This window comes from Camelina sativa, chromosome 16 (genome assembly GCF_030686135.1).
Source record: "Camelina sativa cultivar CO46 ecotype springtype chromosome 16, ASM3068613v1".
NCBI lineage: Eukaryota > Viridiplantae > Streptophyta > Magnoliopsida > Brassicales > Brassicaceae > Camelina > Camelina sativa.
Window position 1 is genome coordinate 6,732,341 of NC_141895.1, and position 55,993 is coordinate 6,788,333.

At 35.3% G+C, this 55,993-nt stretch overlaps 2 protein-coding genes, 5 long non-coding RNA genes and 2 pseudogenes across 13 annotated transcripts; 3 read left to right on the plus strand and 6 right to left on the minus strand.

The window, feature by feature from the left end:
* Nucleotides 1-5,377: 5,377 nt before the first annotated feature.
* LOC147925197 (uncharacterized) lies at nucleotides 5,378-10,911 on the minus strand. Of its 3 annotated transcripts, XR_015585331.1 has the most exons (4): nucleotides 10,778-10,867; nucleotides 9,795-10,697; nucleotides 7,935-8,016; nucleotides 5,378-7,438 (listed from the first exon to the last, which is right to left on the minus strand). It is a non-coding gene; the product is annotated as an uncharacterized LOC147925197 (long non-coding RNA). The 3 variants fall into 3 exon arrangements; XR_015585333.1 differs by lacking the exon at nucleotides 10,778-10,867 and having other exon boundaries at nucleotides 7,935-8,038; nucleotides 9,795-10,638; XR_015585332.1 differs by lacking the exons at nucleotides 5,378-7,438; nucleotides 7,935-8,016 and having other exon boundaries at nucleotides 9,090-10,638; nucleotides 10,778-10,911.
* A 142-nt stretch (nucleotides 10,912-11,053) lies between these two features.
* LOC147925198 (uncharacterized) lies at nucleotides 11,054-16,379 on the minus strand (annotated as a pseudogene). Its single transcript, XR_015585010.1, has 2 exons — nucleotides 15,699-16,379; nucleotides 11,054-15,617 (listed from the first exon to the last, which is right to left on the minus strand). The product of XR_015585010.1 is annotated as an uncharacterized LOC147925198 (transcript).
* A 2,117-nt stretch (nucleotides 16,380-18,496) lies between these two features.
* LOC104750415 (uncharacterized) lies at nucleotides 18,497-19,995 on the minus strand. Its single transcript, XR_761615.2, has 3 exons — nucleotides 19,528-19,995; nucleotides 18,879-19,283; nucleotides 18,497-18,773 (listed from the first exon to the last, which is right to left on the minus strand). It is a non-coding gene; the product is annotated as an uncharacterized LOC104750415 (long non-coding RNA).
* A 1,292-nt stretch (nucleotides 19,996-21,287) lies between these two features.
* LOC104750095 (uncharacterized) lies at nucleotides 21,288-23,240 on the minus strand. 2 transcript variants are annotated; one of them, XR_015585334.1, is made up of 2 exons: nucleotides 21,948-23,240; nucleotides 21,288-21,694 (listed from the first exon to the last, which is right to left on the minus strand). It is a non-coding gene; the product is annotated as an uncharacterized LOC104750095 (long non-coding RNA). The 2 variants fall into 2 exon arrangements; XR_761523.3 differs by having other exon boundaries at nucleotides 21,288-21,707; nucleotides 21,948-23,191.
* A 7,370-nt stretch (nucleotides 23,241-30,610) lies between these two features.
* Nucleotides 30,611-34,775, minus strand: LOC147925199 (uncharacterized). The gene is made up of 4 exons (XM_087492524.1): nucleotides 34,622-34,775; nucleotides 31,399-32,664; nucleotides 31,236-31,308; nucleotides 30,611-30,794 (listed from the first exon to the last, which is right to left on the minus strand). Exons 1-4 carry the CDS (start codon nucleotides 34,773-34,775, stop codon nucleotides 30,611-30,613), a joined length of 1,677 nt encoding a protein of 558 aa, XP_087348650.1.
* Nucleotides 34,190-38,311, minus strand: LOC147925200 (uncharacterized). 3 transcript variants are annotated; one of them, XM_087493363.1, is made up of 3 exons: nucleotides 37,963-38,311; nucleotides 34,832-37,845; nucleotides 34,190-34,621 (listed from the first exon to the last, which is right to left on the minus strand). In XM_087493363.1, the coding sequence occupies exon 2, from the start codon at nucleotides 36,126-36,128 to the stop codon at nucleotides 34,857-34,859; it is 1,272 nt and encodes a 423-aa protein (XP_087349489.1). In that variant the 5' UTR covers nucleotides 36,129-37,845; nucleotides 37,963-38,311; the 3' UTR covers nucleotides 34,190-34,621; nucleotides 34,832-34,856. The 3 variants fall into 3 exon arrangements, with proteins under 3 accessions (XP_087349489.1, XP_087349490.1, XP_087349488.1); XM_087493364.1 differs by having other exon boundaries at nucleotides 34,256-36,119; nucleotides 37,681-37,845; XM_087493362.1 differs by having other exon boundaries at nucleotides 34,256-37,845.
* A 3,198-nt stretch (nucleotides 38,312-41,509) lies between these two features.
* On the plus strand, nucleotides 41,510-42,560 carry LOC104750097 (uncharacterized). Its single transcript, XR_761525.3, has 3 exons — nucleotides 41,510-41,941; nucleotides 42,031-42,107; nucleotides 42,243-42,560. It is a non-coding gene; the product is annotated as an uncharacterized LOC104750097 (long non-coding RNA).
* A 456-nt stretch (nucleotides 42,561-43,016) lies between these two features.
* On the plus strand, nucleotides 43,017-43,492 carry LOC147925201 (uncharacterized). The gene is made up of 2 exons (XR_015585336.1): nucleotides 43,017-43,131; nucleotides 43,240-43,492. It is a non-coding gene; the product is annotated as an uncharacterized LOC147925201 (long non-coding RNA).
* Nucleotides 43,493-46,902: 3,410 nt separating this feature from the next.
* Nucleotides 46,903-52,335, plus strand: LOC109129456 (protein neprosin-like; annotated as a pseudogene).
* Nucleotides 52,336-55,993: the final 3,658 nt, after the last annotated feature.

Consider the following 55,993-nt stretch of genomic DNA (forward strand, 5'->3'; position numbering starts at 1 on the left):
ATTATTGATTGTTGGTTGATGGTTAGAGATGTCTCTCTTGCTTGTGTGTATAGCCCAGTAGATGGGAGGATTGTCTTACTGAGTGTTTATAAAATACTCATGCATTGCAATTTGTGTTTGTGGTGCAGGTAAAGGCAAAGTGTGATTGTGGAATCAAGACAAAGTGTGATCGTGGAATAAGGGCAATGAAGAGGAGGATGTTCTAGGGACTCGATTGGTTGTTGTTTGACATTGCTAGGTTCCTAGAGTTGGATCATTAGAACATTGCTAGGTTGCTGGTCTATGTTTCCTATTATTTGGTTAATGGATATTTGCTATGCTTTGAATATGAGTTGTTTAGTTATTGGATATTTATTGGTTTAGTGTTATGGTTTATGTTATCTGCGATTGCGTGTTTGTGGTTAGATAACTAGTGGGTATGTGACCACTAGTTGTAAAATATTTATTACTTTATTATTTATTAAAAAAAACGAGTTGGGTCATTTTAAGTTTGCTTTTTCATTTTTTTTTCACAGCATTGTAACAAAATTATATTCCTTCCATTTTTTTGTTTTAGCATCTACCCAAATATTTAGTTTAATGCTAAATTCTATACTATAACTACAAATTTTTGAATGACTATAATACTGTAATATAGATTTTTTTTTCTTTTTTGGGTAGAAGAGGGAAAGCATAGCCTCCCACAATTTATATAGTAATACAGTCTCCCACAATTTATTAAGCAAAAATAATGAACTTACACTCGACCATTTTGCAGGCACGCATGCCTTTTAAGATACTTCAAAATAATCGAGTTCATCAATTCCAGTCTAGAAAGAAACAATTGAAAATATATCGGTAACAAAACACATAGTTTACTAACATAATTACCTTCTCAATACACATAACAAATACAAAGAGTTCATTTCTTTGATAAGAAGCTATATATATCACAAACATAATAATCTTCTAACTCTAAGCGTCGAACTCATCTCTCCCTAAGCTACATACTCGTTTCTCCATTTTTTTCACTATTTCAAATTTCATTTTTTTTTTGTTGAGTTAAATTATAAAACAAAAATTATTTCTTTTTTTTTTTCATAGAAAATACAATACACAAATCAGGCAACAAGCATTCATTTGGTCCCTACATAATATTGAAATCGAAACACCTAGCATATTTGGATTTTTGTGTCTTTAATTTGTATATCTACGTAACTACAAAGAGTTGGTTAAAAAAAATTTTGGCTTTAATTTGTATATCTACATATGCCCCTATTCATCAAATATGCTAGGGGCATATTCATCAAATCCTATCTACATATAACTATAAAGAGTTGGTTAAAATATAAAAGAAGTACATAACACGTGATAACAAACTACACTCTTATCTGTCCCACACGTCCCTAGATATGCGCAGGGGCAGAAGATGGACTTTGTTTTAAAGGCGGACTTGGTTGTCTTGGCGTGCTAATAACATCCTAAGGGTTTGCGATTCTCTTGTGACATCCCGGTTTCAGAGACTTACCGGATTATTCACTTGCTTGATTCGGGACCTACAACATTATAAACGATTAGGGTCATTTTTTCATGCACTCACTTCTTTGGGAGAGCTGTTCCTGTGGAAGGAAGATCTTTTGCTAGGAACGAAAAAGGAGTCTTCTAAAAGATTGGATTGGTCGTTTCTGGGTCAGAATGAGCAATCCAAAAGATATCGCCCCACCCCACTCTAGTGTCAAAAGTGATCTCCACCTACAGCATAACTGCATCAGATAATATTTGGGTCATTTTTTTCATGCATTCACCTCTTTAGGAGATCTGTTCCTGTGGAGGGAAGATCTTTTGCTAGATCACTTTAGGTTTCGAGTTTGTAGAGCAAAGAAGCGGCTGGAGGTAGAGGGAGATATATACACTCTATATATACATATGTACACATGCGCATGTAGGTTTTGATCTAGGTTGTTGGGCCCTTAGTGGGCTGGATCGGGTCTCACAATTCTTTCCCACTTTGTGACGTCCCGGTTTCAAAGATTTTTTGAGAAGTTTAAAAGAATTGATTTGGCCACCTATGTCACCAAAGTGCACTTATCTTTTCGGTCAAGGGTTCTGAGAGAACTCCACAGTTAAGAGTGCTTATGCTGGAGTAGTCTCAGGATGGGTGACCTTCTGGGAAGTGACTGTCGGAACTGTGCAAGTGAGGACAAAACACACGAAAAGATCATGTGGTGATTTGTAGGGACGGTAACAAGTCTTTAAAACCTCCGGACGTAGCAAACCGGCTGTCGGTTATGGATGGGCTCACAGGCCTAGTGAGAGGACGTGAGGCCCATTAAAGAAAGTGTGCCCATGGACTAGGATTGGACATGACGCCCACTGAGAGGTGGCAGTTGGGGAGTTACAAGTGGTATCAAAGCCGAATCCAGATGAGTGTGGAGTCAAATGGGCTCTCACCGTCGGGGGTAACAGTCTTGGTGCGCAACGAGGATGTTGCGATCTGTTAGAGAGGGAGAATTGTGACACCTTGGTTTCAGAAATTTGTGAAGAGGTTTAAAAGTATTGATTTGGCCACCTATGTCACTAAAGTGCACTTATCTTTTCGGTCAAAGGTCCGGAGAGAGCTCCACAGTTAAGCGTGCTTAAGCTGGAGTGGTCTCAGGATGGGTAAGGACAAAACACAAGAAAAGATCATGTGGTGATTTGTAAGGACGGTAACAAGTCTTTAAAACCTCCCAGACGTAGCAAACTGGTCGTCGGTTATGGATGGGCTCACGGGTCTAGTGAGAGAAATTGAGGTCCATTAAAGAAAGTGGGCTCATATACTATTATTGGACATGGGGCTCACTAAGAGGTGGTGTTCGGGACGTTATAAGTGGTATCAGAGCCGAACCCAAATGAGTGTGGAGTGAAGTGGGCTCACACCGTCTGGGATGACGGTCTTGAAGTGCAACGAGTACGTTGCGATCTGTTAGTGGGGTGAATTGTGACACCCTGGTTTCAGAAATTTGTGGAGAGGTTTAAAAGTATTGATTTGGCCACCTATGTCACTAAAGTGCAGTTATCTTTTCGGTCAAAGGTCCGGAGAGAGCTCCACAGTTAAGCGTGCTTAAGCTGGAGTGGTCTCAGGATGGGTAAGGACAAAACACAAGAAAAGATCATGTGGTGATTTGTAAGGACGGTAACAAGTCTTTAAAACCTCCCAGACGTAGCAAACTGGTCGTCGGTTATGGATGGGCTCACGGGTCTAGTGAGAGAAATTGAGGTCCATTAAAGAAAGTGGGCTCATATACTAGTATTGGACATGGGGCTCACTAAGAGGTGGTGGTCGGGACGTTATAAGTGGTATCAGAGCCGAACCCAAATGAGTGTGGAGTGAAGTGGGCTCACACCGTCTGGGATGACGGTCTTGAAGTGCAACGAGTACGTTGCGATCTGTTAGTGGGGTGAATTGTGACACCCTGGTTTCAGAGACATGCAGAGAGGTTTAAAAGTATTGATTTGGCCACCTATGTCACCAAAATGCACTTATCTTTTCGGTCAAAGGTCCGTAAAGAACTCCACAGTTAAGTGTGCTTATGAGTAGTCTTGGGATGGGTGACCTTCCGGGAAGTAACAGTCGGGACCTGCGAGTGAGGACAAAACACATGGAAAGATCATGTGGTGATTTTTAGGAATGGTAACAAGCCTTTAAAGCTTCTCGGACGTAGCACACCGGCCGTCGAATGTGGATGGGCTTACGGGCCTAGTAAGAGGACGTGAGGCCTATTAAGGAAGGTGGGCCCATGAACTGAGATTGGACATGGAACCCACTAAGCGGTGGCTGTTGGGGCATTACAACAACGAAGAGGTTTTGAGATGATCTTCCTCATCGTTGAGCATGGATCTAGCATCGTTGTAAAAGCAAGGGGAAGATAGATGTTTGTTGACATTAATAATATTATCAAATTTAGAATTCAAGCCATTGAGAAGATATTGAACAAGAGCACGATCGGTGATGGGAGCATTTACATTCGCAAGAAGGTCAGAGAGAGACTTCATTTCTCAGCAATAGTTATGAACGTAGAGACCACCGATCTGGAGGTTCCGAAGCTCATTCTCAAGCTGAATAACATGAGCCTCCTTGTTGTTGTAAAAACAAGATGCAAGCAGTAATGAAAAGAACTACCTTTCTTATTAAGAATCTCTTAAACAACCTTACAAATGTTTAATCAGTTTTACACACAGCTAAATTAGCTTGTCACTGACCAATTCTTAATCTACCCAATAGACCCAAAAGAACCTGACAGCTTATTTTTTTTAAGACTCCCAGAAAATCCCCAAACGGCCAAACAACATGTTTGCCTTGATAAAACAATATATAGGATACATCCCATGACCTATTTCTCTAATATGGATAATGCCAAATCCTCTTTGTAGATATGCATATATCTTGTGCTCCAATCAAGAAATCTCCAATAAAGTCCGTTGCTGCTGGAAAGAGCGAACCACTCTTCCAGAGTTCTACATACCAGCATTGTAGTACTCAAAAACCTTCATGCTTACATTCTCCCCCTTTTTATCTGAATGTGGCATCTCAAGCAAGTGACAATCAACTTGTTAGCTGTTAGTTCAAGAAACTCACTTAAGACTGCTAGAGTTAGTTAGTGATTAGCTCGTAGAAAAAAAACAGTAACATAAAAACAGTCATTAGGACAGAGTGCAAGGTCTGAACTACAAAGACAAAAGAACCGACAAAAGAGAACGACAACAGCAAATCCCAGAAATAAACTAATCAAAACATTAATTCATTCCCTCTAACTCTCAGCTATCACTCACTCTCCCCCTCACTTGCTTCTCCATCACCATCATCAGCTTCGGCTTTAGAGTCAACCGGATCATCATATTCTCCCCCTGCTTAAGTGCACATTCATATAAAGACAGCAATGAAGAAAGACACATCAAGAACAAGGAAAGAAAACACTTACCTGCAAGACGTGCCTTCATCTTGAGAAGAAGTTCAATGACGTCAGAAAAATCATCAGCAAGCTCCATGCGAGGAGTGATTTTGAGTGGAGTGTCCAACTGTTTGCAGTTTTTAGGATCGAAGGCAAAGTGTGCAGGATCAACAGAGAACGTTGTTGGTTTTATGAGACAAAGCTCACAAGAAAGAGTAAACAATCACTTAGCGATTGATTCCTCCTTTACCCACACAAAAGAGAACTCATTTCTAAGGTGAACAAGCCATCAACTTGTGATGGAATTCACTAGATACACTAGAGATTAACTACTAAATAAAGAAGAGTTTAGAGTGTATTTAACAAGTATTAGGCTGCCCTTAAGGACAGCCTCTAACACATCACTCTCTAACTAATCTACATTATGATTATTAATTAAGCATATGTAGAGAGAAGAGAGTAATAAATTAGATAGAGGAAATACTTGTATTCAATATGTGTGTGTTACAAAGTAGTCACAAAGCCTTTATATATAGGCAAGGAAGGAGATTTGAATTGTAAACATAAGACAAAGAGTGAAAGTGACATGAGGAGAGAGGGGGAGCTTCATGAGCGCCCAAGAAGTGTAGGGGACCACTCCCAACGTCTCTTTGCCCACATGAGCGCCCAAGGAGTGTAGGGGACCACTCCCAACATCCCTTTGCTCCCACTTGCTTCCACTTGCCTTCCTTTGACTTATTCGACATCTTTCCCTCTCATTCTTTCATGGGCTTGGATGGGCTTTCTAGATGCTTCTATCTTCTTCTCCTTTAGCTTTAGTAAGAGTAGAATCATCTTGGGCCTTCATTGGACACCAATTCGGCCCTTTATGATACATGAAGCCTAGATGGAGCCTTGATATCATTCTACTTCTTTGTTACTTCTTCCATCAAGTCTAATACTCCTCCTCAAGCTTAAGTGTAGAGTTATTGGAGGTTAAGCTTGGACATTCACGAGCCTATTTGAGTGTTAAAGTTCCTTAAACATTCTCCTTAGGTTCTCCTTAAAGTAGCTTGAAGCACAGCCTTGTCTTCTTGACATACTCCTTAGGTTCTTATTCTCTTTTTCCTCTCTAATACTCCCCCTCAAGCTTGGGCGGTGGGAACCAAAGACCAAGCTTGCAACACACAAAGAACTACCTCATTAAAAACCTTAGCAAAGAAAACCACTTGGGATAAAACTTTGCCAAGGGAAAAAGAGTATAGCCTTCATGGTTGAATGATGTAGCTATGGCCATGGTTTGAATGTGGGATAGCTTTGTCTTCTTGCTTGAAATTCTTCCCATTGCTTCTCTTCTTGTCATCTAGCTTCCACGTGGCCTTCTTTTCTTTAACACCTTCAGCAAACTATGTAAAGAATGATCTTAAGTATGTTTATCATAAAAATAACATTAAGCATGCACTAGGTTTTACTAGGTCTAAATTCAGTTTAACACATGACTAAAAACTCAAATTTCAAACATGCAAATTCAATTTCAAATCATCCTAAATCCGGTTTAATATTCAGTTTATAAACTCATAATTCAACAAGATAAATTTCAGATTTTAACCATGAATTTAATTTCTAAACTCAAACTTTAAACATGACAAATTAAATATTAATAATCTGATTTAATAAAAGAAAATTCTCTAAAACCACAACCTAAAAAAATGTTTTCTAAATTCAGATTCTAAGCATGAAAAATTCACTTCAATGCATGACTAATCTGATTAAAATGTGGTTAATGAATTAAATATATTGAAAGAGTTAAGGGTTTAGAGATAGCCTTTGATCTTCTTGTTGAAATTTGTTTGTTGAGACAATCTTTGCACCACCACTTGAGTTTCTGCCCCATGGGTCTCCTCTTAATGTTTGATGACTTCTTAAACCCAATCCAACACTCCTTTGAAGCATAATTGCCTCAAACTGCTTCTATCGCTCCATAAGGGTAGTTTACACCTTTCTCCCCCTCAAGATTGGCTTCAATGGTTAATGAGAACCAATCTTGTAGGTTTGTGTAAACCCTACTTCAGCTCAAACAATGGACCAATCATTCCAGTAAGCACTTCAATGTAGTTTCTTTTTCAGCTTTGTTCTTGTCCATTCAATGGCCACTCGACCCTCAACTTCTCTCAATGGCCGAGTGCTTCTTCAGTCGGGCCAGCCTGATATATCTCCACTCAAACGAGCATAACTCGTGAACGGTTGCTCCGATTGGGATGATCGCACCTCTAGTGGACAGACAACTCAATGTTCTACAATTTTGTGAAGAACGTGGAAGCTGAATAACCGTGAAAGACCTCCGTATGTGTCGATCTTTGAGACGCTTCGGCAGAGATTTTCTTGTTGCCGAGAGTAGAGTAACTAGAATGAGAGTTGGCTCCTTCCTCTTAAGTGTTTCCATTCCCTTATTTAGTCCTTCACGACTTGATTTCTCCTCTTTATGGATCTCTTTGCTTTATCTTGTGTTTCTCATGAGAATGTTCACACATTCCTCCTCTCCTTTAAACCTTCATCACGAGATTTAAAGAAAATTTTAAAGTATATGTAGTGGGGTTTAAGAAAACACTAAATAAAACTTGAGAAACCAATTGAGAGAATTAAGATAAATAAGGTAATGGTTTTTATTTCTCCTTAAATACTATATATATGTTAAGAAAATATTTAAAACGAATTTAAAATAATTTTAAAATTATTTTAAAAACGAAATAAAATATTTTTAGATAAATATAGAATTAAATAAATTCAAACTTGAAATTCAAATTGAACAAAACTTGAAATAAGATGAATTTAAATAATTTAAAAGGTAGAGTTTAGAAGGTAGTCTTTTTAAATTAGAGATATGGTTTGAATCATCTTTGGGACCACTCTCTTGACTTGGTCATGGCTTGGGCCATGTCTTTGAGTCTTGAAACCTTGTGCCTAGAGGATCTTAACTAGTGCACATTCAACCAGCTCTTAACAACTTTTACACTACCACACATGCTTTTGGAGCTGATTCATTACCTTCCACCAGTTTGATGGCCATTGGTTCTAACTTCCAAGCATTGTGATGTGCCAACAACCTCACCATCTTTAAAGAATGAACCTGTTTGAGATTAAGACAGATTCTAAACAAGAGATGGTGAGAGATTAGAAAATAGAGTAAATTACTCAAAATAAAAAGAGAATTTAGAGAATAAGTAATCAAGAATAAGTAACCAAGAATAAGTAACCAGAGAATATAGAGTATAAGTAACCAAGAATAAGTAACCAGAGAATATAGAGTATTAAAGCAAGAGCATTAGGAGTATAGAGAGTAGAGAATAGAGAGTTTGCTCAAGAGTTCAAATGGACAGAGTTCTGCTCTATTTTCTTGAGTTTTGCGGAAGCTTTAACAACCAAGAGCATCCAATAGTCATTGAGAATTTGGTGCTTTAATGGCTTAAACTTATGGACCATTTGGACAATTAGTTTATCCAACGGTGAAGACATAAGACATATGTTTTGAGCAACTTAACCCACGAAATAACACATGAACAAGTGATTTTCGATGGTTTTAACTGAACAAGACTCACAAAATATCATATTGAAGATGATTTTCGTGGTCAACTGCAAAATAAAAATAAATGAACCTATGGAACAACCATTTGTCTATTGGTTACAGAGATGCATCTTTAGAACAAACTTTAATCTATTTGACTAAGCTAAATGGTGATGCAAAAACTAGATCTTTCCCTTCCTCAAGCTTGGATTTGGGCATACCAACAAAACCAAGAACACAAGCTTGCAACAACAAGATGTGAAAGAAAAGATCTTTAAGACAAGAAAGAAAAATAGCAAACATTAGAAATGAGTTCTTAAGGAACCAAGAGAGCAACTAGGCTCTGATACCATGTTGGTTTTATGAGACAAAGCTCACAAGAAAGAGTAAACAATCAATTAGCGATTGATTCCCCCTTTACCCACACAAAAGAGAATTCATTTCTAAGGTGAACAAGCCATCAACTTGTGATGGAATTCACTAGATACACTAGAGATTAACTACTAAATAAAGAAGAGTTTATAGTGTATTTAACAAGTATTAGACTGCCTTTAAGGACAGTCTCTAACAAATCACTCTCTAACTAATCTACATTATGATTATTAGTTAAGCATATGTAGAGAGAAGAGAGTAATAAATTAGATAGAGGAAATAGTTGTATTCAATATATGTGTGTTACAAAGTAGTCACAAAGCCTTTATATATAGGTAAAGAAAGAGATTTGAATTGTAAACATAAGACAAAGAGTGAAAGTGACATGAGAAGAGAGGGGGAGCTTCATGAACGCCCAAAGAGTGTAGGGAACCACTCCCAACGTCTCTTTGCTCCCACTTGCTCCCACTTGCCTTCCTTTAACTTATTCGACATCTTTCCCTCTCATTCTTTCATGGGCTTGGATGGGCTTTCTAGATGCTTCTATCTTCTTCTCCCTTAGCTTTAGTAAGAGTAGAATTATCTTGAGCCTTCATTGGACACCAATTCGGCCCTTTATGATACCTGAAGCCTAGATGGAGTCTTGATATCATTCTACTTCTTTGTTACTTCTTCCATCAAGTCTAATACTCTTCCTCCAGCTTAAGTGTAGAGATATTGGAGGTTAAGCTTGGACATTCACGAGTCTATTTGAGTGTTAAAGTTCCTTAAACATTCTCTTTAGCTTCTCCTTAAAGTAGCTTGAAGCACGCTTGTCTTCTTGACATATTCCTTAGGTTCTTATTCTCTTTTTCCTCTCTAATAAACGTATCAGTGGAATACACAGGAACCTCACGTTGAAAGCATAGGAGTTGATAGATCAGTAGCAATCAGGCGATTGATAATGGAAGTGGAGAATTCAAACATCTTACCACGAAGATACACTTGTGTGAACCCATTGGTGCGGACATCCAAATCAGCAAGGTTGGCATAGAACTCATACACCACTTGGAGATTAAAAGGTTCCACATCTTGCACAGTGCGAAGCAACCCAGCTTTGTCAATCAACTGCTGAGCACCATTCATGGAAGAAACACCCAAGGGAAGATATTTTTGAGCAATAAGCTTTCTCCCATCAAAAATCCGGAAACGACGAGCAGCTTGAGGAGATGCAAAACGGAGATTGTGAGAGTGCTTCGTCGGCTTCGTCAAGGTGGGGTATCGGCGGTCGCGAGCAGCAACAAGCAAACGATTTGAAACACAATCACCCAGCCGCGGTGGGTGATTGTGAGACAGGAATCACCAGCATAGGGACACGCAGTAGCAAGATTGAAGGTTGGAGGACATGCAGAAACATCAGATCCAGCCGCGGAAGCTGTAGCGTCACTATCACCCAGATCCATGGGTTCAGCCGGCGGTGGAGCAACTGGAGGCGGAGAAGAAGAACCCGGAGCAGGCGAGTCATCACGAAGAGCCAAGTTTGGACCGTTAGTGCGACGGCGAGAGGACAAGCGACGAGGAGCAGCGGCACGGGATGGAAAAATACGACGAGATGAGGACGAGGACGCCATCGGGTGGAAGCGACGGCATAAGCAGCAGTTGCCAAGAAGTGGAGCACAACCGTCGGCGGCGGGAGATGAGTGGTACAGCGAGGGTTTGTGTTACGGCAATAACATGGCCAAAGAGCCTTTCACAATCCAGCAAGGCAAGACATAGACAAAGCCCATTTATTTTTATTTTTTGTTTTGTATTCGAGTAGGCCTAACAGATTAAATTCTGCGACCACACAACACATGTATTAGCCAAAGGGATGCTATCCAGCAAGGAACCACAACCTTCAAGATCGCAAAGAGAATCAGAAATAGGGAAAAAAAAATAGGAAGCAGCTTATAAACAAGCACCATCAAAAACTCACCAAGATCACATTCCGCACCGTAATCAACACATACTCACCTTCGGACATTAAAAGAGCAGGAGCATCACACAACAGAACAATGAAGACATCACTCTCCCCATGACATTGTACGACTTTTAAACTCACCAATGGACATCACTTCTATGCATTAGTCCCTTTTTTTTTGTTGTGACATACCACATTGTGGACCAGACAAGCTGATCCGTTCATCATTAACAAGACACAAGAGGATCACTGGTCAATCTGTGCACATGTAGTAAATTAACAACTGAGGTAGAAGAGCTCACCCGTTCATTATTAGCAAGACACATGAGGATCACTGGTCTAACTACGACAATTTTTTTTTTTTGATGAAACTTATATAACCACCCAAGAGTACAAAACTGAGAGGTCCATGAGTTACCAAAGGAAACAGGGAAAGTGAGTCATCACCAAGTCATAGTGTGAGAACTACCTGTAAGAACACAAATATAGAGACAAGAGTAGTGCGGAACAAAACCCCGAACAACGATCTCTTGATGGGTATGATAGATAGCATTCCCCAATACTAAGCGAATTTTTCAAGTGAGCAAATGTGACCACATCTAGTGCTTTAGTAAATATATCAGCCAACTGTTTCTCAAAATCAACATGAAGTAGTTCCACAAGCTTCCCTTCAACTAATTCACGTATGAAATGGTGCCGAATGTCAATGTGTCTTGTGCGAGTGTGTTGAACCGGATTCTTAGCTATGTTAATGGCACTAGTGTTATCACAATGAATCAAGAGAGTTTGAGTGGTGATACCGTAATCAGCAAGCATTTGCTTCATCCAAAGAAGTTGAGTGCAACAACTACCCATTGCTATGTATTCAGACTCTGTCGTTGACATCGAGACACAGTTTTGTTTCTTGCTATGCCATGCAATGAGATTGTTTCCTAGGAAGAAACATCCACCAGTTATACTTCTCCGATCATCTGTCGATCCTGCCCAATCTGCATCACAAAAACCAACAAGACTCGAATTAGTTTGTTTTGTGTAGTACAAACCATGGTCTAGCGTACCTTTAACAAATTTGATGATTCTTTTGACAACAGTTAAGTGTGACAGACGAGGACTGGATTGATATCGAGCACAAATCTGGTCGGCTTGCTGTAAGATACAGTAAGCTACCGATCATTCCACTGTACAATTTCTCATCCACTTTTGGACCGTCTTCATCTCTAGTGAGGATACAAGATGTGCTCATAGGAGTTGTTTTGGGCTTACTAGTCTGCATTTCAAAACGTTTCACAAGCTGTTTGGCATATGTACTCTGGGAGATAAAAAAGACTTTGTCGGACTGTGTAATTTGAAGTCCTAAAAAGTAACTCAGTTCTCCACACATACTCATTTCAAACTCCTTAGTCATTGTCTTTACAAACTTATCAACCAGTTCCTTGCTAGTGCTCCCAAATACTATATCATCAACATAGATTTGGACAATCAATATTGCAGAAGGAATTTGATGTATGAAAAGTGTTTTATCAACACTTCCTCTTACAAAGCCTGTCTGTAGCAGAAATTGTGTCAGTCGCTCATACCATGCCTGAGGAGCCTGGTTGAGTCCATAAAGGGCCTTTTTGAGTTTGTAAACATAGTCAGGATGATGTGGATCCTCAAATCCTTTTGGCTGTGAAACGTAAACCTCTTCTTGTAGCAGACCATTCAAAAACGCACTCTTAACATACCATTTGGTACAACCGTATGTTGAGCAGACATGCCATACCAAGTAACAAACGAATAGACTCTAGGCGTGCAACAGGAGCAAAAGTCTCATCGAAGTCTACACCTTCAACTTGTGAGTATCCTTGAGCGACTAGCCTGGCTTTGTTGCGAACTATGTTTCCTTCATTGTCAATCTTGTTCTTGAAAATCCATTTTGTGCCGTCTACATTCACATGAGAAGGCTTTGGTACAAGATCCCACATATAAAGTCTTGTGAACTGCTCTAACTCCTCATGACATGCATTATACCAGAACTCATCATTAAGAGCTTCTATGACATTCTTTGGTTCAATCTGAGAGACAAAACAGAAGTGTTGGAGCAATTCGATATGTGCTACAAAGCAAGATTGTTGCAGCATTTCCTGAAAGTTTAGTTTAACATGACGGGTGGTTCTCTCATCCATGTTCCCAATCAAATCTGCAGCGGAGTGATTTTTATGTACTTGCAGTTGATGTGGTGCATCAGTTAACATCTTTGATGGTTTATCCTGTTCACCTTCAACACAGGATGCAGGAATTTCTGTTTTCTTCTGAGTAAGCGGTTCTACAGCTGGAACCTGTTGAACATCCTGTTCATCTCCTTCCATACGAACTAGCACAGTTTTACTCCTATCATCAAATACTACATTAACAGAATCAACTACCATCATGGTCCTCTTGCTATAGACTCTAAAAGCAGTACTATTTGTTGCATACCCTAAGAACAACCCTTCATCACTTCTAGAATCAAATTTCCCCAAGTGATCCTTATCATTTAGTATGTAGCACACACATCCAAAAATGTGAAAATAAGCAAAGTTTGGGGTTTTGCCTTTCCAAATCTCATAGGGAGTAGTCTTGGTGCCTGGTTTGACATAGACCCTATTGATCACGTAGCATGCAGTGCTCACTCCCTCTGCCCAAAATTTTTGTGGAACATTATTTCCATGTAGCATGGCTCGTGCCATCTCTTGTAATGTTCAATTCTTGTGTTCTACAACCCCATTCTGCTGTGGTGTTCTTGGAGCTGCATACTGATGTCGAATTCCTTGTCTGTGGCAGAATCTCTTAAATTCCTCATTCTGAAACTCACCTCCATGATCACTTCTGATCTGAATAATGTTTCCTTTTTCAGTTTGAAGCTGTAATGCAAGAATCTTAAAGCTTTCCACTGCTTCTGATTTTTCCCTCAGGAACCGTACCCATGTGTACCTTGAAAATCATCAACCAGAACAAAAATATACATCTTTCCGTTAATGCTCTCTATCTGCACTGGACCCATCAAATCCATATGAATTAATTCAAGTACCCTTTTTGAAGCTATATCAGGAACTTTTTTGTGATTCACCTTTATTTGCTTTCCTTTGTTACAAGCTTCACATACAGAGTCTAGCTTATCACCAAGCTTAGGCACACCTCGAACTAAACCCCCATTAACAATCTTCACGAGACCCTGAACATTCATATGACCCAATCTCTTATGCCAGAGTTCTACTTCAGACACAGTCGCAGCTAAACACGTTGATGAGGGCTTCCACATGTAGTAGTTGTTACCAGAACTTACACCAAACAGCACTGTTTTATTGTTTTCATCTACAACTTGACAATCAATCTTTGTGAATATCACTCTCAGACCTTCATCACATAATTGGCTAATACTGATCAGATTTTCCTTGAGTCCTTCAACATAGTAAACATTGATCAACGATGGCTGATCATGGTTTTCAAGTTGTCCCTTACCACGTATAGATTCTTTTCCACCATCACCGAATGTTACCTTTCCACCTGGAATCGCTTCAAAAGTAGATAGGATGTTCGGATTCCCAGTCATATGCCTGGAGCAACCACTGTCAAAGTACCAAGGATTACCACCATCATTGCTTGTAGACGTAAATGAAACTTGTGCTCTAAAGCTATCTTCTTCATGTGTTATGCTTGATAGATTGCAACAAAGGTTGATTTCCTCAGCCTCCTGAATTACTTGATCGTATTGTCTCTCATTATTCTCAGAAACTTTACTGTAAAGATCCCTTTTGGCAACCCAGACTTTGCAAAAGTGAAAAGGATCTATAAAACATTTCCTTGCCATCCAGAGTTCTCTAATCTTGTTCTTAAATTTATAACAAAAATTTCGGATATGACCTGCTTTGCCACAGTGAAAACAGATAGAAGTTCTTTGTTTGGAATTTGTCACGATTCTGAGAGACTTGTCGGACCTGATATAAGGTTCTCTGATTTTCGATGGTGCTACAGGTCTGTCCTGTTCAACAGTCTTGTTCATAGTGGTTGACTCAACTTCGTGAGTTGTATTGCTCTTAACAAAGCTCACAGACTTATTCTGAGACAGTAACTCAACAGTCTGATCCTTGTGATAACCCAAACCTCTATGCTGAGATCCTACAACTCCCATTGATAAGATCTCATCCAGCTTCTTGCCGCCATTGTTCAACATTCTGATCTTCTTGTGATTTTCATTAAGCTGTTTTTCCAGACTGATGGATTTTTCTTTCTCCAAACCTTATTTTTCTTGTAGAATTCTCAGTTTCTCCTCATACACTTCTTTTTCATGACGAGGACATTCATCAACAGCTAACACTTCAGACTGGTTTTCTTCAAGAGAACTCACCTTAGCTTCCAAACGCAGTTTTACCTTTACCAACAACAGCTTCTCATTGCAGAGCTGAACCCAATTGTCATATAAAATACAATAGCTCTCTTTTGGAATTGACTCTTCCTCATCATCATCATCCGAGCTCTCCACAGCTGTATCATCACTCTTAACATTGAACGCAAAAAGATTAAGCGTTCCTTCTTCTCCATCACTCTCTGACTCTGAATCACTGAAACTTAGGAGTGACTTATTTTTTTCTTTCTGCAAGTTTGGGCATTCTGATTTCAAATGACCAATACCTTTATACTCATAACATTTCATTTCCATTCGCTTAGTCAGAGGACATTCAGGTTTGTAGTGTCCAAAACCATTGCATTCATGACATTGTACATCTTTTTGATGGTCAGCCTTCTCCTTTTCAGTCCTGTCGAAACGATTGCTAGACCTTTCTGCATCATTTCTATTCCAGCGAGAGAAATCTCTTCCTTGTCCTTTTTCAACTCGCTAAAGAGCCTTCCCAAAGTTCCTTGCCATTAAAGACATGTTGTCCTTTATCTCCTTTAGCTGATCACTTGTATCATCTGCCTTGGAAGCAATTCCTTTGCCATGAATCTTTAGCTCTTCACCAACTTCCATCTCTTCTGATTTTAACATCCCAACAAGATCTTCAAATTTTAAAGTATTTGTGTGACCTGAAACTCTCATAACAGCTTTATGAGCAGCATATTTGGACGGTAGGCATCTAATCAACTTCTTGACTAACTTTGTATCTTTGTAGATTTTCCCAAGATTTTTAGCTTCGTTTGCAATAGCACTCATCGTAGCACTGAACTGAGAAATTGTTTCCTCTGGATCCATCCTTAGAACCTCAAACTGAGAGGCAAGTTGATCCAACCTTGTCCTTTTAACATTTGAGTTTCCTTCATGTGACTTCTGCAAGATATCCCAAGCATCTTTAGCTGATTCACACCCTTGAACAAGTTTGAATTCATCATCGTTTACATCACCGAAAATAGCATTAAGAGCTCTAGCATTATACTTTGACAAAATTTTCTCATCCACTGTCCAGCGAGCCTTAGGCTTAGTGATCTTGTCCCCAGATTCGGTTTTTTCATACGGAGGTTCCCAGCCTTCTTCAACAGCTGTCCAAGCATCCTCTCCTAGATTACAAATTAGCTGAATCATTCGAACCTTCCAACGACCATAGCCTCTATCATCCAACATCACATGCTTCTGAAACATCATCATCTCATTAACTGACTCCATCTTTGTCTCAAGATCTCAACTTGTGTCGAGTATCAAGCTCTCGTCGGTTGACTGCTCTGATACCAAATGTAAAAACAAGATGCATGCAGTAATGAAAAGAACTACCTTTCTTATTAAGAATCTCTTAAACAACCATACAAGGAATGTTTAATCAGTTTTACACACAGCTAAATTAGCTTGTCACTGACCACTTCTTAATCTACCCAATAGACTCAAAAGAACCTAAAAGCTTTTTTTTTTAAGACTCCCAGAAAATCCCCAAACGGCCAAACAACATGTTTGCCTTGATAAAACAATATATAGGATACATCCCATTACCTATTTCCCTAATATGGATAATGCCAAATCCTCTTTGTAGATATGCATATATCTTGTGCTCCAATCAAAGAATCTCCAATAATAAAGCCATGTCACCAAAAGTCCGTTGCTGCTGGAAATAGCGAACCACTCTTCGAGAGTTCTACATACCAGCATTGTAGTACTCAAAAACCTTCATGCTTACAGTTGTCACAAAATAGATTCTCGATGGTGGTCCAGAGTTCTTGGGCGGTGCACTTCGTCTTCTAGACCGTCTTGAGAAGATATTCAGAGATTGTCCTGTAGATCCATATATTGATGGTGCCATCGATTTAAGACCATTGAGTGTCAGTCAGCCCTGTAGAGAACGATGTGTCATCAAGATGGCCAAGAACATTGAAACTATGGCAGAGAGTTTCGAACAATTATCGCCATATGTCATAGTTCATTTGATGCATATCCAAAATAATGGGAATATGAGCCTTAATTTGAGTGAGATTTAAAAAGCGATCAAAGGCAGAAGGAGGAGCCGCCATTGTTTGACAAGAGAAGAAAGAAAACAGAGTGGGGAAGAAGAAGAAAGAAGAGCGTAAAAAAAAAATCTGTTTTTTTTTATTTGATTAAAAAGAAAGAAGGAAGGGCGGCTGGTTAGAGCAATAGCTCTGATACAATGTTTGGTATCGTTGTATTCATAAGATTATATGGGATAAGATTATATGGGAGTAGCTGTACAAGGTAGCTGTTAGGGGCTATTAATTAAACTTCTTAATAGACAGAAAAGAATATATGTATTCCTTTTCTAATACAGAAAACATGTCTAAGTTCGAATTGTCACATTCTCAATGTCGAAGCTTTTGAGTTTCATTAATCAACGTAAAGAGGTAATCTTATAACCTAATTACTATTCATTATTGCATCTCTATTCTCTAAATCACGCCTGCATTAATTAGAGAGATAAAGAGGGTAAAGCTTAAAGAAGACTGTATGTACCTTTTCGGCGTGCGTGCATACTCCATTACTCAAGAATATCTCTTTAACCATTCATTTCTATCTAATATGGTTTTGAGTTTCAATAGTGAAGATGGTGAGTTTCACCAAGGATTTCATGGAAACTATGTTTTGTGCAAATCTGTTCACATGTATATAAATAGGTGGAAACCTGAATATTGGCAATTCGAACGTGTTATATCCCTCAACATGAATGAAACTGGAAAATTATATGAAAAGCACAGTACCATTTAGTAATTGGCGAATGCGGCAGAGACGAAATGAGATTATAGGATAAGATTCGTCGGTGCTATGGTGGTGTTACCGGAAAAGGTGGTGCCACGTCATGGATAGAGTGGTAGGGTTAAAAGTGAATAAGTGAAAATTGTTAAAGATTGCTAAAGAGTTTTGTTGATTAGTTTTTTAAAATCTTGTTAAGTCCTCCAAACAATTTTTGTATTTTTATGATACTTTCCATGACTCTATTTTGTAAAGAAAGTATCTAAAATCATTAACCAATAACATAATAATTGAACTCATTAAGACCATCATTAGTGGAGTAACCCACCATAGTTACTCTCACATTAATTAATTATATAAATAATCATAAATTAAGTAAAACAACCCTAAAAGAACTTAAGCAAAATCACCCTATTACTAGAGAACCCCAAAGAAGGTTACTCAAACATTTAAAAAATATATATTGTTTTTTTTTGTGTTTATTAATTATCAAATTTTCTTTTTTGCCAACTTTCTTGATGAATAGTGAATTAAAACAAATATTGCATTGCATGATGGATAGATTAACAGAACACAATCAAGAACATTCAAGAACAAAAAACAGAACCTGCAGTTTTAAAAACAGAACCTGCAATACAAGTACAAAAAAAACCCTACAAATTTCAACCTAAACTACAAAACAAATATCTACAATGTAAAGGATACCAACTTTTGTCATATTTGATTATCACTAATGTTACTACATTCACATGACCTTGTTGAGCAATACAAACATTCACTAATGTTACTACATTCACTGCCGATGTTAGGATCGCCACTAGGTAGAATATCTCTTTCTCCGGTGTTAATGCTGAAGTTCGATTGTCCCACCTGCACAAACACACCTGGCTGATTACATCTTTGTTATCATTATTTCAGCTTCTAAAGCCTCTGTTATTAATAAGAACTTGGTGTGAATGTAGTATTAGAGGTCACCTTGGCAATCAAGACAATGAAGAAAGAACCTTGAAGCGACATTGACGATCAACATAACTTTCCGCTTGAACCTCTTTCTTCTTTCTTCAGGTACTAGTCATATCACTTACATAATATAGTGGCACTCTTCATGCTCTCGACTCCGGTCCAATATATTTTACAAAACCAGTCAAAGGCAAACACAGAAGAAGATATCAACGTTGGCTAAGTTCTTAACAATACTGATAATACGCCTTGTTGAGCAATACAAACCATTCATTTCATTTTCAGCCATGGCCCGGTTCCTTTCACTTTCCTCTGCAAATTTAACAAATCCATAACCTTTTGATCGCCCATTACTTGGATCAGTAACAACCTTGGCACCTCTAACTGAAGATACTTGTAATTGTAGCTATTTTAAGAAATCTGCAAATCCAAATTCGACATCACTTAATCTACTTAAGCTAATTCCTTTTTTTTTTGGGCAACACTTAAGCTAATCCCAAGATCAGAATTTTCCAACCAAAATGCAATACAAGAGAATATTGAGCTTAATCCAATCTACTTAGGCTTATTACATTCTGATTCTAAGCTTAATCCACTTGAGCTTTGCTATTAAGCTTTAGTTAGCCAATAAACTCTAACAAGAGATTGCAAACAAAGGAGTTACCTCGTCACGGCTTTTAGGCCATGGAACCAGCTGATGGTAACCTTTAGGAGGCGGAACCAAGCAATTCAAGCCTTTACCTTTCGCAGCACAGTGACGCTCGACTGTAACCTTCTCCGTCTCAGTCACCATCGACGGAGGCGGTTGTGTTGTGGCGGGGATTTGATACGGAGACCTCCGGGATCGAGCTGCCGTCGTTGTCGCAGCATAAAAAATCTCCGCCGTCGTTGGTGGTGAGAACCGAAGCGTCAAATCTTAGGGTTAATCCAACAACCTTCCGCCGTCGTTGGTCGTGAGAACTCCGTTTGTATCGAGAGAGAAGAGAGAGAATGGGGAAGAAAGAAAAAGAAAATGGAAAAAAAAAATTCATTTAATATTTATGTATTTACGAATGAAAATAGGCCACGTACGGTTACTCATGGTGTTGCTTCAGATGCTTCCCAGGGAATCGATTCTCTCCTAAATGGATCGTAAATAGATTTTTTATTCAGTTTTTTGGCCCCAAATGGTTGAGTAACCATGAGAGTAACTGCCAGTAAAGATGCTCTAACAATCCTATAATCTTTTGTTTTAATTGAATAATACAAAACTTTTAAAGACTTTATAAAAGTCTGAATCCAATAAACCAAATTTGTAAAGATTTTAACTTTTTAAAAATCACAAACTAATAACACTAAATTTTAGCAATATTTAACAAAATTTTGATCTAATAACAACAAATTTTATATAATATTTAAAATCTTTTAAATTTTATTCAAATCTCAAAGGAATAACACCACTTAATTGAAAGAAAGAAGCATAAGAAAGTTGTTTAGGGAAAGTTGTTTACTTTGCTAATATTATAGGAAAAGAAATGTTATTGGCTTTGGGTTTTGCGTTTAAAAACGTGAAAATAGACTAGAATGACACAAATTTGAAAAAATATTGCTCGATTGACACCCTCCCTTTAGGGAAAACTAGATTAGTGAGTTTAATTACTCAATTGACCTTTTAATTAACTGTAATAAATAATTTAAAAATATTATTTGACAAATTAACCTTGTTCCCGAAACTCAATCGTCGCTCGTCGCCCTGTTCTTCTTCTCCGGTGCTCTCTCTCACCCGTATATCTTCTTCTTCGTTCCCGAAAACGTAGGTTCCGTTTACTGTTTGTCTGTAATCGTATATCGTAGACCAACCTTTATTGTCGTCTGTAATCTTTTGTTATGGACTAGATCTTAATCGATTGTAATGGACTAGATGTAAAATCGTTTATTGTGGACAAAATATAATCGGGTGGTGGACAACCTAAAATCTCAGTAGACAAAAATCAGTGTGTTTTTAGTATTGTCTAGCATGAGTATGAAAATTGTCTATCATTATGTTTGCGTGTGTATACATTTTATTTTCTATCTACATATCTTGTTATTTGGTCTATACATTTATTGCGTTAGACTAGTTCAAATCACTTTTAATATGCTGTCTATTACTTAATTGTTTAATGAATTCATCCAAATTATGGACAACTAGTATTAATTTGTTGTCCACTTTGTTTTGGTGGACAAGTTCCAATATGAATATGTTGTCCATCACTTTTTGGTGGACAATTTCCAATATAAATATGTTGTCCACCACTCCGTAAAATGCTTTTTATCACGCGCCCGTCATTCCACCCTCGAAACAAATCTCAATTGTAAGGGCAATCTGGTAAAATTGAAACTGTCATATTTAGTAAATATGACATATTTGAAAAGGTTTTACCAATATGGCAGATTTGAAAAGAATTAGAAAAAATGTGGCATAAATGGCAAAATTCCCTTTATTTTTTGTCTTCCCATTAGTCATCTTTGAGTGTCTAATTTTTTTTTATCAAAAATGTGTTTAAAGTATATTTTTATAATGTTATAAATGTTGTAATATATGCAATATTAGGAAAATAATACTACACATTTCTCTCCACACTATAAAAATACAATCCCAAAAAAAAAACACATCAATCAACACTTCAGTCTCTCCTTTTCACTCTCTCTACACTAATCCACACGATTTTTTCTTCCAATACAAAGCAGAAGCCATGGCCGAAGCACTTGAAGCTTATGATATCAAAGAAACCAAGATAAACAAACAGCTAACTGATCTTCTTTAGATCATTCAGAACAAACTCTGCATACAGATCCTTCATCTTGAATCTCTGAAGCACCATACTCCATCAACACAAGGTGAGCACATATTAGACTTAGAAAACAGAACCAAACTAGACTTACAAAACAGAACCAAACATGACTTACATCAAGAAACAAACAAGGACCAATCAAGACTTAAAAACGGAACCAAACTAGACTAGACAGAACCAAATAAGAAGGATGATTGACCAAGTTAAATACGATGGATGCACAACCACTATAACTAATCTAATATACTTATGAACTTAGATAGCAAATTACCTAAGCTTATGATAGGTCTCTGAAGTGTAGACTGTGAAGCTTCATCTTGAGATCATACTCTTTCTCCATAAACACTTTCTTCAAATTAGAGTAGATATCAAAACTGCAAATATCGGAGTAGACACTTTCTGCAAAAATCGGAGCAGAACCAAACAACACTAACAAGAGCAGAACCAAACAAAAGTTAATAAGAACAGAACCAAACAACACAAACAAGGGCAGAACCAAACAATAGTTAATAAGAACAGAACCTAACAACACAAACAAGAGCAGAACCAAACAACACTAACAAGAGCAGAACCAAACAATAGTTAATAAGAACAGACCCTAACAACACAAACAAGAGCAGAACCAAACAACACTAATAAGAGCAGAACCAAACAACAGTTAATAAGAACAGACCCTAACAACACAATCAAGAGCAGAACCTAAAAACACAAACAAGAGCAGAACCAAACAACAGTTAATAAGAACAGAACCTAACAACACAAACAAGAGCAGAACCTAACAACACAAACAAGAGCAGAACCAAACAACACTAACAAGAGCAGAACCAAACAACACAAACTTCAGGTTGGAACACGAACACAAACAAACAAACTTTTAACTCCAGTGGATTTGATTAGTTTATAACAAGACACAAACAATAACAAACATGAAACAGTGGATTTGAGTAATTAAAAACGATTCACATCACCAGACTACTTAAACTACCAAAGACAAGGATACCAAACTATTTAAACTATTTAAACTACCAAAGACAATGTCATTTATAAAAATCATCGTTGTTATTAGCCCTATCAAATGTCCACTATAACTTGCAAACAAAAGTGAAACCATTCAATCATATACCAAACTCAAAACTGAAAGGAAGCCAAAAGAGAGAGACGAAGAAAGAGGAACCACAAAGTCTGTTTCCTGGACTGTTTAATCCAAGACAAAAGAAGAAGAAACGAGAGAAGAAGAAGAAGACGAAGGACAACGTCGATTGGATTTCTCTCGTTGATTTTGATTATAGGAAATCTAGGAATTGATTTTGATAAATCCATTCACGAAGCAGAGTGTGATCCTTGATTGTATCTCTCTCTCTCGAGAGGAGCAAATAAGAAGGAAGGAAAAAACAAAAACAAAACGAAACCAATAAATTAGTGACAGGTGCGGTGTCTCTGACGATCTAAATTGAGCTTGGCAGAGACACATATCTCTGAAAAATTAGGATTAAAATTTTATTTTTGTTTTGTTATATTATTAAAAAAATAAAAGACATCACACCGGTATAACTGATGGGAATGTTCTTAGTGGACTGGATCGAGTCTCACAAATACTCCGTCTAATGATTTTTTTGATTTTTTTAATCACAAATATTAATTGTCTATATACTTTTATCAATTAATACTAAAAATGTAAATTTCAAGAATTATTAAAAAATAATTTTAAAATTTTGATAAATTACTATTAGTTAATAATTATAAAAATATGTTATTGCACTTATACCTAAACATTAAATGTTTTTCTTAATTTATGTTAAAATCTTAAAACATCATTTATAGTAATACGGAGAAGTAGTATATAAGACCAAGTAATATTTTATTTGTAATAATCATACTATTCAATATTTCAATCAAAGATGTATAATAACATTTGATCATATTTGTTTTCGATTTTGTTTGTTGTGTGAGTCCAGCCATTAAGAGATATCATGCAGTACGAATAACAAATTGAAAGATGTTATAGGAAAACTTCTTGCTCACAATCAACAGGAACAAAGCAACAAAAAACGTCCACCTTGTAGGACAAAACGGCACAGTGTTATGTTGAATTCAATGTGCCTTTTATAAAGGGGTGACTAGAAACTAGAAAGATGGTCACAACATCTTTTTAGTTTCGGGTACTGTAGGATAAGACTTATTCTTTTTCTTTTTTTGTCAAAGGGATAAGACTTATTCGTGAGACCAAAAAGGGATCTTAAGTTAAGATCTTTTTAGAACATCTTTATTGGTAGGATTGTATTTTGGGACTCTTATATTTTTTTAGTATTAAAAAGTATATTGAACCTTTTGTTTGTTAATTAAAACTATACTTACTTTTGTTTTAATTAAAATACTGATCCGATAATATTTGGAATCAACCTTTGTATTACATTCACACCCCCTAATTAGCTCAGCTTTAAAACTATAAACAGACCCATTTAAATCCCTATACATAAACCTCAGCTACACAACAAATCAATCACAACCCAAACAACAATTCAGCGTATAATCATTGGTGAAGGAGACTTTCCGATTTCAAAGAAAAACATGTCGATTACATGCAGCAGGGCCGCCGTTTGAAAGACATACTGATGTTTAGTTTCCCCTAAAGAATTTTGTTCAGGTGTTTATAGAAATGAGAGGTAAGAAACAAAGCTATCACTACAATAAAAAAATCAACAAACTTTATGTTTTAAGCATTATCATAACAAGCACTAGACAAGACAATGTACACACTGTGTTACGAGAAAATTTTCAAGATTTTCGACAATCATATCGTATGTATCCAGATGTGTTTCTCAAGCTATCTCATTTTATTCAAGACACGACGCATTTGAAAGATACAAGATTCATCTATATTGAAGAAATTGTTGCCACCTTTCTTATCACTATCGGCCAAAATTCAAGATATGGTCACACTAAAGATACAAGTCCTATTTTTTCTTTTAGAACTGCTTCGGAGCAATTGATGGTACACACATACCTGATATGGTATATAATAGTGACGCTTCAGGCTACTGTAATCGAAAAGGAGTAATATCACGAAATGTATTGGTAGTTTACAACTTTGATAAGAATTAATATATGATTTTAGTGGATGAGAGGGTTCAACTCACGATTCAAAAGTATTATATGAATCTTAACAAGGACTAATAGATTTTTGATTCGAAAAGGTAATTCTGTATAGTATACGATAAGCTATTAATTTTTTATATCACATACATGATAAGCTAATAATTACACATGTTAATTTTTTCCCCGGAAATTTTTATTTAGCGTTTGATGAAAACTTCTTGACGATTATTGATTGTTTTGTGAATACTTCTTGACAATTATTGATACCAAAAAAAATAAAAAATAAAACTTCATCGAGCTCAGTCAGTAAAAAAAATCAGGGACTTGCTCGAAATCAACAGAAAAAAACAAGAATATTTTTTTAGGTTATACTTATTTTTTCATTTACTATTGTATTTTGTAAAAATGATATATAAGTCCTATTTTTTCTTTTAGAACTGCTTGGGAGCAATTGATGACACATACCTGCTATGGTATATAACAGTGACGCTCCAAGCTACCGTAATCGATAAGGAGTAATATCACAAATGTATTGGCTGTTTACAAATTTGATAAGAAATTTTTCTTGTCCATGAAGAAAAAATAAATTTCTCAATTCCTATTTGTTGTATAATAGAAATTCCTATTGGTGTAGAATAGGAAAATTGTTAACTCGAGGGTTGAGAAATTGATATAAATACGAGGAGGGCGCTTCATGAAGACTTGCACACCTTAGTAGTATAGTCACAAGAGATGCACACAAGGTATAAGGCATCGCACCATCAATAAGATAGAGAGATCTTTTGATGGTTTATTCATCTAGAAAAGAATGATAGGCATAGTAGTGCTCAATATCATAAGCAATTGTAATTGCAATTTTGTTCTATTGAATTTTTTCTTGATTAGGTCCCAGGGATTTAGGGAAAACTAAATCTCGTTAACAAAGCTTGTGTGTTTTCTACTTTATGCTCATACATACTCAAAGTCGATCATACACATAATTAATACTTAGCCACAAATATGCGATTACACTATCATTAATGTTGTAACGTCTCTCTTTGAATCATACAGGGTACTTATTGGATTCATCTAGCTTATTTCCTCTGGCCCCCAACGGTGAACTCCTGAGCACTTCATTGATAGTGAGATCTTTGGTTTCGCTTTGACATGTTAACTTTTTTTCCGTTAAATATTAAGTATCACCTCTAAGAATATACTGGCTAAGGTTGTGATCTGGAAACTTCACATGAATTGTTCAATCATCGTCATGCATCTTTACGAAATGTGATTGAAAGATTTTTTGGAGTTTTCAAGGCACAGTTTGTGATATTAAATCCGCTTTTCCATATCCTTTTAAAGCACAAACAGAATTAGTGTTGGCTTGTGTAGCCTTACACAATTTTCTGCGCAAGTATTGTCGATCAGATGAAATTCCTGTTGAAGAAGTTGCTAAAGTTATTGATGAAGAAAACATGGAAGAAAATACTCTCTATTAGATGGTTTTCAAAATAATGAAGAATTTTTTGAGACATAAAATCAAGAAAGAGAAAGTGCTAATATATCGAGAAAATAATGGCTCAGCAAATGTAGAGAGATACAACTAGCCCTATGCGTTCGTAAGAAACCGAAAGAACCGATGTTTCGGTTATTGGCACCGAACTTGAATGAAAAGGTGAACCGATCAGCAAAATTTGCAACAGATTTTAGTTTATAATTCGGTTTGGTTAGGCAGCCTATAACCGATCAGTTATTCGGTTTCTGTTCTACATCGCTCCATCTCCTTCTTCACCTTTCAGCTTTTGTCTGTTTTTCAGAAGGAGAAGTGCAGCCACCATTAATCCTTTCACCATCGATTAGGTTAGATCCCTGTTTCAAAAAGTTTCGTTTTCTCAGAATTTTTAAGTTTAGATTATGATTTTCTCTGTAGATCTGTCATATTAGAATAGAATCAATACAAAACAAGCAAAAAATCACAGAAAATAAGTTGCAAGAAAATGAAAATGACACAGATTAGGGTTTTCAACCGCACACATAACAGATTAGGGTATATTCGTCACCTCGTTATCATTGAAGCGAAATTGTTAAAAACGCATGCTCACGGATCGAACTCCAGGTTGAAATGGAATTAAGTACAAAATCGACCACTGTACTAAACTACTTTCATGTATAACCTCACATAGTAAATATATAATACGTAAATATGGATAAAATCCCAAAAACTAGTCCTCGATTAATGATATTTTACTAATGTTTCCTAATCTACATAATAATAGCCAGCAATTTGAATAAATGTCAACAATAATTATGAATTTTCATCATAATTTTTGTAAATTATTTTTTTTCTATTTCTTTCTAGGCGTTAACATCTATTCATTGGAAAATTATGTATTTTCACTATATATTATTTGTATATTTTTATCATAATTTTTTGTTCCAATAGTTGTATCTTTTAAAAACAGTTAGATATATATATATATATATATATATATATATATATAAATGTCTATATCATTTGAACTCTATATATATTTATCTCTTCTTCCATAACTAACAAACATTCAGATTTTTTTTTTTGTTTTATACTGACTTGCCCAAACTTTCAATCTTTTTCATTATTTTACAACTATTTCATAATATATAATTATAAATATAAAGTAAAATACCTTATTGTTTTAACATTTTTGAATTATTTCTTCCGCAAAAATAAGGTATTATTATTTTAACTCGGTGACAAACATAAAGTGGCATGTTTTCATGGTATGAGCTGCTTGTAAGGTCATTCCTTTCAAAGGAAACTAATACAAAAAAATAAAACAAAGCAAATGAAAATGGTCAATAGTAGAAGGTCTCTATTTATAGTCGATGGGACGTTTCACCTTCATACCTTGGGGTTGATGTGGTACCGCCTTAGCATACGAATGGCGGTCGTCTCGGTCCGGTCTGTCGCTTAACGGGCTGGACATGAAGCCGGGCCCTTCTAGAAGATTCGTCGGCCCAAATTCCCCTATCTGTCATTCAATGCTTCCAGAGGCTTTATTGACCGTCCATGAGATGAGCCAAGTGGAAGGCCTGTTAAGGCAGGGTGAAACCCATATCTAACACAACCACAAAAGTTTTTTGATACCTTCATTACATGCTCTACACACATTCTGTAGACGCTGCGTGGACCACCCTTCTCTTAATTGCTACCTTCACTTCCGGGAACTACATACATCTCTTTCTTTTTTTCTTTTTTTTTTTCCTTTTTTGGTTTATAGGAACAAAAGAAAAACTCTTAAAATTTTGTGTTTCTTAATAATTGAATTTGGCTGCTTACTGTTCTTTTTACAATTCACTACTCTGTGTTAATTTTGCTGGTTATGTTTAATTTGTCCGTGCTAACCGTAAATTTATATTACTACGTTCTTATAATTTGGTTTATAAGATTTGGATGGTGAATGTTCGTGCTAAGCTCTTAGAATTTACTGTCAATGAAAGGACGTCCAAAGTTTATGAGGCGGTGAATCGTTTTTCTCATACCTTTATCAAAGAAGATTTAGTTTGTACTTGAATGGCATAAATTCTTGGGTAAGTATGTTTTAGAAAAGATAAAGGCTAACGTGAGTGATGGGTTAAATGCATTTATAAATTCTCTAATTGCTAGTCCATGCTCTTATTGATGCCGCTCTAAGCATCTTTTATTTCATGCTTACTTATAAATATAAAACCAGAAATTTTATCAAAAAAAATCAGTGGAAGAATCGAGAAGCGTATGGGTAGATTGATATACAAATTAATCTACCTATACGCTTTGTAGTTTGTTATCACGTGTTCTGTATTTCTTTTAAATTTTAACCAACTCTTTGTAGTTTATATACATTAAAGCCAAAAAAAAATTAACCAACTATTTGTAGTTACGTAGATATACGACAAAAACCATATCGTTTGCTAGGTGTTTGGATTTCAATATTATGTAGGGACCAAATTATGCTTGTTGCCTGATTTGTGTATTGTATTTTCTATGAAGAAAATAGAAAGAATTTTTTGTTTTATAATTTAACTCAACAAAAAAAAATGAAATGTGAAATTGTGAAAAAAAGTTGAGAGACGAGTATATAGCTTAAGGGAGTTCGATGCTTAGAGTGAGAAGTTGACTCGGAGATGGTGGTTGAGTTGGTTGGTTTTTTCAATACATAGATTATCACTGAATCTTTATGTTGTCCTTCCTACAACGTTTGTGATATAGCTTCTTATCAAAGAAATGAATTGTTTGTATTTATTATGTGTATAGAGAGGCTAATCATCTAGTAGATAGGTTGGTAAACTATGTGTTTTGTTACTGATATGTTTTCATATGTTTCGTCTAGACTGGAATTGATGAACTTGATTATTTTAATAGATCTTACAAGGCATGCGTGTCTGCAAAATAGTCGAGTGTAAATTCATTATTTTTGCTTAATAAATTGTGGGAGACTTGTATTATATAAATTGTGAGAGCCTATGTGTTTCCCTCTTCTACCTAAAAAGGAAAAAAATCTATATTACTATAGTCATTCATAATTTTGTAGTTAGAGAGAATTGAGCTTTAAAGGTATTTGTGTCATAGAACAAAGGTTTGACAACATGAAAATTTAAATATACACAACTATTTATAAAAGACACAATTACTTGAACTAAAGTTGTGCTAAAAAAATGTAAAAACATATATTGAAACTAAAGAACATAACTCTACAATAAACGGATGCAATTTTTTTACGAAAGTGTGATGAGAATTGAAAAATTTCATTGGCATTTAAATAGATTGTTATTATTATATAGATTTATAAAAGAAAGTATGCAAAGATGTGGAAGAAGTCAGTTGTAGATTAAGGTGGCTGAATTATTAGAGGCCTGGGATTAAAAGAAGCAAGTTCACTCCTTAGGAGGAAAACGAAATAATCAAGTTCCATGCTCTTTTTGGAAAGAGGTAAAGTGAATAAAATGGTAAACCCAATAATAGAATTAGGCAGCGTTACATTATTAAAGCGAACTAGATAACAACCCGTACTATGTGCGGGATAAATCAATTTAAAGAAAATGATTATAAGTAAAATTATTATCTTAGAATCAATATCTGTTTGTGTCAAACATAATATGTAACTTAAGTTTTTTATTTATTTATTCAAATTTGTGTTTTTTTTTTTAAAAAAAAAATTCACCCGTGAAATCTTTGAAGGTGCAAGAGGTTTTACTATTTATCGCAACATGTCTTTTGTGTGATTTAAAAATCAAAAACATATCTCTTCTGTTTTATTTTGTAATCATAACAATTTTGCATGTTTCTTATGTAACGATAACAACATATACTAAATTACTTGATAGTTTAATTATTTATTATTATTATATGTTAGTAACAATCGGATTTTATACTAATTTTTTTTGAAGCTAATCTAATTTATAGAATTAATATTTTTGATTAGGTTATTTAAATCTTTGAGTTAGTCGGTTTGTTAATATTTACTATAATTGACGGATTATTACCGATAAAAACCATTATGAAAAAATTAATGAATTTCCAAAATCAACGTATTCGTGTAAGAATACATTTAAATACGTGAAAGTGGTAACGAAAATATTTATAAAATGTTACAATTTATGGCAATATATATATATTATTTTTTATTCAATCAAACACTAATTAAATTAAAAGATAACTCCAAGATTGGTTGACGAAACCGGAGGAAAAAACTTTACAAATGAATTTTCAATAACTAAAGATCTTGAAGAACGGGCGAGACAGTCTGCCATGGTGTTGAGTTCTCATGTGATCCTGATCAGGGTGAAGGAATGAAGAAGAGTTCTGAGCAAAAATAACTCCTCCAACAAATTCGAAAAGGCTGGTCAATCATCAGGTGTCTGCACCATCGCCACCAGTTCTGCACAATCTGTCTCGTAATTCTGACAGGTAACTCCAGCCGCCAATAGTGACTCCATGGCCCAAATCAAAGCTTGTAACTCTGCATGTAAGGATGTAGGACCACGCCTATGACTCCGTGCGCCCAGAAGAAGCGTCGAATCTCCACCACTACAGCACCACGACCCCAGACCCTACAGAGGGTCTGAACTTTTCCAAGAACCATCAATCTGACATCAAGGAAAAGACCCCATGTCCTCCAACAAAGGCGTAGGATGCAAAAAACTCTCCGAGTAAGATTTAGCCTCCTCCCACAATAATTTATCATTGTTCGCCTGAATTAAAAGCTCCATCGGCTCGGCCTCTAAACCCTGGAAAACTTTCTTGTTCATGTCTTTCCATAGTGACCAAAGGATCCAGGGGAGACGAAAAGCTATATCAGGATCCCCCGATTGGGAAGCCGTCCGCCAGAAAATAAAATCTAAATTTGCATAGATTGAATCATATGGGAAGCCGTCTGGGACTAAACATACCGGTGACAACGCCCAAACATCTCGCGAACGAGGGCACTCAAAAAGAGCGTGATTTATAGTTTATGTTGCAGACGCACACCGTTTGCACAAAGTATCACACCGGACACCCCTATGCGCAAGACGTTCTAACACTGGGAGAGTCCTGAGGCAATCTGCCAGAAAAAATGTTGAACCTTCGGGGGAACATCAAGTTTCCACGACTGGGCCCGTAGGGCCATACATGTCGGCCCGTAGGGCCATACATGTCGGCCCGTATTCAACTTCCGCCAATAACTCTCGGGCTAGCTGATATCCTGATTTAACCGTATACTTCTCTGAATTGGTAAAGTGCCATACTAATCTATCTGGTTTCTGGACTTTACTCACCGCCATGCTCCGAATAATCGGTATATCCCCCGGGTCCAGAAACTCCTCCAGGGTAGGCAAATGCCAATCCTTCGTAACATGATTAATTAAATGGTTAACCATCAAACTCGGTAACCAGAGTCTTCCCCGACCATTTGCTGGACGTGGTCGAATATCAGGTATCCATGGGTCTCGCCAAACCGAAATATAACAGCCTGATCCTACTGCCCACCGCGATCCTTGTTCCACCAATCCCTTAGTTGAAAAAATACTCCTCCAAGCGAAGGAGGGATTATATGGTTTTTTGGCCATAAGAGGGTGATTATTTCTAAAATAACGGCCTTTCAACACCCGAGCCATTAAGGACGTCGGATGTTGAATTAACCGCCAAAATTGTTTCGCTAGCATGGCATCGTTAAATTGTTCCAGAGATCTAAAGCCTAGACCCCCTTCACACTTATCTTTGCACAATTTATCCCAAGCCACCCAATGTAGACCATGAGCCCTATCATTGGACTTCCACCAAAAAGTGGAAATAGCAGTCGTTAATATAGACGTCAACTCCTGTGGCAATTTATAACATGACATCACATGAGTAGGAAGTGCCAACGCCACTGATTTAATCATAATCTCCTTACCACCTTTCGATAAATACTTTGCATTCCAACCATTGACACAGTCATCCAACTGATCCTTAACATAGCCAAAAACCTTCGTTTTTGAACATTGGAGGCTTTCAGGAATGCCCAAGTAAGAGCCCATACCGCCCTCTTTAGATATACCAATAACTGACTTCAACTGATCCCTTGTCTCAGAAGGAACCTTCTTTCCAAACATTATAGAAGATTTCTCTAGATTAACCTCTTGCCCTGAAGTTTTGCCATAATTGCTGATTATTTCCATGACCGTCTGGCATTCAGTCACCTCCGCTTTACAGAAAAACAGGCTATCATCGGCAAACAACAAGTGCGATACGGCAGGACTTTCGCGAGCGATTGTGATACCCGTTAATTGCCTCTCTCGTTCTGCCTTTTTAATATTCGCTATCAAAACCTCCGTGCAAAGTATAAACAAATACGGTGACAGAGGATCCCCTTGACGTAGACCTCTCTGTGGTTTAATAGAACCCCGAGGTTGACCGTTGAGTAGAACTTGATACGACACTGAGGAAACACACCACATAATCCAGGTAATCCATTTTCTATCAAACCCTAACTTAACCATAACCGCTTCTAAAAAATCTCATTCAACGCGATCATAAGCCTTACTCATATCCGTTTTGAAGCCAGAAACTCCGAATTACACCTTTGATTAGTATTTAACTCATGAAACATTTCCTGCGCAACCAAGACATTATCTGTAATTAAATGACCTGAAACAAAAGCCGACTGAGTTTCAGAAACCATGGATGGCAAGAACCGTTTAAGCCGAAAGCACAGAACTTTAGAAATAATTTTATAACTCACATTACAAAGGCTTATCAGCCTAAACTCGGCCATCTGCTGCGGCCGATCAACTTTACGAATAAGACAAATATTCGTCTCATTTAAACGTGGATCAGAACTACTTGATCGAAAAAACTATCTAACTAGAGCCACTAAATCTCCTTTTAAGGAGGACCAAAATAGTTGAAAAAACAAAGCCATCATTCCGTCAGGTCCTGGAGTTTTCTCTGGATGCATAGCAAACAGAGCTCTCCGAATTTCCGCTTCAGAAATATCCCTAATTAGATCTCTGTTCATATCGTCCGAAATTAAAGGGGTAATCTCCTGTATCATTTCTGAAACACATCGGACATCTGATTTCTTAAAAAGATCGTCAAAATATTTTGTAGCAATATTCTCCATACCTGAGACCGATTCATTCCATACATTATCAGCATCAAACAAGCCAATAATCTTGTTTCTCACCTGTCGTTGTTTAGTAGAAGCTTGGAAAAATTTAGTATTCTTATCCCCAACCCTTAACCAAAACTTCATACTTTTTTGTTGCCAGTATAATTCCTCATCGCGATACGCCTCTTTTAACTACCTCTCTATACCTCATATTTCCTCTTGAGAAATCGAATGATCCATTTTCGCCTCTTGTAACGCTGCCTTCAAAGAGGAAATAAGCTCTGGGCCAGAAAATATATTATTTTTCGCCACCAAGAAATGAAATTCCTGCAATTTTTTATCTTATCAAAAACCCGGGATCCAAAAATTTTTTGTTCGATTCCATCCTGATTCAACCGCCCCTAATAAGCCGTCTTTCCCCAACCAGCGTTTGTCAAAACGGAATTGCCTATTCCATTTCGTGTGTGTCTTTACGCAAGTTGCTAAAATTGGACAATGATCAGAGCCAATCATTTCCAAGTAGTCTACCTTAAAATTCGGAAAACAGCCATGTCAGTCCTAATTACCCAAAGCACGATCTAACCGACAACGAACTACCTGATTATTACACCGATTGCCTCTCCATGATAATTGTTCCCCACAACAAGGGAATTCTAGCATTCCGCATTGAAAAAGCATGGAAATAAAAGGCATAAAAGAAGAGGTTGGACGCAAAGCACCTCCCCTTTTCTCATGATTCCCAACCAATTCATTAAAATCACCAATCATAAACCAAGGATCACCGCGAAAAGACCCAATATCCAATAACTTTTCCCATACTTTTTCTCGATTTTGGAGAACCGGGTCACCATAGATAAAAGACATATAAACCAATTGTTGACCAAAAAAAGCTTGTACATCTATAATGCGATCACTATCATAAAGAACTGATAGTTTTATTTCATCCTTTAAAAATAAAGCTAAACCACCACTAGCCCCGCAGGGTTCAACAATAAACAAATTATTATAACCAAACTTATTCTGAAATTTTTGTCAATAAGAAAAATATTTCTTGGTTTCTGATAAAAATAAAATGTCTGGTCGATGTTGTTTCCACAAATCACCCAAATACTTCTCTGTCAGGTCAGCCCCTATGCCCTGACAATTCAAACTCAGGATCTTCACGTCTCCGCCGGTAGTTTCGGGAGAGCCACCGTCCCTTTCTTGATTTGACGACCACCATCCGCTGGTTTACAACGCAAAATATTGTCATGCCTCCCTAGATTCTTCTGTTTTTTTCCTGTACCTGCAGGTTTAGATAACACCTTAGCCAATAAACGTTTCCCCGGAGAAGCCAAAGTCCTAGCCACGATTCCAGAACCACTAGGCCCTTTTCTAGCAATAGGCCTAATAACTCGCCCTCTATGGATATTCAGTTCCTCTAGCTTGAAATCAGCCATAGCATTATTAATAAGACCCAAAACAGTATCCGTCGAGACTGGAAAAAGAGAGGTACCTTGTGGGCTACCAGTCGTGTCAACCTATGTATCAGTTCCCTGATCGGAAAGACACACGTCCTCCTTGCCCGACCTAGTTTCAACCAAAACCGCAGCATCGCCCTCGGGATATTCTCCCTCCTCCAAGAAATCATCATTCTCCTCCATAAAATCGATCTCCTCACCCTCCTTGACAATTCCGTTATGAGTAACATCCGGAACAACCGCAACGACCTGAGAAGTTGAAGCCATACGGACAACCCCCTCTTCCTCATGAGGCCTCTTCGCAACAACACCTTGCTTAACCTTGTACATAGGTTTTGGCCACACCGGTCCCATTCCCTTCCGGTTCAGATTGAAAGAAGAACCCTGCCCCACTAGATCACCACCTAACATCTGCGAGCCTCGCTGACCACCAGAACCACTAGAGTCGACTGCTGTGAATTGCTTTTTCTGGCCCCAAACCGAACCTTGAAACCTCTCCTGATATCGGGAACCATGAGGACCCACATCACCAACCATTGCGTCCTGACCCTGAAAATCCAGAGCCCTCTTAACGTGTTTCCTTGGTTTCTCCCAACCACCTTCATTTTTGAATCCCCCTTGTTTAACCTGTAAATGATGTTTCTGAGCAAACCTCTTATCCACTTGCTGCTCCACGACCTGCTCAGTAGTCCCCTTTTGCAACTCTGGACACCCTCTCACATCGTGTGTAAGTCGAGAGCAGTGCTCACAAAAACCCAACAGCTTCTCGTACTCAAGAGAAACAATAACCTCGTCCCCAGACTCAAAAGGAACAACCATCTTGAGTAGAAGGGTATTAAATCCATTAACAGTCACACATAAACTCCCAGTCTCCTCATCAATCTCCCTAAGTATACCCACCTTCTTACCTATTGCTCCCAAAGTCGCCTCCTCCCAGAGATGCATGGGTATACCTGTAACCTTGACCCAGAAGTTGATTGCAGTTGGATAAGTTGCTGAGATAATAGGCTCCCATTTCACCAAAGAAATCATCCATCCATCAAAATGGTATAGACCGTTCATCAAAACCGCTTGCAGCTCCTCTTCAACTTCAAAGTTAAACTGAAAGAGACCTTGTCCCAAATCTGCTCCCACCACCTTATCATCCAGCTTCCAAATCTTAGGAAAATTAGGCACCAAGGACTCCATCTGCTGAACACTTCGATTCATCAATCGCCCAATAAGTGTCAGTGAGAATTGTTGTATCCTCTGAGCCAGAACCGAATTAGCAATCCTCACCGTTTCAGTACGGACCAACGGTGCTTTGCCTTTGTTTAACGATAGCTGAGACATGGTAAACCACCAATGAAGCAACCAAGAATCACGAGAACAAGAGGAACACACAAAATCAAACCACACCACTCTCTGATATACAAAACAACTCTCCGACGATAATATGAATGAAAGAACAAAAGTGTGACCACACAGACAATCTATTCAGATAAATACCTCTTGTACAAACCACCCATTGTAAAGAGAATCACAAAATCTGTCATATTCCGACATCCCATAACCAACCAAATGAAATCCCATAAATACCAATGCGATATCTTGAAATATTCTCAATCCGACAAACCAAGGAAAGAAACTGAAGCACATACCATAAATATCATACCATGTGATCCTCACCATACTACATTCGAACGAAATCTCAATTAGAAAGATATGGAAATCTCGACATTGTATAGCAAAGAGTACCAAGCCCCACACAATCAGAAATCGGATCCTATCATGCCAATGAATATCACTCATCGAATCAACCAAAAGCAACCAGCTAAGATCCGACACAATCAAACCTCCTTCACGGGGAATGAAATCCCGCAAAGCCCAAGCAAACACATACCGAATCAGGGACAGATTTCCGATCCATCCCCAATCTCCAGACTCGACCAGAGTACACGAAAGGCCAATCCTCCGTCTCTCAACAGCACTGAACCAGAACATCTCAAACCCTAGATCTAATCCTCACCATTAACATATATATATATCTTTGGTTTATCGAGTAACTCGTATAACAATTTTACATAATCTAATAAGCACTTATTTTAAAGATATTCTAATTTTTTGTGGATACTAAATTTATTTATAATGATAAGGGTTATTGTCTCGTTCTTTTTTAATGGCAAATAGATGAATATACAATTAGAACGTATATTCCTATTCAATTATTCATATTTCCGCTTTTAATGAATAATCACATTAAATGTTGAGATTAATTAGTTTACATACTTAGATATATATATTAATAATCACACATCATGATATCCCCTAATTTGTTGTCATTTTTATATTTATTTATGAATATATATAAATCTTTATTTATTGGAAATTAAGTTCTTTTATTGAGTTGGAGATAATTCATGAGTAATATACTTTTTATTATCAATTATAATAACTATTGAAAGCTTTTTATTTAAATTATTATCATAATAATACTAACATAAAAATAATATTTTGTTTTATATGATTTGTTAATAAGTTATATGTTCTTTACTTTTATTAACTTTATATTAATTGATATGTTTTAATAGATCTTTTAGAATTTTTACTTATATTGATTTGTAGAGATGGCACCATTTTTAAAATATATAATGACATGTTAATGTAATTAAATAGAAAATTTAAGGGTATTTTGCTAAAGGTGCATATAGCTCTCTGGCGATGACACATCAACTTTTTCAAAAACTTTTTCAAGAATGTGCTTCTCTATTAATATAATCAGACTTATCCATGTTTAAACTCAGACACACAACTAAGAGCAGACACTAATCAACTCAGACACACAACTAAGAGCAGACTATAAATCGATTATCAGTAAGAGCACTAACACATATATATAATATACCTGTTTAAACTCTTACTCCTATGCTGAATTTGAGATCAAGAAAACTGAAAGTATCTGCAAAATTAAAAAAAAATTAACCCCAAACTGAAACTAAAAACCCCAAATCGAAACTAAAAAAACTTTCAATTTCACATATCTTTCACACTCGCAAACACCGAAATCTTCCTGTAAAACAACAATAAATTTGATTCAATACCAAACCCTAACTGAATGTCTGAATCTATTACCAAACCCAAATAACCTTGACTATAAATTTAACTCAGATTACAGAACCCAAATTACCAAACCCAGTTCTTCAGTGGTTGCCGACTCAGATCTGTGAAAGGCGATTAAGTGAGATTGGAAAAGAATAGAAAGACAAGATTAAGGGAGAGTGCGTGGGAAGAATATGGAGACGCGATTAAGTGAGATTGGAGAAGATTAGGAAGACGAGATTAAGGATACTGGAGAAAAAATGGAATGTAAGAAGTTTAAGAGACGAGAGAGTGAGACTTAAAGAAAAAATTCTCCAATTTTAAGATTTAACAAAAAAATTAACCCCCAATCTTAATTTTCAGGTGGGCGACGAATTTTAATTCCCGCTAGTCACTTGTATAGCGTTTAATAAATTGTATGTGCTATTAAAAAAACACAAATTTAGATTCTCTAACATAAAAAAATCTAACACTTGTGCTTTTTTTAATAACCCCTTACTTATAGCGTTTCTATTTTAACGAACGATATATCATATACAGAGTTAAGTCAACGATAGCATAAGTATGTTAAACGCTATCGGCTAACGCTATCAATGACCCATATTCTTGTAGTGGAACAGACCATGACATATTAAGAACCATTGGAATTGGAAGTTTGGAAATCATGTCTTAAGAAAAGACGCTAAAGGAAGAATCGATCCAATGACTCATGAGACTCTTCAGCAGGGGTGCTAGTAGGAAGAGGTGGTGGCTTGTGCATCAAAGGCATATTGATCGGAAAGGCCATGTTCCAATACCTCTGATATCCATGTGCGAGTAAGAGCCATGCGGTGAAGGGTGAACACTAAAGGAAGAATCGATCCAATGACTCATGAGACGACAATCCTCACCGTTGACGAAGCCACCTCCTCCTCAATGACGTCCCGTCTCCAACACGACGCCGAGCACTACTTCTTCATATTCTTTTTTCCTCCATTGTCTCTGCACGTCTCCTTAACAAGCTTGCTGCTGGTATCGCCACGAGAAAATACAGAATCGCAGGATTAAGATGGTGATATTGTCTGAACAACCAAGAGAAGCCAATGATAAAGAGAGGATGATGCTGATAAACTATAGAAGAGGAGGATTTGATTGCTTGTTTTACGGACACTTATGAGAAGCTAAGCACCGCATCGTTTTGTGAACTACCTTGTGATGACTCTAGTCTACTACTGCTACGTCGGACTGGCTTAGTGGCTTTTGATGACTACTCAAAAATTGACCCATATTGTAACACTAGTATCCCAAAATTACACCACAAAGCAAGAGGGACATGCCCAATCACTAAAATGTTTTTTTTGTTAAAAACTTAAAACCTAATAATTCACACCTGGTTATTAATCTCAAGTTATTAATAACAATGATATCAATTTTTTATCATTAATTTTTGGGAAATTCTCAAAAATAGCACCAAAATAAGTTTTTTTTCCAAAACTAGCACAAAATCTCTAAAATTCCAAAATTAGCATCAATTAATTTTTTAAAACTAAATTCGAAATTCAAAACACTAAACCCTACCCCTCAAAACTATACCCTAAATGTGAAATTGAGAACCCAAACCTAAAAAAACAAAATTCTAAAAATTAATTTAAAATATTTTAATATATTAAATAGTGCTATAATTGTTCATAAAACTTGTATTAGAGCTATTTTAGGGTATTTCTGTTAATTAATTTTTTTAGTTTTTAAGTATTAAGCAAACACAACGAACTTATTTTTGTACAGAAAAACTATACATCAATCAAACTCTGTAGAAAAATAAGTTTGTTGTGTTTTATTGTTTTATGTAGTAGTTACACAACCAATATATGGATATATCCTCTCTAAGATTACAATTTCTGTTGTTGTTGTTGTTGTTGTTAAATTTACAATCGATCGACCCAGGAGCGCGTCCTCTGTTCAATTGAGAGCGGATATTAGAACAGCAAAAACACCTAAGCGTTGTTGTGTTAAGAATCCCTCTTGCTTTGTTCTTGTTCATGACTCAGTGGCAAACAACACATAAACCCTACCTTTGGGTCAACCTTATTTTTGGTTGTTCGGAACTGTCTTCCGATTCTTATCTTGTGTTCATAAACAAATTAAGAAGATGACTTTACAATAAGGATTATTCAATAAATAATCAATTTGAGTTATGAAATTAACAAAATTTACGCATGCATAAAAAACACGTATTAGGAATGAAATTCATTTTCTTGGTTAACATCTTGTAATGATTGTTGGTTTTGCTATATTTTTCTAATTGTCTACCGAATCATATATTGTATTAGCTTCTCCAATGATCTGAGGTTGGACAGTGTGGTGGCCGTCATCTTCTTCATTCCTCAATTATTGTTCTCATGACCATCTGGACTGCAATGGCTGCTCTACTTGTCTGTCTCAACTTCGCAATGGATCTGTCCAATTCAAATGCTCAAACCCTTCCCTAGTTTCAGACTACGAAATTTGCGTACTAATTATCTCAACACCCCTACCCCAAAAATTGGTATCATAGTATGTCATATACAGATAAATGTAAATGGTTGGACCTTGTGACTTACATGAAGGTGAGCTCTCTTAACACCATGGCTGATTACTTTAGCTTGTATTTTTTCAGATTTAAAGAGTAACAATCTTCTAATTTAATGCATCGCAAAAATAAACTAATCGTCAACAGTTAGTAAAGTCCAAAATTAAAATTCCATTTTTTTTTTGTCGGCCAAAATTACAATTCCATTTCTTTCACTATTTCACATTTCTTTTTTTTTTGGTTCAATTAAATAATAAAATAAAAATTTCTTTTTTTTCTTAATAGAAAATACAATACACAAATCAGGCAACAAGCATTCATTTGGTCCCTACATAATATAATATTGAAATCGAAACACCTAGCAAACGATTTAGAGTTTTTGTCTTTAATTTGTATATATATATATGTACATAACTACAAAGAGTTGGTTAAAAAATGTTTTGGCTTCAATTTGTATATAAATACAAAGAGTTGGTTAAAATATAAAAGAAATACATAACACGTGATAACAAACTACACTCTTATCTTTTCCTCTTCAATCTACTCATACGCTTCTCGATTCTTCCACTGATTTTTTTTTGATAAAATGTCTGGTTTTATATTTTATAAGTGAGACGATTACATTAAAAGTAAAAGATGCTTAGATCAATTAGAGAATTTACAAATGTATTTAACCCATCACTACTCACCTTAGAGTTTATGCCATCCAAGTACAAACTAATTCTTCTTTTCTTTGACAAAGCTATGAGAAACACGATTCACGGCCTCATAAACTTTGGACGTCATGTACTCATGTCACTGACAGCAAATTCTAAGAGCTTAGCACGAACATTCACAATCCACATCTTATAAACCAAATTATAAAAACGTACATAATATAATTACATATTTAAATAATTATAACCAGCAAAATTAACACGAAGTAGTAAATTGTAAAAAGAACATTAAGCATCCAAATTCAATTATTAAGAAACACAAAGTTTTAAGAGTTCTTAAGAGTTTTTCTTTTTGTCTCTATTAACCAAAAAAACGAAAAAAAAACAAAAAAAAGAGATGAATGTAGTTCCCGGAAGTGAAGGTAGCAATTGAGATAAGGGTGGTCCACGCAGCGTGTACAGACTACAGAGTGTGTGTAGAGCATGTGATATAAAGGTATCAAACAACTTTTGTGGTTACAAATTGCAGAGCAACTAGTATTTAAGCTAGCCTTGTTTCATCACCATTTCATCAATACAAGCTTATAATAACTCTTCACATACATTTTGCAATCAAACAACTAATCAATCAAAAGATGGAAGGCAAAACTTTGATTCTAAGTGTGCTCCTAATGAGTCTATTCATGGCACAAATTCAAGTTGACGCAAAGAGCTGCTGTCCGTCCACCACTGCTAGAAATATTTATAACACTGCCGCTTAACTGGAAGTCCCAGGCCAGTATGTGCAAGTCTCAGTGGCTGCAAAAACATTGGTGGGACGAAATGTCCTCCTGGATATACCCATGACATTCTCGAAAACACAGGTAAATTGATTAATATTGTAATTTATTATTGTAATAATATGACGGATCAAGATTTCATTTTCTTGATGTGTTTTAAATTTTGTTTCAAGGTGATGCTGTCACTAATACTGCAAGGTTGGATGCGTATCCTCTGTGTGTGGTGCTTTAACCACTATTCAGAACTTTGGTAAAACAAACAATTCCCATACGTATATATATATATATATATATATATCATTAGTATCATTTTTAAAAATATTTGATAAGATAATATATATATATATATATATAATATCCGTTCATATTATGTCTCGATAATTAGATGCAAGTGAAGTCGTGAATGGAGCGGTTGAACAATGTGCCAACGCATGTTCTACAGTCTGCACCAAGGATTCGATGAATGCAGTTGAAACTGCCTAGACAACTATATCTATCCATGAAGATACCACATACATCTGTGGGTGAAGTGTGGTCATCTTTTACAATGTTGTTTTCATGTTTTCAATAATTGTCGTGTATGTGACAAAACATTTAAGATTCTTGCACTCATTTGTGTATGTATGTAGAAGGTTGTCAATCTATAGATTGTATATGCCTTCTACTTCTTATCTTTTAAATAATGAATAATGTGTTCGTAATAGTCTTCTACTCTTGACCATTTTCATTTGATTTGTCTACAACTAAAATTAAAATTAAATTTAAAATTAAAATAATGAAAAAATTTGAAAATATAGGCTACCACTAAAATTAAAATTATCTAAAGAATATATGAGCGATTCAGTATAAAACAAAAAAATTGTGTCAAAGAACAATGTTTGTTAATTATTGAAGAAGGGATAAATTTATTTAGAGTTCAAAAGACAGAAATATTTAGATTTATTAATTATTTTTAAAAGATATAACTATTAGAACAAAAAATTAGGATAAAATATACGAATAACATATAGTGAAAAAGACAATTTTATAATGAATAAATGTAACCGACTAGAAATAAATAATTTATGAAAATTAAAATATGATAAAAAGTCGTAACTATTGTTGACATATATGTAAATTGATTAATATTGTAATTTATTATTGTAATAATATAACGGAACAAGATTTCATTTTCTTGATGTGTTTTAAATTTTGTTTCGATGCTGTCACTAAATACTGCAAGATTGGATGTGTATCCTCTGTGTGCGGTGCTTTAACCACTACTCAGAACTCTGGTAAAGCAAACTTCCAATATTCATATGTATCGTTAGTATCTTTTTTTTTTCTACTATTTGATATGATAATATATATAATATCCGTTCATATTATGTCTCGATAATTAGATGCAAGTGAAGTCGTGAATGAAGCGGTTGAAAAATGTGCCAACGCATGTTCTACAGTCTGCACCAAGGATTCGATGAATGCAGTTGAAACTTCCTAGACAACTACATCCATCCATACAACTGGAGGTGAAGGGTGGTCATCTTTCACAGTGTTGTTTTCATGTTTTGAATAATTGTCGTGTATGTGACAAAACATTCACTCATTTGTGTGTATGTAGAAGGTTGTCAATCTACAGATTGTATATGCCTTCTACTTCTTATCTTTTAATTTTGGGAAAAAGGCTAGACCCAAATTATGGGTTTTATTACCTAAATAACTCATAAAATATTTGGGTTATTTTAGTTTTTTTTGTTCTTAAAATACCTTTTTTTTTTTATATAGGAAAAAAATTACCAAAATATCCCTCCTAATTTTTTCTGTAGGTCGCGGATATTTCGAATTTTTTTTTTTTTTAAGTCTTCCATTCAGTTGTCACAGATTTTATAGACGTAGCATATTTTATTATTTACGACAGATTTTTCCACGACAGATATTTTTTTTTGACAGCTTTTTTGTAGTTTGTTATGACAGATTTAATTTTAGTGACAGTTTTTTGTTCTACGACAGACTTATTGTTGTTGTTACCACAAACTTTCATAATTTATGACAGATTTTTTTTGATTAGTCGGTACAGTTTTGTTTTTGAGACTATTAGTCTGTCGTCACATGGCAGATTTGTTGACGAGAAAATAATTACTAGATTGACATCAAATGATAACAGATTTAGTTTTGACAACGACAGGTTTTTATATTTCCCCGAAAAACTGTGGCATGGTGGCAGATTTTTAATTTTAAAAAGAAATCCTTGATTAACCCACAGTCGAATTATTGTTATTTCATGTTACGGCAGATTTTGGTTTATGTAATGACTGTTTTTTGTTTTTTTTAAAAAAACATATGCGGTTTAGTAACAGATTTTAAAGAAAATAACAATTGCTAGAATGACTTTAAGAGTGTTTACAGATTTATTTACGTTATTATAGATTTTTTTAAGTTATGACGGATTTGTTTTGAAATTCATATGATGACAGATTTGTTTTAAAAATCGTATAGTGACAGATTTATTGTTTCTTTTTTTTTAAGTTATAACAGATTTGTTTAAAAAATCATATGCTGACAGATTAAAATAAATCCTTTATTAAAAATATATTAGAAAATAATTTAAGTTCAAATTAAAATTAAGGAAACTTCCCAAAGTAAAAAGATAAAGGTTTTTTGGACTTTTAACACAATATTTGTGTCAATCTGGTTCTGTCGATCATTTGGGATTTACATTAGTTATTTTTGGGCAAATTTGTGTCAAACTGAGTAATTTTCAGTTTAATTTTAAATAATGAATAATGTGTTTGTAATAGTCTTCTACTCTCGACCATTTTCATTTGATTTCTTTTTATTTTGGTATTAGTATCCAACGATTATATCAAAACTTTTCCTTTGAAAGGAATGATCCTATAAGACCATCCCAACAATTCTATTAAGTTGCTCAAAATTAAACTAATCATATAATTAATACTAAACTAATTTATTGATATAACTTCGTGGAATAAACTGGTGAATTACTAACTTATGCCGACAGAAAACAAGATTTCCCCAGAGTCTAATGTTCAAAAAAAGTGAAGCAAAGGTCGATACTAAAATGCTAAAAGGATACAAAGATAGAAGAAGATCCCCAATTGCAAGACAAACCAAAACTGAAAAATCCGATACAAAGGAAACAAACTAAACCCATAAAGGAAAACAATATATTCTTAACTAGTACATATCGAAGATGCCCTCGGCCAACCAACGATAATCCAAACATCCCATTAAAAAGTCAAACTGCCTAAAGAAACAGAACTCCTATGCTAATCTTCATAACCGAGCAAGATAGAACCACTCATAGTTATTCACACTTTCTTCTGGATACGGCGACGTCATAACAAGGTGACAATTCAGACCTAGATAGAAGCAAAACCATAGGAACATATCTCAATCAGATCTGAAATGCAGAGATAGGAGCGAACAATCCATCATGGTAACACCAAACTCGAAAGCACAAGATCGGTGAAAAATCGAACCAGAATGAATCTAAAGAACCTCCAAATAGATTGAGCAGAACTTGATGGGCTAGCAGTCACCACGACGAGTAGACAGATAACAACAATAAGATAGGGAACCTAACCTTCTATCCAAACAACGAGAGATAACCAACATGTTCATATCCCCAGACCGTAGGAACAGAATAAAGCTTGCTGATAATCTCTGCAACTGTCAAAGCCTACACTTGTAAATACTAATTTGAAAACACAAACACCAAGAGAAAACCACCGTTCTTAGACTAGATTCAGAGGACGATTTTCATTATTGTTTTTTTGTTTTTTGGTAAAGGAGAGAGGCAACTCCCTCCTACAATTTATTCAATAAAGAATAAAAAATTTACACCCGAACCCGACGAGGAACCGAGTTCCCGTTCATATCATCCAACAGTACCGAATCAACCGCATACGACCATTCTTCCAATAAATGAAAACCAAGTTGCAAGGAAAAAACATAGTTAGGTAAACCATCAACAACACGATTAGCCTCCCAATACACATGAGTAACTTAGACTAACTAGTCCTTTATGATAAAGCCATGGCACAGCCGTACCAGGAAAGCCAGAGGGTGAGACTCGTCCACTCCGGCCCGAAGAAACCCCACCACCAACTACGAATCCACCGCCAACACCACACGCCTCCAACCACGCTCCCAATCTAACAATAACACATAGTATATGCCCCACAGTTCGGCCAAAGGAGCTGAACATACTCCAATGTTCAGTGCAAAACCACTAACCACTACCATCCTGGATTGCTGCCCCCCCCCCCCCCCCCCCCCGCCGTAGCCTGACTTGGGTTTCCATGCGACATGTCGTTTGTGTTCACCGTGACTCACCCTTCATTCATTCGTTCTATTCCACGCATTAAGTCGCTCAACCCAATCCCTTGTATTCGACCCGCCATTCACACTTGCGTTTGCGTGAACAACCTCCGCTACCACTTTTTTGATAAAACCGAGTCGATCTCGACACAACCCTCGCTCCCCAAACACATCTCGACACCTCCATTTCCAGCTCCACCACGCTGCCATCCCAAAAACAGTAGGCCAGTTCTCGCCACCCGAACCTGCCTTAATATTTAAGTTATCCAAAAGAGATTTTTCAAAAAAAAACCTTGTCTCTCCCTTACCGGCACCAGACGTCGCCACAACCCAGCCATAGCCTGGCAGTCCCTCAATATATGTAAAATCGATTATGTGGCGCCACTATAGACTGTGCACACGGCCGACTCTCCCATATGCCGCCTAAAGCGTTCCATATTCGTAAGAATCACTTGGTTATCTAGTAACGATTTTCATTATTGTTTGTGATAACATTAAAAGCTATGACTAAATTAATTGTATTGTATACAGGTCCAAAATGAAATAATGAAATAATCTATTTTAAGAAACAGTATACACTTTAATTGGATGTTATTTTAATTGATTTCAAAGTCTTTTATTTTATAAATAAGAAAATCTAAGTATCAACCTTTATTGCATAGATTTGTTGCATTTTCTTTTGCATGAACTTTCCATAGGCCTCTTTTCAATAATATGCAATAAACATGTATAGATTCATGTAGTAACTCAACTCTAATACTAGAGTCTAGAACAAATCACAAGGCTCTATATTTTATGATCAACATTTCATACTATGTATAAAAAGGATTGACCCAAACAAAAATAAACTCTTCAAAACATATCAAAAAAAAAATTGTGTGTTTTTAGTCATGATCACTCGGATGATAGCGAATTTTGTGTTCAACATTCTAACCATAGCAGTGATGCTGAAACAGATCAACTCTTGAAAAAAATCAACAAACCTTTTCTTAAATCTTTCAAAGTAAAACATTTTTGCAGGATTTCACGGAGAATGATTTCATTTTTGCTCATTTTTAAATTGTACTTATATGTGTAAATAATTTCTTTTGTAGATTCCATACGGAGATGCCGATAAAAGATAGAAGCAAAGACAAAATAAAGGGATCTCCGTCTGGAATCTACAAAAGAAATTATCGGCATATCCAATTTTTTCTTCCAACGGCAGCAGATCTAGATTTTCAGATCTAGAATTTTTTAAGCTTCGATCTTCCTAACTTTGGGTTTAGCTTTTTGGCTCTTGTTCTTTCCGTCAAGTTTAACCTCAGATCTGGCCATTTTTATGGCTGAGGCAGTCTCCAACTGTTACTTCACTGCCTCTGATGAAGATTCTTCACCAACGCAGATCGAGATCTCCTTCCTGTTTTTAAAGAGTCGTTTCTCCTGAATGGTCTCTAGGTTTTGGTAGTGTCTCACCGCCCCCGGTAGCTCCTCTTTGAAGCAACATAAAGGGTCGCACGACATGCTCATTCGGTTCTAACTAGTGGTAAAGGAGGTTCTTGCAATTTAAACCGTTGTGTGTTTTTCTTCTCTCAGATTTGTTTTAATTGTCTTAATAAGATCTAGGTTTTAATTTTTCTTTTTTTGGATCTCTTGATTCAATTCCGGGAAGTGAATGGATGTTGTGTATTTGTCTGTCTGAGTTGTTTCCCCTTAGCTCACCTTGTTTGGTCTTAGTCTCCGGGAGGGTTTTGTACTCGCCGGCTTAAGTCTCCGGAAGGATTAATTTCCTTGTCGGCCTTTGTATTTTATTCTGAAGTTATTGTGAATATCAATGAATCATTCAGACGGAAAAAAAAAAGATTCCGGACGGAGATATAATAGATTGTGTTCAGATAAAAAAAAACCATCCAATTTATGATTTATTGAAAAACCACACCATTCAGGTTCAGTATATATATATATATATATACTGAACTCTATGTTAAAAAGATATATATTAAAGATAAAAGATTAAGTAAATTTTATGAACCTGAATGGTGTGGTTTTTCAATAAATCATAAATTGGATGGTCTTTTTATCTGAACACAATCTATTATATCTCCGTCCGGAATCTTTTTTTTTTTTTTTATAATATGAGAAGTTTTTTTTTCAACTTTTGCTAAGGAGATGACACTTGGCTTCCTATATTTCTGACATCTGTATTTTTTGGACCTAATTAACTATAGTTTGGACCCAATTTACTACAAGCCCATAAACTCCAAAAAAAATCATCAACATTTTCTTTCTCCCTTCTTTAATCAGAAACAAATGCAGCCCCAATAATCTAGAGCTACCTTTTATCAGTTGTCGTTGGTTTCATCTTGGAACTATACCAACATTAAATTAAATTTACAAGTTTGAATTCTTAGGTTTAATTTCTATGTTTGAATCTAAAAGCAAACTATACAAGAATTATCTTAGATATATTATAAAATCTTCTATATTTTTAAATTAGTCTATCATAAATTAATTTGGTTTCAGTTTTTACTTTAAAAGTATGAAACCATTTTCTATTTTTAATTGGTTTTCAATTTGTTTTACTTTTTATTTGGGTTGATCAGTATTTTGTTTTAGGTTCTATGGTGTATGAACATAATTACTTAGGTTTGATTTTAAAGAATACCATCATTTTATGCATTGCCTTATATATACCCACTATTTTCCTCAGTTTTCATTTTTGTTTATATATATAAATTCTCATTTTTAACTTATTATTTTGAAACACTTGCGAATTTATGATCATTAATATTTGATTTCAATTTCTTCTCTCTCTTAAAGGCTCAAACATTATATAAAGTATAGTTTTCTAAAAACAACCTATTACCATACAATCACATCCTCTTTCATACAATTGTGAAAACTAAAACATTTACTTTCTATTCTATCCTCGATTCAATCACCAACGAACAACAAAACACCGGTAACAATAGTATCATTGTTCGGATCATCCGTTTTTGGGAAGTTCCTAACTTTAAATTTGAATATTTTTTTCCACAAATGTAAATTACCTTTGCTTTGTTCATCTTTTGATGCAATCATTTTAAAATACTTATAAAAGAAAATAAATAATTTCATGTGTATTTGATTTTAAAATAATTTTAATATATAATTATGTTGAGAGTCAAATTCTAAGAGTAAGAGTTGAAATAAACATTACTATATTATATCATCTAGTAATAAAGTAAAGTTTTCATTTGGAAAGCTACAAAAGATTGTCATATGATGTTCCCTTCTTTCACAAGTGTCATTTTGTTTCTTTTAATTTTTAATGTAACAGATAATTTGATGATTAAATAGTTTAAGGATATAAGATTATAATATTTGGATTGTATAGGATAATGTCAACTAATAATTTGCTATTTTATTTCCACACTTTAATATAAATAATTCACATGATCTTGATATTACATTATTTTATTTCATGTTCAATCCATTTAAAATAAACTAAAGTATATTTTAATATATAATTTCTAAACAACTAAATGATAATTGAATATATATATATATATATATATATATATGTTTTTAATAAAGATGTAACTGTATATATTTCTGTTTAAAGAGAGAAGTGAATATATATTTAAATTCATGATTTGATTAACTAAGATGTTCGTATTTAGATTTATATTTATAATATATAAATTGAAAATATATTTAAAACAATAGACAATTTAGTTATTAATTCACAATAATGTATTTCTATAAACCTGACACATTTTTTGTTAACTTTTCTATTCTATCTCATCAATCCCATATTTTGTACTAACTCTCATTTATTGTAACTTTCATAATATTTTATAGTAATGCAATGAATAATTAATAATAGTATTTAGAAATATTACATATATAACAAAATATATTGATATGTAATGATTGCATATCTATAACTCTCACATCGTTTATGCAACTCCTATAACAATTAAATACTCCATCTGTTTTAATTTAGTTGTCGTTTTAGGTTTTCAATAAAAATGTTTGGTGAACGTTCCAGTTTTATCCATGTTGTTTTAAAGTTTTGACCAATGAAATATTTATAAAATATATTAATAAAAGGTAAACCAGACAATATAATAGTTTTTTTTAAGTTTGTGTGAGAAAACCTTAAACGACAAGTAAAAAACTGGAGAAAGTATAAATTACATTTACTTAATTGATATACAGATTAGTGTATTTCTTATCCAATTAAATAATAATGTTTTCATATTCTCTTAACTATAATTTCTCTTATAAATAGAAAGACACATTTTACTAACCCTCATATCTCAAATCTTACATAATATTTTTATTTAATTAATATTGTTTTAACTAACAATTTCCAAAATTACAAAAGATATCTAAAAACAATGTAAACTAACTCCGTACGTAGCACAGAGTGACTACTAGTATACTATATAGTGTTGTTATTTCCATCACTTGATACTACTAGTAAACATATTCAACAAATAGTAGACAATATCTATCTAAAAATTGTGTTATTTTGACTCAACAAATAGTAGACAATATCTATCTGGGTTATCATTTTTTTTTTAATTAGCTTCATTTCTTCTAACGTCATTTCTTCGTAAGATGCAACCAATTTTTGTTCCACAAGGATCAAATTTCAAAGTATGTTGACTCAACTCTGGACAATCAATGGTAGATGCCCAAAAAACAGTATCCCAATTAGAAGAACGAGTAGAGAAGATATTCTACGAAGAAGATCGGTTGAAAGATATAGGAAAAAAAATTCGAACGACAATTCCAAATTTCATGAGGTACATATATTATTCAATAAGCATTTGCATAGCAGTAATTATTAGTATAAATTTATTATATGTATATGTACATCGATAGTATGCCGATATAAACATGTGGAAACCTTACATACAAACGAAAAAAGAGTTTAGCCTAGCACAAATGTGGGTTACGGCTGGCCCTGGCTCAGAAGTTAACAGCATTGAAGTTGGGTGGCAGGTCTTATATTATTTTTCAACTATATTTTCACAAGTATATACATATAATATTCTTAAAATTTTCATTTATTTGGTATCCTACTTTTTTTAAGGGAGATTCTCAAAAATAGCACAAAATAAGTTTTTTTCCAAACTTAGCACAATCTCTAAAATTCCAAAAATAATACTAATTAATCTTATAAAATTAAATCTTAAATTCAAAATACTAAACCCTACCCTTCAAAACTATACCCTAAATATGAAATTGAGAACCCAAACCTAAAAAACAAAATTCTAAAAATTAATTTTAATTATTTTAATATGTTAAATATTGCTATTTTTGGAAATTTATGGAATGTGTGATATAATTGTCCATAAAACTTGTTTTAGTACTATTTTAGGGTATTTCTCTTTTTTTAATCAGGTGTATATATCCGGATCTTTATGTTGACGAAAACCCTAGCATTTTTATTTTTTGGACTGTGAGTCAAATGTTTATACTGATATTTTAATTTTTTTTTCTTTCTATTTTTTCACGGCTATGTACTTATATTTAGGGGAAAAAATTCCTTGTTTGTTGTTTCGTAACATAAAAATAGGCCGATGGGTATAAGTCAGGCTGCTACAATCTTGATTGCACCGGTTTTGTTCCTGTTAACAAAGCATTTATCGTAGGTGCTACTATAAAACAAGTTTCCACCTTGAATGGCCAACAATATCATATTACAACCACTATATGGAAGGTTAATGTAGTTAAGACTATTTGTCATCATATAACTTCAAAAACTACCATCCAAAAAATGAATGTTACATTGTTATAGGATCCTCATACAGGGAATTGGTGGTTAAAATTTAATGAAAACATAGTTGTAGGATATTGGCCTTCCATATTGTTTAACCATCTCAAAAATGGTGCGAGTCAGATTAATTGGGGAGGAGAAATTATAAATTTTAATGATGGGTCGCAACTCGCAACACACGACAACGAAAATGGGGAGTGGACGTTTCGCCCAAGAAGGATATGAAAAAGCTAGCTATTTTAGGAATCTTGAGATACTTGATGAATATGATAATCTAAAACCACCTGAGAGAGGTTATTCTTATATGACGAAAGAGAGTTGTTACAATGTTAGGTCTGGCTTTGATAGTACATGGGGACTTAATTTCTTTTATGGAGGTCCTGGTCGAAATCGTAATTGTCTATAACCATAAATATATGTGTCATATAAGTATGTTGTAAAACGAGTAAGGTATGTTATTTACCACCATCAGATAATATCTATGTGATTATGCAAATAAGTTATAAGGAAAAAATCAGTCTTGGAAGTTGGAACCATACATAATGTAAGCTAAAATCATCAAGAAATTAAATTGAGTTAATTAATTAATTAATTTACAAGATCTTTTAGTTTTTTTCTTCTGTAATGTTATTGTTTTGGATACTTCCAGATAGTTGAATTTCTTTTTCAGTGGAGAACTTCATATATTTTGAATAATCGAGAAAATTAGGGTAGGTGGAGTAGTGTGACCACTAGTAGAATTGTTCTGTATAGTTACGGAAAAAATTGTAGGTATATCATAGAATTTGTAGCAAAATAATATTTGTTACAAAATTGCGACAAAAATATTTAGTAATTATTTGGTCGTAGCAAATTTATCAGGTGTAACTAATTATCGCAAATTGCTACCAATTTGATACTAACTAATTAGTAGCAACTACCTACTATTTGTGACATTTGTATGTCGCTATTTGCCACACATTAAGTCGGAAATATGTGTAACAATTAGCTTCAAAATGCGACAATATTAACGTCGCTAGTTTGTGACAATAAGCTACCCAATCAATCGTTGTTATCAAATGCGACACAAAGGTTGTAGCTAATTAGTTACAATTAGCTTCATATTTAAAGTAAGGATTAGCTTCATATAGCTTTGGGTATTTGTATTAGCTGCATAATAGCTCGGAAATCGTTGCCTTGTAGGTCAAGTTAGAAATGTAGCATCAAACAGAATTGTTTTGCAAATATCATTGCAAAACTAAATTACAAAAGCTCCGATTAAACCATAGTTTTAAACAGAAAGAGTTTTAAAGCAGCTGACAAAATACAGAGTTTTAAATAGGTAGAGGGATTAAAGAAAGCAGGGACAACAAATTGTTCAGAACAGGGCACTGCCAAGAAGCACATTATTGTCATCGTCTTCTTGCTCATGAGACTCGTCAGCAACAATAGTGGGATGAATGGGATGGTCGTCATCATCCATTGCTGCTCCACCAGTCGCAGCTTCAGGATTGGCATCTCGGTTCTCCATGTTGTTGCCTTGAGCCATCAACTTTGTAGTGAGTCTCTCTGAGATCCACGATTTATCTCCCTAAATGTTGTTATCAAAAACTGCATCAAACTAATTGTGAGAATGGGAAAGGTAATACCTGCTCAACAGGAGGTAAGACCTTCTCCTTGAGATTGGTATCCTTTGAACTGTGCTCCATCTTAATCCTAATGAATGAAACAACTCATTACCCTTAACAATCCAAACAAATGATTCAGAAATTGCTTTCCCAAACCTGGAAGTGATAGTTGTAGAGGAGAGACCTACAACACGTCAGTATATATATAAAGAAAACGCAACCTGTTCTTAGCCAGTCATTATAGGAAAAAGATAGAAAACAAATGCAAGTCAAACTGGAACCTAGTTACTTAAGCTTGTGTCATTCTTCTTTCTAAAGCTGATCCCTGATTTCTGAAAATCAGTATATGTGGTCTTTGTTGAACTAGAAATGGCATTAGCACTAGCATTACTGCACCGAAGTAATAAAACATAATAAAAGCTCATGGTGGAACAACTCACAAATGGCCCATAATAAAAGAAATGGAAAAAAAACAAGCAAAGGCTACAAGATGGTAATTCACTTACCCACACCAACAAGAAAAATAAAGATGAAAGATGACAAAGAGACCACAGCAAAATCTGCTTGTCCATGAAGCTCATTTTGCAATAGAAAATAAATCTCTTCAACTCTAACAGCTAAATACAAACAAGTCACAACTAAAAGCAGACCTGCAAATTTTTAACAAGGACCAAAAAAGAATGTTCTGTTCAGATAGACTATTTGCAACAAGGACCAATTATGAATGTTCTGTTCCAACATCCAATGAATTAAGATGATCAGCTATTAGAAAGTAGAAACACATGGTTGATAACACTTTCAATCTGAAATTGGAGATCAAGATAAAAGGGAGAGGAAATCGAGAAGCCTAACAAACCAAAAGGCAACCTTTCAGAAATAGCAAAACTCAGAATCTTAAAACAGAAGGAAAAAAAACCGAAGTTAGTCTCTCTATACATAATTCACCTGAGACGGAGAACCAAAATCAAAAGTAACATACAAAAGTAAAATTCCAACTTCAAATCAAAGATACGCTAATTAACATAGAATTAAGCATCTATAAGCTGAATTCGAAAGCGATTAAACGAAGTACAAAACGAAATTTAGGCAGAATAATAATTCAAACATAATCTAAAGCCCATAACAAAATTCACAAATCCAGCACAATTATATATAAAAAAAAAAGATTAAACAACACCAAATCCAAACCCAAAACTTACAGTGTCAATAATTAACCCCCTATCACATTAAAACCCTATATTAGGGAAGCAAGATGTGTATCTTGCGGACTAAGTAATATGGACCGTAAAGTCCATTAATGAAGTGAAGCCCAACCCGAAGAATATTCTAGATCTTGATTTTACTTATTGTACAAGTTATTTCTTTATATGTTTAGGAAAGTTTATATTATACAGTATTAGCAATATGTCAAAGCTAATCACTATATATATGTATGTCTTAATCTTATGAAAGACAACTCAATAAAATTATTCTATTTTTATTATATTTGACATGGTATCAGAGCAATCGATCTAGTGGGTCAAAACTAAAAGCTTCCGCATCTTGTGTGATTTTTTCGTGATCATGGAAAATCTCATCGACGAAGAAGATGCTGACGATGACGATGAGATTGATCGTTAGGTTATCTAGGTTTTTTATTATTATTATTAATTTCTGTTTCTCTCTTAACTTAAGTTGGGAGTTTGGTGTTTTTATTTTAATTATTATTTGGAGGTTAGTGGTACGTGTCTGCGTTTTTTTTTCAAAGGTTTAAGTATTTGGTTTTCTATATCTGATTATTGTTTTATTTCGCTTGTGCAAGAGTTGTTAAGTGGGGGATTCTTACGCGTGGCTATAGTTAAGGTTTTGTGGGTTTCACAGGAATTAGTCATGATTTTTAAAATATTTCAATATTTTAGTTCGGTAATAGTTTTACCATTGTCAGGGAGTTTGGTTATAGTTTAATCAATAGGGGGATTTATTGGAACATTTATGTTTATGTTTAGGTTATTATTAGTTCGATTTGTGGATTGTCCAAGATAAGGACAATTGTTTGTGGAGTTGCAGGATTTGCTCCCATGGGATGTTGTTATTCCCTTTTAACCAAAACCGAGCTGAAATTTCATCCCTTTTCTCAAGACTGAAGTTTATACTCTGATGAGTTTGTTGACATGATTTGTCCGTCCTTGACAAGCATCCACGACATAGGTGTTCCGCTTTGTGGTTGCATAGTTTGCGTTTTGCATCCCACCTTTGTCATGCGGGGGAGTATTAGGGAAGCAAGATGTGTATCTTGCGGACCAAGTAATATGGCCCGTAAAGTCCATTAATGAAGTGAAGCCCAGCCCAAAGAATATTCTAGATCTTGATTTTACTTATTGTACAAGTTATTTCCTTATATGTTTAGGAAAGTTTACATTATACAGTATTAGCAATATGTCAAAGCTAATCACTATATATATGTATGCCTTAATCTTA

What these genes read in the sequence shown, in the direction of transcription:
- LOC147925199 (XM_087492524.1), bottom strand. Translation starts at nt 34,775, where the DNA reads ATGGCTGATTTCAAGCTAGAGGAACTGAATATCCATAGAGGGCGAGTT. An exon ending in AGTTGAATACGGGCCGACAT is followed by an intron (nt 31,309 to 31,398) that starts GTATGGCCCTAC and finishes TTTTTCTGGCAG; the next exon opens with ATTGCCTCAGGACTCTCCCA. An exon ending in TGTGATACTTTGTGCAAACG is followed by an intron (nt 30,795 to 31,235) that starts GTGTGCGTCTGC and finishes GTGGTGCTGTAG; the next exon opens with TGGTGGAGATTCGACGCTTC.
- LOC147925200 (XM_087493363.1), bottom strand. Translation starts at nt 36,128, where the DNA reads ATGTCTCAGCTATCGTTAAACAAAGGCAAAGCACCGTTGGTCCGTACT.